This window comes from Triticum urartu, chromosome 2A (assembly GCF_056163025.1).
Source record: "Triticum urartu cultivar PI428250 chromosome 2A, HENAU_Tu73, whole genome shotgun sequence".
NCBI classification, from domain to species: Eukaryota; Viridiplantae; Streptophyta; class Magnoliopsida; order Poales; family Poaceae; genus Triticum; species Triticum urartu.
Window position 1 is genome coordinate 639,950,586 of NC_141874.1, and position 72,089 is coordinate 640,022,674.

General features: G+C 47.8%; 2 protein-coding genes across 3 annotated transcripts; one reads left to right on the forward strand and one right to left on the reverse strand.

The window, feature by feature from the left end:
* Positions 1–28,131: 28,131 nt before the first annotated feature.
* Positions 28,132–32,463, reverse strand: LOC147986355 (protein FAR1-RELATED SEQUENCE 5-like). The gene is made up of 6 exons (XM_087541975.1): positions 32,328–32,463; positions 32,116–32,229; positions 30,797–31,219; positions 29,826–30,670; positions 29,509–29,732; positions 28,132–28,861 (listed from the first exon to the last, which is right to left on the reverse strand). Exons 1-6 carry the CDS (start codon positions 32,461–32,463, stop codon positions 28,132–28,134), a joined length of 2,472 nt encoding a protein of 823 aa, XP_087398101.1.
* A 7,034-nt stretch (positions 32,464–39,497) lies between these two features.
* On the forward strand, positions 39,498–42,037 carry LOC125533838 (polygalacturonase ADPG1-like). Of its 2 annotated transcripts, XM_087540028.1 has the most exons (9): positions 39,498–39,681; positions 39,842–39,991; positions 40,077–40,214; positions 40,301–40,468; positions 40,586–40,609; positions 40,706–40,995; positions 41,112–41,220; positions 41,307–41,420; positions 41,545–42,037. In XM_087540028.1, the coding sequence occupies exons 1-9, from the start codon at positions 39,679–39,681 to the stop codon at positions 41,800–41,802; spliced, it is 1,254 nt and encodes a 417-aa protein (XP_087396154.1). In that variant the 5' UTR covers positions 39,498–39,678; the 3' UTR covers positions 41,803–42,037. The 2 variants fall into 2 exon arrangements, with proteins under 2 accessions (XP_087396154.1, XP_048553131.1); XM_048697174.2 differs by lacking the exon at positions 39,498–39,681 and having other exon boundaries at positions 39,836–39,991.
* The last annotated feature ends 30,052 nt before the right edge of the window (positions 42,038–72,089 follow it).

Below are 72,089 nucleotides of genomic sequence, written 5' to 3' on the forward strand. Positions count from 1 at the left end.
TCAAATCTGGTTCCCTCGACCCCACTCTCCTCACGAAGATATATGATGGTGAACTGTTTGTGTGCCAAATATATGTGGATGACATTATCTTCGGCTGCACCAATCAGAAATACAGTGAAGAGTTTGGATATATGATGCAAGAGCAATATCAGATGTCCATGATGGGTGAACTGAAGTTCTTCCTTGGTCTTCAAATACGTCAGCAACGCAACGGCATCTTTATATCTCAAGAGAAGTATCTCAAAGATTGCCTGAAGAAGTTTGGTATGCAAGACTACAAAGGCTTCACGACGCCAATGCCAGCCAAACATCATCTGGGTCCTGACGACAATGGTAAAGAGTTCGATCAAAAGGTATACCGCTCCATGATTGGTTCTTTACTTTATCTATGTGCATCTAGGCCAGATATTATGCTTAGTGTTTGCATGTGTGCTCGATTCCAAGCGGCACCAAAGGAATCACATCACTTAGCTGTGAAGCAAATTCTTCAATATTTGGCTTACACCCCAACTCTAGGATTATGGTATCCAAAGGGCTCAGAGTTTGATCTGGTTGGATTCTCGGATGCTGATTATGCTGGTGACAAGGTGGATCGCAAGTCTACATCAGGCACATGTCATTTTCTGGGACGATCACTTGTATGTTGGTCTTCAAAGAAGCAGAACTGTGTATCTCTCTCCACTGCTGAATCTGAATACATTGCTGCTAGATCTTGCTGCGCTCAGCTTCTGTGGATGAAGCAAACACTCAAAGACTATGGCATTCATCTGAAGCAAGTGCCACTCTACTGCGACAACGAAAGCGCCATCAAGATTGCCAACAACCCAGTTCAACACTCGAAGACAAAGCACATTGAAATTCGTCATCACTTTCTCAGAGATCATGTTGTGAAGGAAGATATTGATATCATACACGTCAACACTGAAGAGCAATTGGCAGATATGTTCACCAAGCCCTTGGATTAGAAGAGATTTTGCAAGTTACGGTGTGAGCTAAATATCTTGGAATCCTCAAATGTCCTGTGATCAGGCACACATCCTAACACTTATGCATATTGATGACTTAGATGTGCAACACACGAAGTAAAGTATATCTTCAATCAATGAAGACATACATTCTAAGTGTGAATACATTAATGTGGAATTTGACTTCGGCGTGCCACGATAATTGTGCGCCGTGTCTGGGTCTAATACTTCCTATACGGTGGGTAACGCCACCACAAAATTCGTCTATTTGAAGTGTTTTACCCATGGTGTTACATTTGTTGTGTCTTCACATTTGGTTTGGCTTCAATCTCAACATGTCTTCTTGATTATCTTCATTATGTTGATCATATATATATATACTAGTGTTCTGTCCTCTACAGCATTCACTTATAGCTATGTCTTCTTGTTGAATCTTTTGAACTAAGTGAATGTGATCGGACCCTAACCTCTCTATGCTTTCTATCTCAAACTCTATCTCTCCAAATCATATGCATTCTATTGAAACTGTCGAATATCTTCTCTGCGTCCTTGTCAGCAGAAGATACAGAGACAAACATTAAGTCCATTTTCAATGCTAATTCCTACACCTGAAACCCGGAGAAGTGGGAACGACCACCTGACAATCCAGGCATGCGTGGGAATGTGGAACAACCTCCGATATGTTGCATGATGGCCACGTGTTCTTCAGATGTGAATCGCCAGGGGCACCTGTGTAATAATGTTGTGCCGTCCCTGTCCCTATAAATACACGCCTCACCACAGTCATTATCTTTCTTCCACTCTCGCACGAATCCTAGCGCCACCGCTAGCCCTCGACGATGCCGGCGACGAAGCGCTTAGCTGTCGCGACCTCTCCGACGCCGTCTTCACGCCGGCCACGGACATCGTCTTCTCCACCGTCGTCGTAGGTGTCCTTCGTCGCCAAGTTAGGGCATGGACGATCGAACTGCTCGGCCTCCTCTTCCACTCCGTCTAGCAGTTCCTTGTGTGATAAATAAAACTTCCTTTTTACGGCCCCTTTGATTCTATAGATTCGTCACTTTCTACCACAAGCAGTTTCTGTTCACACATGTTGGATCCACTTCATACTGCATCTCATATTATGCCTAGTATGTTCACTTATGCTCCACAAAGTAGTTAGATTCCTCACTTGTACTGATCCATGGATTCGTACAAATCTGGAACCAACTCCTTATCTATGAGTGAATGTCTTCGCACGATGAGGTCAATGTCTTCCAAACTGATTTATCTTCAAAATCTTCTGAGAATGCATATGACCTCTTCCCCTTCCCTCACACCTTAATGCTGTCATAGGTACATGTCCGTGGGAGAATCCATTGGTTCTCATAGTCTGCATTCATTTGTAGAATTCTTACAACATCATATAAATTCTCCCAAAGCCAGTTCCTGTTCGTCCAGCAAGCGAAATCCCTTGAAGCCTTTGAACGTATTGAAGCCATTCAGTTTAAAGTTCATGGCTGCAGAGAAATCAGCAAGGAAGGGTGGCAGAAAGCGTCGAGGTGAAACGTCAAGAGATCTGCCCGATGACCTCTTAGAACTATACAAGACAGATCCAGAAGAGGATTACAATCAGCGCAAGACACGAATCCAATGGATTCGACGATATTGGGCAGAACAATGGTTCAAGTACAGGTTTGTGACAAAGGAATATGCTGAGAAGAATGCCATCAAGCAACCATGGGGAGACATCCTATACAGAAATCTTCAACCCAGGTCCAGAGATGAAGCCATTGATCAAGGCTTCTATCCCTGCATGGTCCGTGGACCACAGCCTGCGGATGCTGACCCATCATCACTGCTATGGTGTCGCGACGACAATCTGTTCAAGCGCAACTTCCAGTTTGCCCAGAATTCGGCGAAGCAGAATAAGAAGTCATTGGGACTAGACTTCAACCCTGGTCCCTCTGCTCCCCGTGCCGATGGCACCCGCGAAGCTGAACCCAATCTTGTTGGGCCCTTCTACAACCTGGATGGCCTCATCACTCACATCTCAGTTCAAGGTGCCAAAGTGGATCATTCTGATGATGATGCTGACACTGATGAAGCCCCAGCTCCTACTCCAAAGCCACAGAAGCCAAAGCAGCCTAAAGCTTCAAAGCCTGCCTCAGCACCAAAAATCTCACGGGCGAAGCCACTGGCTACTGCACCTCCTGAAGACAATGTACAGTCTGAAGATCTGTCACGCATCACCAAGCCCCCGAGAGTTAAGATGCCTCTGCCACACACCAGCCAAGAACTGACTGCTGTTGCTATTCTGTGCAACGATAGCATTGATCTATCCAGCGATGAAGATCTTGCAGATGACGCTCTTGAGCAACTGATTAAGAGCAAAGAAGAAGCAGAAATCTTCTACAATTTGCCTCTCTTTGACGTGGCAATCATCCACGACTTCATCGATGAGTGGTTTGACACGCCCAACCTCAGCTTTGAAGATCTGCAACTTCCCATTGGCCTCAGTGTCGCCTTCCATGGCGCCATTGCTTCAGAGCTAGCTCTAGCTCAGCGCATCGTCGAACTGAAGCAAAAGATTGACTTTGAGAAAGCTCAGTTCAAGAAGCATATGGCCAAGCTCAGCGTGCAAGAGGTCAAGAACTTCAAGATCATGTTGCACGAGCTCAAAGAAGCCTTTCTCAAGAAGCGTGAAGAAGCTCAAGGTTCTCGTGAGCGCATGAAGAGCCTGGATGACAAATGTGTGCAAGCCTACAATGAGGCTGAGAAGCGCAAGGCCCTTGGTCGTCCTGGCATCGACCCCAGGATGGTTGCAAAGCAAAAGAAGAAGAAGAAGAAGAAGAAGAAGAAGAAGAAGAAGAAGAAGAAGAAGAAGAAGAAGAAGAAGAAGAAGCCCGCTATGGCCGAACCCGACGCACCAAGGCAGGAAGCACATCCCATTGTCTTCCCAACCAGCATGACTAGCTCGAAGCCAAAAGCCAGGTCTACCGCTTTAGAACTGAAGAAGACGAGGACTGCTGAGGCTGAAGCCAGAAAGAGGAAACATCCTGAAGTCTCTGCTGCTGCTCCCTCCAAGAAGAAGCGAAAGACCAAGAAGGAACGGGCTGCTCCCACAGAGCCCTTAATTGTTGAACCTATCTCCATGGTTCGCCCTGCCGCTGAACATTAAGAGCACCAACTGATTGTCCATGAGCCTACTTCCACAGAGGCTCATGAAGCTGAAGACATTCCAGCAGCTGATCCCACCGCTGCTGAAGACATTGGTCACCATGACAATGTTGATGATGATGTAGTTCTTCCTCTGATCGAGCACTAACAGGTATCATAGCCTGTGCTTACGCACAGCGAACTCATCAGCATTGGTCGTCCCCTGACGCCAATTGCTCAGGATGCATTATGGGCTGATCACCCACAACAACAAGTCACACCACCCCGGCAAGAAGAAGATGACTTTGAGGCCCAGCCAACTCCATCTCCAAAGGCGTCGCCAGCGTTACGCAAGCTTCGCAAAGGACCAAGGTCTCAAGTCTCCGAGTCTGAGGCTAAAACTGCTGAAGACATTCCGGCTGCATCAGCCAATGACACCCAAGAAGAAGAACGTGTCCCTACTCCCCCAACTACTGAAGAAGCTGTTCTCGAGGAGAACGTGTCCGTGCCCGACCCTCCAGCTCATCAACTGGAGGTAGAAAATCTTGAGGCTGTCACCACCAACACCAATGAAGCCACTGACGTTGTCATGGCTGAAGCAAATGTGGAGCCTACACCAACCCAAGAACCAGAAGTCAGCGAAGCCAATAATGCTACTGCTTCTATTCCTGCGCCTGCTGCTGGTCCTCAGTTTGACTATCATATTGAGCATAGGCCTCAGGTACAGAAGCCAATGCCAAGGTGGCCCAAGTTTCTAGGTCCTGCATCAGCACCCGGATCCTTCAATGTCAACGGCTTCAAAGCATACAACACCTTCTTCAATAGCTCCAAGAACCCCTACTCAAGGGAACAAATATCTTCTGATCGGTTCTGGAGCTATCCGCAACGAAGCTATTACTCTTGCATTCTGTATAATCAAGGTCGCATCTTCCCACATATGCGTCTTGACACTGAAGCAATAGGTGGTCTGCCCCGTTTGGAAGAAGCTCTGGATTGCTTCAAAGAGGTTGGATTGTTGCCTTTCGTCACCGACCAAGAACACTGGAATGAAGAGTTGCTGCTCCAATTTTATGCCACACTTCACATACGTGGTTACAACAGAGATCCGAAGACTTGGGTCCTTGAGTGGATGACAGGAAATGTTCATCACGAAGCCAAAGCCTTTGATATCATTGAGCTCACTGGTCTGCCCACTCCTGGAGATCTCTATGAACCTGGCTGTCAGCTTCATAGTGAAGCTATGGAGAGCATCTTTCAGAAGCCTGAACTGAACATGAGTCAGATGCTCAGTATGATGAAGCCTTTGCCACAAGACGCTGCATATCCTAAGGAGTTCTTTGTTGAAGACCTAGAGTATCTGCCAAGGACTATCTATCACATTATAAGGCGAACTCTCTGGCCCATCAAAGGACATTCTCCACATGCAAAGCTGGAAGGTGCAATGAAGACTTTGGTCTTCTATATTCTTCATGGCAAATGCTTCAATGCACAAGAATTATTCATCCACCAACTTGCTGCATCAAGATCTGATCTTTTTGGCTTGAAGTTCTACGCTCCATGGATAATGCGGCTGATTAAACTCCACTCAGCTATCTCATATCAGCCATCTTCTCGCAATCATCGGATCTTTCTGCCTAATGTGGATATGTCCGTTGAAGCCATTTATCCAGAGCCTTCCAAGGAACGTCTTAGTCTTCAGAATGCAGAGCATCAAAGTTTCACTCAGAACATTGAAGGAGTTGAAGCAGTCACCCATGTTTATCCTCTGGCTGGTACAACACGTGCACCTCATCGTGCCCTTACTGAAGCCACTGAAAGCACTATTGCCCAACAACCCAAGAAGTGACCTCGTGTTCTCAATGACCGAGAGCTTCTGGTTGCTCTTCATCAGAAACATGATAAGCATCATGACTGGCTGAAGCGCCAAATGCATAGCCTCTTGGTGGATGTCAACCGCATTCGCAATCTTGCCACCAAGAATGCCTTTGTTGCCCATAAAACCTGTCGGCATACATGGAAAGGGCTGACGCTTATGTGTTCTGAGGATGATCTTCAAGAGGATGGCTTCTCTGAACGTTTCAAGTTTGACTCCACACCTCCCCAAAGGACTGTGCTGCGACGAACTCCATCTCTTGAAGACTCTGAGTTCTCTTCCTCTGCGGCAACTGTGAATGCCAGAGTGGTCGAGGACGAAGATGATGCCACTTCACCGCCCCCTACTTCTGCACGCCTCGACACTGCCCCAAGTTCTTCTGCACCGCCGAACACCACCGACGACCCTGCTGCTTCACCTACTCTTCATGGGAACTTGTAGATGCTCTATGTCTTCAAACCTTTTTGGTCCTCACTGACAAAAGGGGGAGAAGCATATGAGTTTGATAGTCTTCAAGCGGGTCCATATGGGTGGTTACTTTATGTTTTTCCTAGTGTTTACAACTCTCGTTTTGATACATTTGGTTCTTTGAGTTGTAACACTTAAACTCGATGGTCGTCTACTACTTATTTTCTATTTTGTGGTGTGACGATAATTCCGCACTTAGATCATTTTGCAGACGTCCATTTTTCATTATGCATGTCATTATCTTCACATACCTTTCATGCATGATGAATTGTTATCATAAGTTGAAGAGGATCTCCACAAGTACAACCTGCCATGTGCATTTGCATTCCAAAAGCAAATTACTTATATGCACATCTTCAGGGGGAGCCCTTGCAACTTATTAAGACAATTCCTTATCCTTTACAATTTCACATATTATATTCCCCGTTGAAAACTTCAACTAGTTTGTCATCAATCACCAAAAAGGGGGAGATTGTAAGTGCATCTAGTGCCACCCCTAGTTGGTTTTGGAGTATTGACGACAAACCTAGTTGAGGGACTAATGTGTTTGTGAGAATTGCAGGATAACACAGGTAGAAGTCCCTCATTGATTCGGTTTTCCTATCAGAGATGACCCCTAAAAATGTATGAAGACATTGAAGTCAAAGGTGGTAAGTGACGACATTCACCTTGAAGACTATGAATAGAGAATACATCGCATGAAGACTATGGAGCGCGAAGACTTAGATCTTTCGTAGTTCTTTTTCTTCTTTGTTGAGTCATAGGAACCACCGTACTGTTAAGTGGGGTCCAAGAAAACCAGTCAGCATAGCTGAAGTGATGCTTACCCAAAATCCTATGTCTTCGAGTGAAGACTATGAGAGCGAATCTTGTTCAGAGTTGGACAAGTCAGCTTTGCTTGTAGCCCAAGTAAAGTTGCCGTGTGTGTTTGAAATCTGGCCGTTGGAACACGTGTCAGTTCCTTAGTGACCCAGGGTCATTTCGTACAAATCAGGTCGGGTTTCCTAGTGGCTATAAATAGCCCACCCCCTACAACCATAAACGGTTGGCTGCTCAGAGTTAAAGTACGACTTTTGTCGTTTGAGAGCAACCCACCTCGAAGCCTTTGAGAGAAAATTCCTTGAGAGGAGAAAGCCCTAACCACCCAGAGCCAAAAAGTGTTAGGCATCACTTAAGTCTTCTTGTTTGTGTGATCTGAAGACTTATTACACTTGAGGACTATGAATCCTCCAGCCGGTTAGGCGTCGCATTCTGAGCATCCAAGAGTCATTGTGGATCGCCGGTAAACGAAGTCTGTGAAGGTTTGGAAGTTTACCTTGAAGACTTACCAGAGTGATTGGGCGAGGTCTGTGTGACCTTAGCTCAAGGGGAATACGGAGAGGACTAAGTGTTCTGAGCTGCGTGCTTAGGACTAAGTGTCCGGGACTGAGTGTCCTCAGGTTTAAATACCTATCCGCCCTAACCAGACGTACAACTGTCACAGCAGTTGGAACTGGTCTACCAAACCTTTGTCTTCGTCACGCACACTGGTTCTATCATTCTCATCTCTTTATTTACAGTTGGCTCTTGTAAAGTCAGTGTCTATTTTCCTTATCTATTTGTCTTCACTGTGTACCTGATCCTTACTGCCTAGCTACTATTAGTCATTGTGGTTTCACTTCATTGAATGCTTGACTATTGTTTGTCTAGTGTAGTCTACCTTCCGCTGCATGAAAATAGGTTCATTTCTTTCATTTGTCTTCGAAACTTCCATGTTTTGAAGACTTTCATAAAAATCGCCTATTCACCCCCCTCTAGTCGATATAACACACTTTCAAGCATATGCACAACTACTCTTTTTCCCAGCTGATCGAGGCTTTCTTTGGTAGGTTACTATTCCAATTAGTGTGATTTTCATGTGTATATTAATACTCTCTTGTTCAATACTATGATTATTTCCTTCATTAAGATCCTGGATGAATCAAAAAAATATGAGCAAACGCGGTAAAACTCGAAAATATTGTATGGGCCCCACTGTACGGGGCGTCAAAGTGCTCCGTTAGGGGCATACCTTCGATGCTGCAAAGACATGCATGACTTGCCGTGTTGCTGAAAACCAGCCCCTCGAGGGTGTTTCAAGTGAGCGGTAGATGTTGCAACCATGAAAAGTTTCGTCGGTGCTTCAAGAGCGGCAGTTCTTGTTGCGATCGGTCGGCGGCTACGTGAGTGGTGTTGTGGGGGAGGCTGGGAGCAGTGCTACAAGTGAGGTTGTGAGCTATGTCGCAAAGCTGGTGTGCCGATGCCGTGTGCCAATGCTGCTCTTGGGGCACCCCTGCAGCGAGCTTGCCTGTTCGCAGCATCACCTGCTTGAGGTCGCCCGACACCTCTAGCAAACTAGACAGTGCTGCGAGCCAGGGTGATGCTGCCAGTGGCTGGTGCACGATGTTGCAATGCGAGGAAAATTGAAGTCATGGGGTAACTTGACTATTGTGTCAATCAGTCGAATGGTTACACGGGGTGGATCCATGAGCCAACTGATTGATTTCCGCCATATATTATAGTCTCTACTTATATTCTTTATCTCTTTCTCTACTACTTAAAAAAATAATGTTCCCTCAAGTCAAATCCTTCGTCCAACCTTCTAAATTTTATTTATGGTAAAACATGGTATCGGTCAGACATGTTTGATAACCCAATAAATATTAATAAATTCAAGATCTGTCGGGGATGTATGACCCGGCTGGAGCTTGGCGACTCACTGACGACCCGCTTGGACCCGGCGGTTTACGATTCATCGGAGACCCGGCGGGCGGGTCAGATGGATGACAAGGCCCAAGGCCCAGAAGACCGGCTCGTATTATGGCAGGTCGGCTTAAGAGGAAAGGCATAAGGAATATTCTCCTACAAAAGAAGCAAGACTAGGACTCCACTTGTAATAGAGTAATTCTAATCCTACTAGGACTAGTCATGTAACCCACTTGTAATAAGGCGGGGCAGGGCACCCCAAGGGGGAGAAGCAAGAAACAATCTCTAGGACTAGACAGAAAGGGGAAGCCGGCTTATGCGGCGACTCTCTCATGAGCATAATGAGATCTAACCACAAACAGCATGTAGGGATATTACCGGATGATGTTTCCCGGGGCCCGAAGCTGTCTAAATCCTTGTCTTGTGTTGCGTCTCTCGATTCCGCTCAACCCCTCTCAAACTACTACAAAGATGCATTGGCCTCACGACTAAGTCCTCACACTAGGACATCTGCCGTGACGAATACACGACAGTTGGCGCCCACCGTGTGCTAGCGCATGGTGGTGATGAGTTTTTGGAGGGATCTATTCTAGGGTTCGAGAAGCTCGCAATTGACTGATTCACGTCATCTCCCGGTTCATCAGTTGAGATTAAAAGGAATTGGCGAAGGATGCGATCAGTCCACCGTCACAATTGCATGATCCACCATAGCACAGTGGGTTTCTTGGCAGACGTGATCCGCCAAGACCAAAAGAAAGTCAATCTCCGTCGTTGCATCATCCTACAAGGGCGTATGCTGTGTGTCAAATCGCTGGGCCATCGATTGTAAAAGCGCACACGCATAATCTTCAGCTAAGATTCGTTCAACAGTGCGTACACGCGAGTCCTGAGAAATTTCATAGTGGCGGCAGCAAGCCAAACCAGAAGTTGTTTTGTCATTAAAGTTTTCTATACGGAAATGTTAACGCCCACACGTGTGGGCATTCACCACCCCGACCACACGCAAGCATCACCGTTGGCAGGTGTGTGCACGAATCTTGGAACAAACCAGGTGGTTTTTTGTGCCACGTAGGATGAGGCACGTGTGTGGTGTGCGAGTAGGTTCGCCCGCACGTTGGTTGCCACCCCGCGGTCAGCGGTTTCCATCTGAGTCGTGCAGTGGAACTGCAATGCGCCCGCACGCCACGCTTCGACTGCGGTTGACGTCGCACGCCTCTGCCCCCTCCCCCTCACGCTCCCATTTACTCTTCTGCACCGCAGTTACTGGCAGAACCCACTCGCATTTCCAACTATCGAAGGAGAAGGAGAGGGGAGAAGGCGACGGTGAAGGCGGAAGAATCGACGGTGCTCGGGACCGTCGGTGGTGCTCGCCGGAACGGAGCGGCTCGCCGGAGCGCCTGCGGGTTGAAGGTACTGCTCGATGCACCCCTCGCACTCCCTTCCTGCATTTCCTCCCCTTCCCTCCCTGTTCGATTCCTCGATCGAGATTTGTAGAGATTCAGGCGATTCGTCGATGCGTCGGTGTTCCCGCCGGTGCCGAAGTCGTCTGCTAGACGTTTTTGGTTGCATTGGCCAGTTTCGTCGCGGCCGCGGCCGCGGCATCGTCGGCGTGGTTCTGCTTGTTCGGAGGCACGCACTAGTTTTTGCATATGGATTGAGCAGGTGTCTTCCGGGTAGTTTTTGATGCGTGTTGGTTCGATTTTGTGTTTTGAAGTGAGTTCGTGGGAGAATTTTGAGGGTGAATTTGAAGTCGAAGTAGTTGCCATTGAACCCTAGATCTAGTTAGTTTGGTTTTTGAAAATGCAGAATGAGGCGAACTTGATAGTTACATTAACTATCATGATTGCGCGACCACTTACTCCCTGAACATATTTGATAGTTGCCACAAACGTGTTTCCCCTTGCGGCAACAAATTACTGAAAACGACTGTGTTAGTTTCCACATGTTAGCTTTCGCACATGGCAACTAATTTTGCTGAAGTAATGCGATACTTGCCACACACACGCTCTTCCATGTGGCAACTAATTCTGCTAAACTAATGTGATATTTACCAAACACACGCTCTTTTTTCCGTGTGGCAACTAAGATTGCTGAATTCCTGTGTTAGGTGCCACAACCATTCTATTTTCATTGCGGCTAGAGTGTTTTCTGAATGTTATTTGACAGCAACCACGGTGTGACAGTTGCCACAATTGGTAGTCAGTGGGCATTCAAGAGCCAAGTGCCATTGCGGCCAGTGTGTTTTCTGAATGTTATGTGACAGCAACCACGGTGTGACAGTTGCCACAATCGGTAGTCAGTGGGCATTCAAGAGCCAAGTGCACTGGATGGCAACCACTGCGCACTTAAAGTGTGCTTGTTGCCATCTAGGTAGTATATTCATATGGCAAATAGAGTACGAACACACTGTTGGGTTTCGTAGTAATTTCACAAAATTTCCTGCGCACACGCAAGATCATGTGATGCATAGCAACGAGAGGGGAGAGTGTTGTCTACGTACCCACACAGACCGACTACGGAAGCGTTGACGCAACATAGAGGAAGTAGTCGTACGTCTTCACGATCCAACCGATCAAGCACCGAAACTACGGCACCTCCGAGTTCGAGCACACGTTCAGCTCGATGACGATCCCCGGACTCCGATCCAGCAAAGTGTCGGGGAAGAGTTCCGTCAGCACGACGGCGTGGTGACGATCTTGATGTTCCACAGCAGAAGGGCTTCGCCTAAACTCCGCTACAGTATTATCGAGGATTATGGTGGCTGGGGGCACCGCACACGGCTAAGGAATAGATCACGTGGATCAACTTGTGTGTTCTAGGGTGCCTCTACCTCAGTATATAAAGGACCAAAGGGGGGAGGCTGGCCGGCCACAAGGGGCGCGCCAGGAGAGTCCTACTCCCTCCGGGAGTAGGATTCCCCCCCCCCCCCAATCCTAGTTGGAATATGATTCGTGGAGGGGGAAAAGAGAGAGAGGGGGCCGGCCACCTCTCCTAGTCCTAATAGGACTAGGGGAAGGAGGAGGTGCGCAGCCCATGTAGGGCTGCCTCTTCTCTTTTCCACTAAGGCCCATCATGGCCCATTTAGCTCCCGGGGGGTTCCGGTAACCTTCCCGGTACTCCGGTAAAATCCCGATTTCACCCGGAACACTTCCGATATCCAAACATAGGCTTCCAATATATCAATCTTTATGTCTCGACCATTTCGAGACTCCTCGTCATGTCCGTGATCACATCCGGGACTCCGAACAACCTTCGGTACATCAAAATTCATAAACTCATAATATAACTGTCATCGTAACCTTAAGCGTGCGGACCCTACGGGTTCGAGAACAATGTAGACATGACCAAGACACGTCTCCGGTCAATAACCAATAGCGGGACCTGGATGCCCATATTGGCTCCTACATATTCTACGAAGATCTTTATCGGTCAGACCACATAACAACATACGTCGTTGCCTTTGTCATCGGTATGTTACTTGCCCGAGATTCGATCGTCGGTATTCCAAATACCTAGTTCAATCTCGTTACCGGCAAGTCTCTTTACTCGTTCTGTAATACATCATCCCGCAACTAACTCATTTAGTTGTAATGCTTGCAAGGCTTAAGTGATGTGCATTACCGAGAGGGCCCAGAGATACCTCTCCGACAATCGGAGTGACAAAACCTAATCTCGAAATACGCCAACCCAACATGTACCTTTGGAGACACCTGTAGTACTCCTTTATAATCACCCAGTTACGTTGTGACGTTTGGTAGTACCCAAAGTGTTCCTCCGGTAAACAGGAGTTGCATAATGTCATAGTTATAGGAACATGTATAAGTCATGAAGAAAGCAATAGCAACATACTAAACGATCGAGTGCTAAGCTAATGGAATGGGTCATGTCAATCAGATCATTCAACTAATGATGTGACCTCGTTAATCAAATAACAACTCTTTGTTCATGGTTAGGAAACATAACCATCTTTGATTAACGAGCTAGTCAAGTAGAGGCATACTAGTGACACTCTGTTTGTCTATGTATTCACACGTGTATTATGTTTCCGGTTAATACAATTCTAGCATGAATAATAAACATTTATCATGATATAAGGAAATAAATAATAACTTTATTATTGCCTCTAGGGCATATTTCCTTCAGTCCCCCACTTGCACTAGAGTCAATAATCTAGATTACACTGTAATGATTCTAACACCCATGCAGCTTTGGTGCTGATCATGTTTTGCTCGTGGAAGAGGCTTAGTCAACGGGTCTGCAACATTCAGATCCGTATGTATCTTGCAAATCTCTTTGTCTCCCACCTGGACTAGATCCCGGATGGAATTGAAGCGTCTCTTGATGTGTTTGGTCCTTTTGTGAAATCTGGATTCCTTTGCCAAGGCAATTGCACCAGTATTGTCACAAAAGATTTTCATTGGACCCGATGTACTAGGTATGACACCTAGATCGGATATGAACTCCTTCATCCAGACTCCTTCATTTGCTGCTTCCGAAGCAGCTATGTATTCCGCTTCACATGTAGATCCCACTACGACGCTTTGTTTAGAACTGCACCAACTGACAATTCCACCGTTTAATGTAAACACGTATCCGGTTTGCGATTTAGAATCGTCCGGATCAGTGTCAAAGCTTGCATCAACGTAACCTTTTACGGTGAGCTCTTTGTCACCTCCATATACGAGAAACATATCCTTAGTCCTTTTCAGGTATTTCAGGATGTTCTTGACCGCTGTCCAGTGATCCACTCCTGGATTACTTTGGTACCTCCCTGCTAAACTTATAGCAAGGCACACATCAGGTCTGGTACACAGCATTGCATACATGATAAAGCCTATGGCTGAAGCATAGGGAACATCTTTCATTTTCTCTCTATCTTCTGCAGTGGTCGGGCATTGAGTCTGACTCAACTTCACACCTTGTAACACAGGCAAGAACCCTTTCTTTGCTTGATCCATTTTGAACTTTTTCAAAATCTTGTCAAGGTATGTGCTTTGTGAAAGTCCAATTAAGCGTCTTGATCTATCTCTATAGATCTTTATGCCTAATATGTAAGCAGCTTCACCGAGGTCTTTCATTGAAAAACTCTTATTTAAGTATCCCTTTATGCTATCCAGAAATTCTATATCACTTCCAATCAGAAATATGTCATCCACATATAATATCAGAAATGCTACAGAGCTCCTACTCACTTTCTTGTAAATACAGGCTTCTCCGAAAGTCTGTATAAAACCAAATGCTTTGATCATACTATCAAAACATTTATTCCAACTCCGAGAGGTTTGCACCAGTCCATAAATGGATCGCTGGAGCTTGCACACTTTGTTAGCTCCCTTTGGATCGACAAAACCTTCCGGTTGCATCATATACAACTCTTCTTCCAGAAATCCATTCAGGAATGTAGTTTTGACATCCATCTGCCAAATTTCATAATCATAAAATGCAGCAATTGCTAACATGATTCGGACAGACTTAAGCATCGCTACGGGTGAGAAGGTCTCATCGTAGTCAACCCCTTGAACTTGTCGAAAACCTTTTGCGACAAGTCGAGCTTTGTAGACAGTAATATTACCATCAGCGTCAGTCTTCTTCTTGAAGATCCATTTATTCTCAATTGCTTGCCGATCATCGGGCAAGTCAACCAAAGTCCATACTTTGTTCTCATACATGGATCCCATCTCAGATTTCATGGCTTCAAGCCACTTTGCGGAATCTGGGCTCACCATCGCATCTTCATAGTTCGTAGGTTCATCATGATCTAGTAGCATGATTTCCAGAACAGGATTACCGTACCACTCTGGCGCGGATCTTACTCTGGTTGATCTACGAGGTTCAGTAGTATCTTGATCTCAAGTTTCATGATCATCATCATTAGCTTCCTCACTTATTGGTGTAGGTGTCGCAGAAACAGTTTTCTGTGATGTACTACTTTCCAATAAAGGAGCAGGTACAGTTACCTCGTCAAGTTCTACTTTTCTCCGACTCACTTCTTTTGAGAGAAACTCCTTCTCTAGAAAGGATCCATTCTTAGCAACGAATGTTTTGCCTTCGGATCTGTGATAGAAGGTGTACCCAACAGTCTCCTTTGGGTATCCTATGAAGACACATTTCTCCGATTTGGGTTCGAGCTTATCAGGTTGAAGCTTTTTCACATAAACATCACAGCCCCAAACTTTAAGAAACGACAACTTTGGTTTCTTGCCAAACCACAGTTCATAAGGCGTCGTCTCAACGGATTTTGATGGTGCCCTATTTAACGTGAATGCGGCCGTCTCTAAAGCATAACCCCAAAACTATAGTGGTAAATCAGTAAGAGACATCATAGATCGCACCATATCTAGTAAAGTATGATTACGACGTTCGGACACACCATTACATTGTGGTGGTCCGGGTGGCGTGAGTTGCGAAACTATTCCACAATTTTTCAAATGTACACCAAACTCGTAACTCAAATATTCTCCTCCACGATCAGATCGTAGAAACTTTATTTTCTTGTTACGATGATTTTCAACTTCACTCTGAAACTCTTTGAACTTTTCAAACGTTTCAGACTTATGTTTCATTAAGTAGATATACCCATATCTGCTTAAGTCATCTGTGAAGGTGAGAAAATAACGATATCCGCCACGAGCCTCAATATTCATTGGACCACATACATCGGTATGTATGATTTCCAACAAATCTGTTGCTCTCGCCATAGTACCGGAGAACGGTGTTTTAGTCATCTTGCCCATGAGGCACGGTTCGCAAGTACCAAGTGATTCATAATCAAGTGGTTCTAAAAGTCCATCAGTATGGACTTTCTTCATGCGCTTTACACCGATATGACCTAAACGACAGTGCCACAAATAAGTTGCACTTTCATTATCAACTCTGCATCTTTTGGTTTCAACATTATGAATATGTGTATCACTACTATCGAGATTCATCTAAAATAGACCAGTCTTCAAAGGTGCATGACCATAAAAGATATTACTCATATAAATAGAACAACCATTATTCTCTGATTTAAATGAATAACCGTCTCGCATTAAACAAGATCCAGATATAATGTTCATGCTCAACGCTGGCACCAAATAACAATTATTTAGGTCTAATATTAATCCCGAAGGTAGATGTAGAGGTAGCGTGCCGACCGCGATCACATCGACTTTGGAACCGTTTCCCACGCGCATCGTCACCTCGTCCTTTGCGAGTGCCCGCTTATTCCGTAGTCCCATGTTTCAAGTTGCAAATATTAGCAACAGAACCAGTATCAAATACCCAGGTGCTACTGCGAGCTCTAGTAAGGTACACATCAATAACATGTATATCACATATACCTTTGTTCACCTTGCCATCCTTCTTATCCGCCAAATACTTGGGGCAGTTCCGCTTCCAGTGACCAGTCTGCTTGCAATAAAAGCACTCAGTTTCAGGCTTAGGTCCAGGCTTGGGTTTCTTCTCTTGAGTAGCAACTTGCTTGCCGTTCTTTTTGAAGTTCCCCTTCTTCTTCCCTTTGCCCTTTTTCTTGAAACTAGTGGTCTTGTTAACCATCAACACTTGATGCTCCTTCTTGATTTCTACCTCCGCAGCTTTCAGCATTGCGAAGAGCTCGGGAATAGTCTTGTTCATCCCTTGCATATTATAGTTCATCACGAAGCTCTTGTAGCTTGGTGGCAGTGATTGGAGAATTCTGTCAATGACGCAGTCATCTGGAAGATTAACCCCCATCTGAATCAAGTGATTATTATACCCAGACATTTTGAGTATATGCTCACTGACAGAACTGTTCTCCTCCATCTTGCAGCTATAGAACTTATTGGAGACTTCATATCTCTCAATCCGGGCATTTGCTTGAAATATTAACTTCAACTCCTGGAACATCTCATATGCTCCATGACGTTCAAAATGTTGTTGAAGTCCCGATTCTAAGCCGTAAAGCATGGCACACTGAACTATCGAGTAGTCATCAGCTTTGCTCTGCCAGACGTTCATAACATCTGGTGTTGCTCCAGCAGCAGGCCTGGCACCCAGCGGTGCTTCCAGGACGTAATTCTTCTGAGCAGCAATGAGGATAATCCTCAAGTTACGGACCAAGTCCGTATAATTGCTACCATCATCTTTCAACTTTGCTTTCTCAAGGAACGCATTAAAATTCAACGGAACAACAGCACGAGCCATCTATCTACAATCAACATAAACAAGCAAGATACTATCAGGTACTAAGTTCATGATAAGTTCAATTAATCAAATTACTTAAGAACTCCCACTTAGATAGACATCCCTCTAATCTTCTAAGTGATTACGTGATCCAAATCAACTAAACCATAACCGATCATCACGTGAGATGGAGTAGTTTTCAATGGTGAACATTGTTATGTTGATCATATCTACTATATGATTCACGCTCGACCTTTCGGTCTCCGTGTTCCGAGGCCATATCTGCATATGCTAGGCTCGTCAAGTTTAACCTGGGTATTCTGCGTGTGCAAAACTGGCTTGCACCCGTTGTAGATGGACGTAGAGCTTATCACACCCGATCATCACGTGGTGTCTGGGCACGACGAACTTTGGCAACGGTGCATACTCAGGGAGAACACTTCTTGATAATTTAGTGAGAGATCATCTTATAGTGCTACCGTCAATCAAAGCAAGATAAGATGCATAAAAAGATAAACATCACATGCAATCAATATAAGTGATATGATATGGCCATCATCATCTTGTGCTTGTGATCTCCATCTCCGAATCACCGTTATGATCACCATCGTCACCGGCGCGACACCTTGATCTCCATCGTAGCATCGTTGTCGTCTCGCCAATCTTATGCTTCCACGACTATCACTACCGTTTAGTAATAAAGTAAAGCATTACATCGCGATTTCATTGCATACAATAAAGCGACAACCATATGGCTCCTGCCAGTTGCCGATAACTCGGTTACAAAACATGATCATCTCATACAATAAAATTCAGCATCATGCCTTGACCATATCACATCACAACATGCCCTGCAAAAACAAGTTAGACGTCCTCTACTTTGTTGTTGCAAGTTTTACGTGGCTGCTACGGGCTTAAGCAAGAACCAATCTCAGCTATGCATCAAAACCACAACGATAGTTTGTCAAATAGACTCCGTTTTAACCTTCGCAAGGACCGGGCGTAGCCACACTTGGTTCAACTCAAGTTGGAGAGACAGTCGCCCGCAAGCCACCTGTGTGCAAAGCACGTCGGGGGAACCGGTCTCGCGTAAGCGTACGCGTAAGGTTGGTCCAGGCCGTGTCGTCCAACAATGCCACCGAACCAAAGTATGACATGCTGGTAGGCAGTATGACTTATATCGCCCACAACTCACTTGTGTTCTACTCGTGCATATAACATCAACATAAATAACCTAGGCTCTGATGCCACTGTTGGGTTTCATAGTAATTTCAAAAAAATTCCTACGCACACGCAAGATCATGTGATGCATAGCAACGAGAGGGGAGAGTGTTGTCTATATACCCACGCAGACCGACTGCGGAAGCGTTGACGCAACGTAGAGGAAGTAGTCGTACGTCTTCACGATCCAACCGATCAAGCACCGAAACTACGGCACCTTCGAGTTCGAGCACACGTTCAGCTCGATGACGATCCCCGGACTCCGATCCAGCAAAGTGTCGGGGAAGAGTTCCGTCAGCACGATGGCGTGGTGACGATCTTGATATTCCACGGCAGCAGGGCTTCGCCTAAACTCCGCTACAGTATTATCGAGGATTATGGTGGCTGGGGGCACCGCACACGGCTAAGGAATAGATCACGTGGATCAACTTGTGTGTTCTAGGGTGCCTCTACCTCAGTATATAAAGGACCAAAGGGGGGAGGCTGGCCGGCCACAAGGGGCGCGCCAGGAGAGTCCTACTCCCTCCGGGAGTAGGATTCCCCCCCCCCAATCCTAGTTGGAATATGATTCATGGAGGGGGAAAAGAGAGAGAGGGGGCCGGCCACCTCTCCTAGTCCTAATAGGACTAGGGGAAGGAGGAGGTGCGCAGCCCATGTAGGGCTGCCTCTTCTCTTTTCCACTAAGGCCCATCATGGCCCATTTAGCTCCCGGGGGGTTCCGGTAACCTTCCCGGTACTCCGGTAAAATCCCGATTTCACCCGGAACACTTCCGATATCCAAACATAGGCTTCCAATATATCAATCTTTATGTCTCGACCATTTAGAGACTCCTCGTCATGTCGGTGATCACATCCGGGACTCCGAACAACCTTTGGTACATCAAAATGCATAAACTCATAATATAACTGTCATCGTAACCTTAAGCGTGCGGACCCTACGGGTTCGAGAACAATGTAGACATGACCGAGACACATCTCCGGTCAATAACCAATAGCGGAACCTGGATGCCCATATTGGCTCCTACATATTCTACGAAGATCTTTATCAGTCAGACCGCATAACAACATACGTCGTTCCCTTTGTCATCGGTATGTTACTTGCCCGAGATTCGATCGTCGGTATTCCAAATACCTAGTTCAATCTCGTTACCGGCAAGTCTCTTTACTCGTTCTGTAATACGTCATCCCGCAACTAACTCATTTAGTTGTAATGCTTGCAAGGCTTAAGTGATGTGCATTACCGAGAGGGCCCAGAGATACCTCTCCGACAATCGGAGTGACAAAACCTAATCTCGAAATACGCCAACCCAACATGTACCTTTGGAGACACCTGTAGTACTCCTTTATAATCACCCAGTTACGTTGTGACGTTTGGTAGTACCCAAAGTGTTCCTCCGGTAAACGGGAGTTGCATAATCTCATAGTTATAGGAACATGTATAAGTCATGAAGAAAGCAATAGCAACATACTAAACGATCGAGTGCTAAGCTAATGGAATGGGTCATGTCAATCAGATCATTCAACTAATGATGTGACCTCGTTAATCAAATAACAACTCTTTGTTCATGGTTAGGAAACATAACCATCTTTGATTAACGAGCTAGTCAAGTAGAGGCATACTAGTGACACTCTATTTGTCTATGTATTCACATGTGTATTATGTTTCCGGTTAATACAATTCTAGCATGAATAATAAACATTTATCATGATATAAGGAAATAGATAATAACTTTATTATTGCCTCTAGGGCATATTTCCTTCACACACTGCCTGTTGCCATTCTGCATATAAGACAGTGTGGCAAATAGAGTGTGAACAGACTGCCTGCTGCCATTTATGCATATAAGACAGTGTGGCAAACTGTCTGCACAATGTGGCAACCGAATTTGCATATCAAATGTTTCAGATGCCATACGTATGCGTTGCATGTGGCAAGTGTTTTTGCTGACCCCCTTGCATTTACATTTTCCACCATGACAATTTGGTATGTTCCCATCTTAGCAGAATGGCTCGTGGCGATCGTCAAAACGATGATGATGATTTCATGGATCCACCACAGCGTAATCGGGCAACTGGGTGGAGAAAAGAGGGTGATGAGGTAAATGTTCACACACACACCCCTTCTTCCTGATGTATGTTAATGGTTGACACCTTTGAGCCCGCAATCGTTTGGCACGAACTAAAATTTCATTACATTGCAAAATGCGGCAACAACTGATATCCTTTTTTGTTTGTAAAAACATGGCAACAACTGATCACTTTATGTCTGTTTTTTTGCAGAAGAAGAAACGTATTCGCAACAGAGCCTCCCAAGAACGATTGACTGCGTTGACTGACAAATTCAGCGACGATCAGAAGGGGGCTGCTGCTGAGATGGGTATGCAGTCTATGATGGCTGTCCGGTGCACGAACCTTGTCAACCCTGTATGCGATTGGCTTGGTGAGATCTACGACCCCGCCTCCAGAGAATTCGTGATTCCGGGACGCGGAAGACTACCGCTGAATGAGGAATCCGTGTTCTGCACGTTGGGTGTGCCCCATGGACATATCAAAGTCCCGTACGAGGTCAACAACGAGATCGAGGAAGCGTTGTTCCCCCGTTTGTTTCCTGGGTTGGAATCCATGCCGAACACGACTGCAGTGGCAGATTCATTGGAGGCCATAACGACGCACGGAGATGTTTTCAAGATGAAGCTACTCATGTACCTCATCTCAGCCGTTTTCGCGCCGACCACTTCTCTTCGCCCAAGCAACAAATGCTTCCCCATCCTGGTGAATGATCTATCTTTACTACATTATTTTTCCTTCAATTTTTTTGCTCCGATGTCATGTGCAAGCTAGTCACTGACGGTTTTTTTGTTGTTTTTTCCATTGGAATTCTCACGTGGCAACTCCTTGTCCTGAATTTTATGCGGTGCAGGAGAAACTGAAAGATGTGAAGAACATGAACTGGTGTAAGTTCATTGCCGACTTCCTGCATGATGCATTTGCAAGCAAGGTGTACCAGAAGGGTTGTCGACTGCATTTAATGGTATTTTTTACCGGTCCTTTATGTGAACACTATTTTTTAACACATCTTTATTCATGCATGTCAACATGATCATAATAAGATGGCAACTGCCATGTTGATTATGTGGCAACTGCCATCATGACTATATGGCAACTGCCATCATACTGTGATGGCAACTGCCAACATGACAACATGGCAACTGCCATCATACTATGATGGCAATTGCCATCACTCTATGATGGCAACTAGCACATGCAGATGGCATATTCTTCATAAAATACCATATATTTTATCCTGTTATTTGTCGCAAAATACCATGACCGCAACTGATTTTTCTTTCTTTTTAAAATTGTTGTACATCAGCTCATGTACGTCGACTGCCTTGATCTGCCCATCGTGGACTTCACTGGGACAGGAGGCCCGCCGCCTGCGCACAAGTTTGCTGTTTCTGCGTGGACTATCGATGCTGTCAAGGCTGTGCTTGCTGCAGACAGGGTAACTGATAGCAAATATGGTAAACTGCAGGTTAGTTCTGCTTTTTTTGCAACACATGAACTGCTAGTCAGTGTTCATCATTCTCTCTCTTATATCGTTGCTACTTTTTTTTCTTTCTCCCCAGCTGATGGCCAAGCATTCTATAGACTACAGCGTGTTTGGGGGGCCTCAAAACTTTGAAAAGTGGATGGACGTGCACTCAGCTCCGTCTTGTCCTTCAGAGGTAATCAAAAGATCTACATATATGGTTTGCCGTGGAGTATTTTTCGATGTCGTGCAAGTGATTGCAATACGGGGTTGTCATTGATGCCTCTTTGTTTTGTGTACAGGCGAGGGCACCTGTTGAGCAGCTAATAGGGCAGTTTGCATCTGGAATGACTGGCTTGCTCGGGAAGTTGGTTGAGGGGTGGACGTCCCTCAGTGGCTCTGACGGCGACGCGGTTGCGAGGCAATTCACTTCATTCGTCCCAGAACGTACACACCGGCCAACCAGTTGCCGTGGCCGGTATGACTACAACAGTTCCCAGGAGCCCGCTGACACACAAGATGAACTAGGTGGAGACGCTGGTCTCAGCAAGGATGACGATGATGTCATGGATAATGTGCAAGAGGACACCGATGATGATGAACACGCTGAAGTTCGCGCAGGTGGTAACAAGGGCAAGGATGCAACAGATGTCCCCCAACCGGATAAAGTCAAACAACACACGGCTGTGAGAGGCGAAGGGGTTTTGCCATCAAAGAGGGGGATGGCTCCAGAGGGTGCTGGGGAAGTTTCTATTGGCAAGATGTCTAGGACCGACCTTGTAGCTGCCAGGAAGAGGTTCGACTTTCATCTTAGCTTTTTTCTTTGTCTATTTTCTTCGAACAGACTCATCCTCTTTTTTGCACTTGTGTTCTGTCAAATGCGGCAACAAGATTGCTGACTGACAATTGCCACCTCTTTTTTTTGACCTCCATCTCATACGTGCAGCGAGCCGACAGCTGGTGGACGAGCAATTATGAAGAAACAGGCGCCAACGCCAACCCGTGTTTCTGCTCGGTTGAACAAAGGTGCCCCCATTGCCGGTGATACCACTTCCACCAGGACATCTCCTCGCACGACGACAACCAACACCGGGGATCCTGTCGTGTTGCCAGACCTGAGGAAGGCAGTCAGGAAGTAGGTTTCTTCATCCGCTTTCATTGGCATAGCGCTATATTTTTTATTTCCCAATGCATTCGTTTAGCTTGTCACATTGTCTTCTGTCATCGCCCCCCACGTGGCAACCGCTGTTTTACCAAATGATATTTTATTTACTTTCTAAACGTGTGGCAACTTCTATTTTTGTTTTTCACATGGCAAGTGGAATGTAGGCCAAATGGTAACTTTAATGTACCTTATGGCAACTGCCATCTTTTTACCGTTGTCTTGTGAGCTCATCCCACGCCTAGGTTTGAAATTGCATTCATGGCAGATCAGACATTTTTATCATTCTTTCAAGGTTGCTAACATGGAAACTGCTGCTGGATGGCAACTGCTAGTTATGACACATGGCAACTGACGTTCCCCTTACATGGCAACTGCCAGCTTTTCCACCTGTTTTTCCATTTTCTTAAGATTTCTACCAAGGCAAACATAATTTTGTTTCATTTTTAAATACCTTTTTCATGCACTTCATTTTTTTTGCAGGGTGAAGAAGACTACTACGTGTGGGTCCAAGCATATCAGTAAGGACCCGCTCGAACGCATGCATTCAAAGTTGTCAACAGGGGGCAACTCAGATGTACAGGAGGCACCAGTCGACAATACTGCTGCTGCACCGTTGACCGCTCCCACCAACTCTGATGCAAGTGGCAGACCATCTCCGCCGGCTGCAGATGTGCAGCCTACAACAACAGGCATCCGTACATCGGGGAGTGACGAGTCGGTATCTGCCAGGACAGCTGAAATACTGCCAACCCTTCTGGCAATGAAGGATGCTGCTGTGAGTCATGCCACCCCATCAGCAAGCATTGAAGTGGACGCTCCCGAGACGAACCTAGGCAAGGAAGATTCCCGCTCATCTGACACTGATTCCAAGCGCGTGCGCAGTGGCACTCCTGTGTCCACGACAGAAGCGGTCGAGGCGGCAGTTCACAAGGACATGCCATCTACAGGTGAGAGTCCTGGCACAACAGCTCCAGCTCCTGGCGGTGCAGATACTGCTAAGGCGACTGTTTCGCGTGTTGGTCTACCACCTAGGCGTCGTAGCCCCCGCAAGCAACCAACAGACATACCGAACGCACCGACAGTAGCCAGGAGCAGGAGAGACGAGTCTGGTTTTGTTCCTGCATCCACACTAATCCCGCCACCTGCCTAAAGCAATGTGACGGAGAAACCTGAAGACCGGAGCACAACTGAGGCAGGTGTCAAGCCGGGCACGAGCGACGCAGGTGAACACCCGGAGCAGACTGCGCCTTTTCCTGCAGTGGAAATCCCCAGCATAAATCTGCGCACTTCCAGGCTCCCAGTCAACGTCGGTGTCCCCTACAGCCCAAACAAGAAGATTGTCATGAAAGCTACGGTTGATACCACTAACAACACGCCCTGCCCTGCAAATAAGGACGATCATTCTGCAGCGGCCGATTCAGATATATTTGTTGATCTTTCACCCTTGGATTCTTCCCCGCAAGTCGTTCGTGGTCCGGCCAGCAGGAATGAGAGGCACCCAATGGCCTTTACCCCACCGAGTTTCAACCTTGGCATCAATCAAGATCAACCGGTTGTGCAAGATCCTATGCCAGTTTCCTTTGCATTCCCAGGAGGCATGCCTGCAATAATGGCGCAGCCAATGGTCGAGGGCAGGAAGGTTGTCAAGTTCGTAGAGCCAATTGTGGCAGGTACACTTGCCATGTCCATATGATTTTTCTTGCACACGTCTGTGTAGTTTCACTGTTGTCCCAATCATATTTTTTGTTTTGGGGGGTTCTCACTTGTGATGGCAACTGACATGCGATGACATGGCAACTGGATTTGATGCACCGTGTCACCTACTTTTTTTTCTGCCATGCTGCATTTTACATTTGGGCAACCATGTGGCAACTGAAGTTGATTCAATATGGCAACCGTAGTCTCCGTAACATGGCAAACACAGTGCATCACACATGGCAACTGGAATTGATTCAACACCATGTCACCTGCATTTTTTTTGTTTCCATGCTGCATTTTTTCATAAAGCAATCACATGGCAAGTGCAGTTGACACAACATGGCAACTGTAGTTGCTGTGACATGGCAACTACATTCCAACTAGATGGCAACTACATTCCAACTACATGGCAACTGTAGTTGCTATGACATGGTCACTAAAGCTGGACCACACATGGCAACTGCCCCACTTTTTCCTACCTACAACTCACATCATGCACCCCATCTTTTCTCACAATCCATTTGCTTTTGATTTCCTAGGTATCCTAACCCACTTTTTTTATCACTGCAGCCACACCCGAGGAGATTTCACCGTCTCTTGAAGAAACTTACCGCATGCTTGAGGAGGCAGCATTGCAGAGGAAGTCCTCACGAGGGCAAGGGCAATCAAGTTCCAACGTGCCTGCAGACACGGTATCTAAGGATACCATTAGGAGTGCCACTCCTAGTTCTGTGAGGCAGCAGAGGGTAGTGCACCCACCTCCCGCGGAAGACTACGAGCCCGAATTCAGGGCCACTAAAGAACAGACCCAGCTGTACGATATCGTCAAGCGGTTTGGAAATGCGACGTCCAGCGGCAAGCACATGAAGGAGCTGAAAGCGTAAACGACCACACCCCATAACATCTCATTTTGCTTTGCTCCTTTTTTACCATTCACATCCTTCGTACTTTCTATGTTATATTGTTTTAGTTCTTTCATAAATTTTTTTTACTTAGTAGGCATGATCCTTCCATGTTATATTGTTTTCATACAGCTCATGTTTGGACAGAACCAAAGTCATTCAATGCGGAGCGACGTACGTCGACCTTGGTGATCTTGCTGAGTCCGTGAGGCCAAATGGCAAAATGTCGACGAACGTAGTTGCATGCGGGATTGACTACATCAACAACCACACCGATGTGTGCGCCGACAAGACAATCATGCATTACAGTGTGACCTGCAAAATATGGGACGGTGACTTCCACCACAAAATCCTGAGGAAGAACTTTGCCCAACACAGTGATTTCAAGCTCACAATGAAGAAATATGTGAGTACTGCTTCAATGTCTGCACTTCTTTTTTCACAAGGTGTGCTTTTTGTTGCCATCATCTGCAGTTGTGTTTTACATGGTAGCTGTTTTCATGTGGCAACAGCTGCCGTGCACACTGACTTATTTGATTTTTGCATGCCGCGCAAACTATGTGGCAACTTGACAGTAAAATACATGGCATACTTTTGTTCACACATGGACGGCAACTTTATTTCAACTACCCCCACCCATAACCAGAGTTTTTCTACGTGATTCTAATTCCTTTGTCCCTCTGTTGTTCTTTACGCGAACGCTGATTCTCATTTTCCTCACTTTTTTAAATGCAGGTCATGTTCCCCATGTTCCAGGAGCTTTCACCACATGACCCTCACGACAAGTGTGGTCACCACTACGTGATCTGTCTTGACCTGAAGAACTAACGTGTTGAGGTGCTTGATTCAATCCGTTCGGAAGATGATGCAGACCTCACCACGCATGCTGAATTCTTCATTAAGAACCTCAAAGAGACATGGCACCATCACTATGAACTCTCAAAGGTCCAGATCAGTCATTTCCCGACTGAGTATGTGGCGACTACAAAGCAAGGGAACACGTAATTCCTTCCTCCCTTTTCGTCTGCCATTTTACATCAATCCAATTCCTGTTTTGTTTGTCAAATCTGAAATTGAAGTCTGTCTTTTGTTATGTCTGAGCTCTTTGCATGGTCACGTTACTCTTTTCCTCGTGCAGGACGGACTGTGGCTTTCACGCGCTGGAGTACTTTGCAAAGTGGGAAGGCAGAATTGTCCCCGCTATCACAGCTGCAACGGTCGTTGAGCTCCGGAAAATCCACACATGGAACTGGTTGACGAATGAAGATTTCAACAAGCGGTCGGGAGCACGCGAGTTTGTGCAGGAAGCTGTCAAGAAAGTCACCAAGAAGTACAAGTGATCACGTGGCGTTACAGACCGGACGCACACCTTACATTCTGTTGCCGAGGAATGTAAGGTATTATCTCGTTGTTTATCGTTGAAAACTATGTTTGTGTGCTATGTTGTGGCTACAACCCCGCGTGGGCTACTATGTAGTGGTGGTGTGCGAGTGACATTTGAATAGTTTCATGTAATATATGTGTGGACGTGAACCTACTTTTAGGCGTAATTATTACAATGGTTTCGTCATTTCTAGCACCGGTTTGATGCTTTGAACGCGTCTACGATGTTTTAAAAACAATGGCAAATGTAGTTCATTAGACATGGGTAGTGGAAGTCATTGTCGTTTTACATTTTTGGCTGTTTTGCTTCTTCATTTTCATCGGTAACTGCACGGGGGTAGGTTGATCATGCAGCCACAACGTTTTTGCTGGGGTTTATGCACGTTACACTATTTTCCAATTTGTTTCCCATACACTTGCACACAACACACTACGTGCCCGTAAACCGCGTCGTTTTTGTCATGTGAATACATGCCATGCAGAGTCATCAGGAATACCATGGCATATGTCCAGTACATCTAACATGGCAGATACAGTACAAACAACATGGCAGCTCCAGCATAATTAACATGGCAACTACAGCACAACTAAGATGGCAGATCCAGTACAATTAACATGGCAGATCCACTACAACTAGCATGGCATATTCAGTACAAAACAACATGGCATATTTAGCATAAATTAGCATGGCATGTTTAGTACCAAAAATCATGGCAGACTAACTACACATAATACGGCAAATTAAATGCATACATCATGGCAGATTAAGTACTCATAACATGGCAACTGCATTTAACCATTCAATGAATTTTCCCTTGCACTTCTGATGCCCCTGAAGAGTTATTCCCCCAATTGTTTTAAAAAAGAATTCTCAACATCTAGGGTACAAAACAAAATGTCCACAACGCCACAATTTTTGCTCATGGATTGGCCGCCCCTTTCTTCGTTTTCTTGTGTTTTGCTTGGATCTCCAATCCCGACTTGTACCTTATCTCTCTTGAACGACCCTTTGTGATGGAACGGGGTGGGTTCCTGACCTGGGTCTGTGTGCTTGCTGTTCCAGATCCTATCTCCGAGTTTTCAGACGACGGCCCCATGGATGAAGGCACGCTTGATGTGCGGGGGAACCGGTGTAAGGCTTCCTCGGCTTTCCTCTTCTTGATCTCATCAAGCTCTCTTTTTAGTGCTTTCCTGTGTTTTTCTGCGACTCTCGCTGTGTCATCACTCTTGCACGCTTCATTAATTAGCTCAGCATAGTTCTTTGTCAGCACAACGTGCCTCACGGCTTCCATGGTTGACTCTGGTCTCTCGTCATGCACAGCCAGAACTGCGTGTGTTGTTTGCGGCGTCAACGCATCGTCAGCGTCCCAAGTCCATCGCCGCCTTATGAAATGTCGGGGCATCCGTGTCACATCGTTCACGTCCATTACTTTTAGTATGTGACAACACACAATGCCGTCCCGTTCGAACTTGCAACATTGGCAGTAGAACTCGCCTTCGCCTATCGAGGCTGTGACGAAGTAGTTCCTTCCTTTGTCCGGGTCTTCAGGTTCTGAATCTGACATGCCCAAAATAGAACACACCTTGAACGTACATTCATCCACCTGGAAAGCCGTGAACATGCTGGCACGCTTTATTTCTTCCTGGAATCTGTATTTTTTGTGTGTTTTCTGTTAAACTATTGTGGGCTTTTTTCTTGTAGCACCTTATGTTGTCATGGAAAATAGATATACATTTTGTTTGAACATGGCAAACGTAATTCATTGAACATGGCAAATATAGTATGTTGAACATGGCAAATGCAGTACGCTATACATGGCAAATGCAGTACAATAGACATGGCAACTGCATTTTCAACAAACATGGCAGATGCATCTTATTTAAACATGGCAACTGCATTTTGTTAAACATGGCAACTAGAGTTTATTAAACATGGCAATTGCATTTCAGCAAACACGGCAGTTGCATTTTAGTAAACATGACAATTGCATTTCAATAGACATGGCAACAACATAACATTTTCCATTTGACACTAGCATTTGCACACCAACATGTCCAGTGGAAGTACATTGCATTAAACATGGCAACTGCATTTCATTGAACATTGAAACTGCATCCGGGTAAGCATGACAAACAGAATTTCTATTGAATATGACAACTGCATCTGAGTAAGCATGGCAAACAGTACTTTATTAAACATGGCAACCGCAAAATCATGGCAACTGCATCGCACTCTACAAGGCACATACTGACTTGGTACTTTTTCTGCAAATAAGACTGTAACGCAACTGACTTACTTGTTAAAGATCTTGTTGGTGTATATCTTGCTCATTTGCCTCTCCATCGGTAAGTACGTTAGCAATTTTGGCTGCTTTAGCGCGGTGTTCGCTTCTTGCTGCAGCTCAGATCCCAGAATTTTTTGTTGCAAAGCTGTGTACTGCTTGGCAAACTGTAGCAATGAGTTGCCAGGACTGACGTACCGCTTCAAAACAGCATTGAATCCCTCGCTGCGCTGCGTAGTCTGCAAAAAGGGGAAGAAGCACTGCATGAAGTAGGCCGGCACCCAGTACATTCGCTTCTCCCACAGGCTTACAAGAGTCTCGTTGTCTTGGACTTGATGTGTTTCAGTCATGGCCATCCAGCTCCCTTCAAACTCCTCCACCGTCAAGCTGTGGTCCACGCAAAGTTCGAATGCCTTGTGCAGCTCTGGACGGTCAGCAAAGAACGGTCCTAGCGTCTCCTCAGCCTTCTTTATAATGTGCCACCTACAGTGCCTGTGCACTGCCAACGGAAAGACCTCCTCTATGCCTGCACGCATGCTGAAATCCTGGTCCGTTATTATGTTCATCGGAGCAAGTCCATCCATGCACTCCAAGAAGGTCTTGAACAGCCAAACGTACCCATCCGTGTCTTCGTTCCGGACGAGCCCGCAGCTGAACTGCAACGACTGATTGTGGTTATTTATCCCTATGAACGGAGCGCACGGCATCTTGTACATGTTGGTGAGGTACGTCGTGTCGAATGAAATGCAATCTCGGAAATGTTTGTAGGCTCTCCTTGCAGCACCATCCACCCAATACATGTTCCTGACACGGTCCTCATCGTCCAACCTTATCCTGTAGAAGAAATCTGCATCTTCTTTGGCTTTCTCATCGAAGTAGGCAATTGTGGCCTCTATGTCTGCCAACTTGCTCTCTCTACGGTACCTTGCCCGTAGGTTTGTGACGTCAGCTGGTATGTACGGCATGCTACTCAGAGTCCCCTTTTTGCTGTGGATGAGAGATAGTATCTGCACCATTCTCGATGGACCGATGTTACAATCATGTAGCAGCTTTACGAATTGCCTTTCGACGGGGGTGAACCCTCTGTGGGCGGTCAGAAATTTCACCAGGTCGAACTTCTTTATCAGTTGGTGGTTGTGCTCGTCAAAATACTCATTGACCACCCACTGTGCTCCATCTACGTTTAGCTTACACCGGACAGGGCACTAAGTCTTCTGAATGATACCACTCTTTCGTTCCGAAATGACAGGCGCATCGCCTTTCCCCTTCTTGTTCCTGCGTGCCTTGTGGCACCTCATCTCACCTCTGCTGTACTCGTTAGTTTTCTTAATTTTCCTACGGTACTCGGTGTTGACCGCAAACCCATGGAACTTTGCATATGTCTGGTAGTATTCCTTTGCTGCTTCGAATGACTCAAATCTCTGCCCAATGTACGGTGGCTGAGGCACCACGATCTCTGATTGCCCACCATCTTCATCCCCTTGCGCGTCGTCGTCAGTTTCATCGTTCACTTCAGTATGGGCGGCAGTCCCATCTACCTGAGAGTTGCTAGTGCTTGTGTTCAAAGGGGTGCTTGCCGGCATTGCTGGAATGATTGCCATTCCCGACTCTGACTCGAAATTGTTTGCGGCATGTTTGTCTGCTGTCTGGTGGAACGCGTCTTCCGTGCGCTCAGAGCTCCCCGCAGTAGATGTCTCGGCGCCGCTGTGCATTGTAGTTGTAGGTTCTGTAACAGGGAAAAACAGGTACGAGATTAAGAATTTTGTGTTGGATAACATGTGGATCGCAACGGATCACACCATCTTCGAGTGATTTTCCATGACATCTTTTACAGACAACAAGCCGGCAGTCTGTGGGTGGTCATTTTTATGGCAGCTGTAGGTGTGCAGACATGGCACCTACTGTTCAACAAACATGGCAACCATTGTTTTGCCTACAAATAACTACAAATAGCAAATGTAGCGCTGTTTTTTGTGCTTTAGATATTTTCCCTCTACCTTGTTGTGCTGTATTTGACCATCGTGTGTGGTCTGTTACACCATAATGACGTGATCCACCAGGAATTTGCGAAGCTTGCCAGGAGACGTTTTCCGGGTCACCGCCAGCGTAATAACCTGCAATCATAGTAGTGGTTGGTCAAATCGCGGCAAACGCATTTCGTGCTAGCATGGCAACTATAGTTGCCCTTATGTGGCAAATGCATTTTTGCTTGCATGGCAACTGAAGTTGCATCGGTAGGGCAATCGCAGTTTGTTATTAGATGGCAATTGCAGTTGTCATGAAATGGCAACTGCAGCTTTTCCTACATGGCAACTGCAGGTGTGCAGAGATGGCAAATGTTGTTTTTAATACATGGCAACCGTAGAAGACCAGTCATGGCAATTTTTGTAGTTGTCAACTATGCTCCTTGTGCTGACTGAGCATCCGCATCTTCACTATGTTTATGGACTCACCTGTGTACGACGTCGATGGCAGGTACATGGGTGCTGCCCGATTCCACGTGCGGCACGAAGGCTCTGCATTTTACACCTGTGATAACTCGTGAGTCCTTTTGCCATCTTTTTTTCATGTTCATTTTTCATGTCCACAGCATTATGTGCTCTTTTTTCGTTTTTGCATTACCTTGATTAGCCATACTAGCTAGTTGGAGTTGGCTGCCCGTACATTTGTCAGCGTTAGCGCCTTGTGACTGCACTAGCCACGGGGCCCCCCTAAGAGTGTTCTGGTCATAAGAACCTGCAAGACAAATGACAGTGCACGACATAAGTAGAATGTCATGTCCATCGTCGCGAAGATGGCAAATGTTTCTCTTCATTTTTTAGCACGCATCATACCTACGCCTGCATACTGTTCTAGCAGCGGCAGCAACGGCCCTGCAGAGATGAGCTGACTGTACTCTGATGCATCGAAAGGTGGCGGCGTTTCTGGCCTTTGAGAACCCCAATCATCTGCACCATCTTCGTGATTCATTCTTTCCGTGTCTCGCTTCTGTTCTGATGTGCTCTCAATCACTGGATGAACAAGAAGGCATCAACAATCCAATTTTTTTTATCATTGTGCTGCTTGCATGTAGAAGTTAACACGTCAGTGCTATCACATTTTCATGCGTTGGCAACCAACATATCATGGCTAGTAGGACATGCACATCCACTATCCTTTTCTAAAATCTGGTGCTAGCTATCCGTTTGATTCCATGGCATCAGGCTCTACAATAGGATGGCAAGCAATAAGTTGACATGGCGGCAGTTGACGACAATGACAGGTGGCAACTGACGTTATACACCAATGGCAATTAATTTTCACACCCCCCATTATTCCAAATTTATCAATTCTCTCTCCCTTTTTATGGATTCCTGCACATCGATTCATTCACCAACTAGGAGCATCAACCTACTGAGAACTCACGGTTATCTCTAGCGTACTACATGGCAAATCTAGTGTATTCTGCTTGGCAACTACGAAGTCACACAACGTTTGTAGTGTTTTAACCCTATAGGATGGATCTAGTTGCCAACTTCGTCGGTAATTTTGCAATTTTGTGCCCAGAAGGAGGATGAGAAACAGTAAGGAGATCGGGAGATTCACCTGCTTTTAGCTGGTCGTCTCTGGAGGGCGTTGTTGGAGTGGGGGTTGGGGGGTGGGATGGGGTGGGGGAGATAAGGGGTGTGGTTTGCGGTGGGAGCGCCCTACAGATCCTCCCTGGTTGCCATGGCAACCAGAGATGGCCGGCGACGGAGGTCGGGGTTTGACAGGCGGGGGGCGAGGGCGCAGACGAGAGAGGGGATGGATCGGAGGCCGGGAACGGCTGGGTCGTGCGGGCAGCGGCTCGTCTGGCCCGGACGAGGCAGTGCGGCCGGGGTTGCCACGCACCGGACGTGCGGGCGCGCTTTTGTGCGCGCGGACGGGGTCGTGCAGGGCGGTTCCCGTCCATGCCACACGATGCGTGCGGGCGGGTTGCCCTCCACGCCATACGTGTGGCAGTTATCGGCTTCCAATTTTAAGAGGGCAAGATTGCTTAATCAGACTGGATGGAGTACTAGTCCACGTGAGAATTAAATCAGGAAAGTCAGGTCAATATGAATCAATCATTACCAAACTGAAAGAAGACCACGACTCGGTTTTGGTCAACTCACCATGACTCGAAACGGATATGGTTGTAGTTTGGTTTCGAGCCGCTACCCGCCGGTTTCACTTTGGCCAGAGCTTCAAATCGCGGCGAGTACGAGTCGCCTCTCCGGTTTTCAAGTCACCTCCCCGGGCGCGCGTCCACACTTGCGGCCTCGTCTCTCGCTGCCGTTTCTGCTACAGCTCGGTGCCTCTCTGCGGTTACCCCTCGCCGGTGGAGCCGTCCGCTGCGGCCACGGCTACAGCCGACTGGGCGGCACCGCCATTGAGCCGGCCGCTTGCTTCGACACGCCTGTCGAGCAACTACGGCTGTTTTGATCCGCCGCGCCGCTCGAGTCCAGCCTCTACCAAGCGCTGCCGAAGCGGACGCCGCTGTCGCCATCTTCGCCTCAGCCGGCCCGTCGCCTCGCCGGTCCTCTCTGCTCACTCCTGCTCCGTGCCGCCTCGCTATTCCACCTGCGAGCAACGTGCTCTGCCTCTCTGCCCATATTTGCCAGCTAGTGCTAGTTGTGTTTGCTCATACTCCTTCAAGATTTCTGAAATTTTGCTAGTCCATGAAAAGTGCTGGATGAAGCACAATACCAATGCATCGCCCTGGCGTATACTTGCTGATTCAGAAGAATTGATCTGGATTCAAAGAGTTTTCTACGGGGACACGGATCAGGGATGGTCAAATTAACAACGACCAGGATGAGCACAGGGACAAGGGGATCGACTCAGACTCTGCATCCCGTTTGCGCGGAGCTGCCGCGCCGTTCCAGCCGCTCACCTTCTGAGTCGCCATGCCGTGACCCACCTCGCTCCGCCGTTGCTCTGAACCGCTGGAGCCACCCCCGCGCCACGGCTTCTCTCTTCTCAGCCTACTGCACGTTGACCGCGTCTGCTGACTCGCCAAGATCGTCGCAGTTCCCCCGTGATGTCACCTTCACCTCACCGGAGACAGCACCACTGCACCTCGCCGGCATCATTTTCGAGCCGCCGCTGCCTGGCCACAACCACGCCTCAAGCCAGCTACGCCTTGACTCGCTGGGGTGCGCGTGTCTGCTGGCACCACTTCACCGTCACGCCTCCACCTCGCGGGACTCCTTATCTCCAAGCAGGGCCGGCTTGTGCCCACTGCGCTTTGCGCCATCGACGATGCCAATCTCCGTCGAGCCGGCCCTGGGCCACTGCCGTTCTCCGTCTTGCCGGGGACACCTTGAGCCGCCCCGCTTCTGTCTAAACCGCCTCAAGCTGGCTTACCATCCATTGCCAGCCGCCGCCGGGTCAAGTCGCCGCGCCTCCAGCTGTTTTAAGTCGCTAAACCGCCGAGAGCTGTTGTAGCTAACCCGTCGGCCCTGCCCTTGATTTCTACCATGCGTGGATGTGGCCTCAAAGCAAGATTATTGTTGAGATGGATGAGATGGTGGACAAGTCATTGAGAGAAGATTAATCGGCGCTATGGTTGTTAGTAAAGCCAAGTTCACGCTTCAACTTAAATCGCCTCTGCGTTGAACCGCCGGAGCCACGTGGGGCTACCTCTGCCCCTGCCTCACGCCGTCATCGCTAAGTAGCCAGCGCATCGCTCTGCCGTCGGGCATTGAGCCGCCCTCGTGCTGACTGTTTTTAAGCTGCCTACATCATCTATGCCTCTGCGGTCTTGAGCCACCGGGAGTCGCCGGTCTGCCTGAACCGTCTCTGTTATGATCATCCGTTGTCCCAATAAGACATGTGATATCCATATAAGACTATTTTATTGACACATATTGTTTTTCCAAGAACAATTATTCTGATTCGCAATATATTTTTACAGGACTATGATTTATTATAAAGGTCGTATCATGTTGTGCCTATGGAGTATGCGTCAGCATCATCATGCACTGGCGTCTACACCTGCTTGCTATTGAACGGGTGTGTGCAAGCCGCCGCCCGTGCAGCTCGATCGACCTCAACTCGCTGGGAACCGCGCCCGTGACTGACTCGTCGTCCGTGTGGTATATCGTGCCTGTGATAGACTCGTCTGTCCATGCTAGCTTACAACGCTGTGGCCGGCTTAACCGCGATTGATTTGAGCTTCACTATGGTGATCATCAACTCCGCGGTGGATAATCACTGGCCTAACATATCAGGTGAAACCCATCCAGCATATTTTTATATTACATATTATTTTCTTTCAAAGAGCAATTACTTTGGCTTCCAAGTTCTCCAATGCAAGACTCAAACCGGTCTATATCACGGTCAATTATGGAAAATTTCAAGCCAACTCATTGAGTCGTCTTAAAGACTCGGGGGCTACATGGACATAGTTCAGTAAATGTTGTCGGTTTAAAGGCTGTCAGAAAATTTCCGGCTCAAAATGAGTAATTCCGGTTTACAATCCGGCTCAAGGAAAATCTGTCTCCCACAAAGATCTGAAGCTTTCAATATCCGGCTCAAGGGAAATCTGTCTCCCACAAATCTCTGAATCTTTCAATATCCGGCTCAACACCTGGTTCAAGACGAATTCATTACTCACAAGTTTGAGTTCTCAGAAAATTAAAGGGACCAAAGAGAGTCTGTTGCAAAGCACAACTCATACATAGGTACCCTGCTTCAACGACCATTGGGGGCGGATCGTATTCGAATCTAGCATAACCCCTTTGGCGCGGCTTCCTGATCGTATTTGAATCAGAGTCGTTAAAAAAGTCTCAAGGTCATTTGGGAGCTTCCTGTTCAAACATAGGTCGTATTCGAAACAAAGAGAACATAGTTGTCGGTACCCTCTTGATTGGCACATTGCCAAACCCATTAGGGGGCTTCTTGATCGTATTCGAATCATAGCTTAACCCCTTTTGGTCTGGTTTACTGATCATATTCGAATCAGAAGCCTCATTTTTTCTCTGTTTGGCTTAAGTTTTTTGAAAACAATCTTTGGTTTTGTCTTGAGACCTTTTTGTTCATATCTGAAACATATATGTGGTTTCGACTAACCCGGCTTGACTTTGGATGATAAGTCGCCATCATAAGACAATCATAAACATTTGGAAGTTTTGGCTTCTAAAGATTGGGTTATCACCCTTACTGCACAGGTATCCTAAACCGGCAGTACAATTCAATATCACAGGAACCGGTTTTCATTCCAGGTTATATTATTCAAATCTTTAATAGCCAAAATGGCTAGATTTTTATTATGGTTATCAATAACCAATATTATGATTGAGGTTTTCAAAGTCGCTTCAGCGCAATGGATATTATTTTATCAGTGGATATAATTTATTCTACAATGTAAGGAATAGTCCTGTGTCGCGGCAGGCTTACGACCCGACACTCGGGGGCTACATTATTCAAGTTGAGATTACATCAAATATACAAGTCCCATGTCACTGCCAGCATGCACCATGGCACTTGGGGGCTAATGCAAAGTCATTTTTTGCTCACCTTATTGAAGAACAGACTCATCACATTGTAATGAGCCGGCCCTTGGGGGCTACCAATTACTCCTGTCAAAAATTCAAAGTACACAAGCCTTAATTCATTATATTGAAAGATCCACTACTCAGTTGGTAGAGTACAAAGCTCTTAACCTTGTGGACGTGAGTTCAAGCCCCATGGTGGAGATTACATCATATGATGTTATTGTCAATGAATCATATACAAAGTCCCAGCTCAGTAATATCTTACTGAGCCAGCCCTTGGGGACTACACGTTGCTGCTTAAGTTTACATGATCATATTTACAAAGTCCCTGCTCATTATTGCATAATGACCCGGCCCTTGAGGGGTACAGGTGATATGCATATAAGGGAGGAATAACTTCAAATTCTCAGTTTTGAGCAAATCAAGTATTATATTATTATCGGAGAAATCTGCAAATTTTATGACCCGTCATCATCATAAGATCAACCCGGCATCAGCAACAATTACATGACCCGGCATAATTTGTTTATAACCCGACAATTTTGGCAATCATAAATCGGCAAGATCTACATCTTTAAGCCGGCTGAATATCAGTTGAATATTTCTAGACCAATATTTTTGTCAAATCAGAGCATTGAAGGCAGACTCAAATGGATTATTTCTTATAATATTTATTTATAAGAGCCAATGTCAGCAAATGGATTATGAAGTTGGCCTATTGACCCGAATTTTCCAGGAGAAAATGTCAAGGACTTAAGGATGATCAGGTGCCGGCTTACAAGAATATTTAACTCGGAGCACGACCTGTCAAATTTGTTCTTGTGTTTATGTTAAAGGATCAGTTTAACATGGATAAATCCAAATTAAACTGGAGCCTAATGTCGGCGATATACCCCGCAGTATAAACCGCCAGATGTATGACCCGGCTGGGGCTTGGCGACTCACTGACGATCCGCTTGGACCTGGCGGTTTACGATTCATCGGAGACCCGGCGGGCGGGTCAGATGGATGACAAGGCCCAAGGCCCAGAAGACCGGCTCGTATTATGGCAGGCCGGCTTAAGAGGAAAGGCATAAGGAATATTCTCCTACAAAAGAAGCAAGACTAGGACTCCACTTGTAATAGAGTAATCCTAATCCTACTAGGACTAGTCATGTAACCCGCCCCTTCAACATATATAAGGAGGGGCAGGGCACCCCAAGGGGAAGAAGCAAGAAACAATCTCTAGGGCTAGACACAAAGGGGGAGACGGCCTATGCGGCGACTCTCTCATGAGCATAATGAGATCTAGCCACAAACAACATGTAGGGTTATTACCGGATAATGTTTCCCGGGGCCCGAAGCTGTCTAAATCCTTGTCTTGTGTTGTGTCTCTTGATTCCGCTCAACCCTTCTCAAACTACTACAAAGATGCGTTGGCCTCACGACTAAGTCCTCACACTAGCACATCTGCCGTGACAAGTCCATGACAAGACCCGGAAACAAATAAATACTAGCAATACCTATGCCCCCCCTCCGTGCAAAACATGGGCATGTACCTAGTTTACTTAAACAAAGAGATAGCGCTCATTTTTCTTCCAAAAGAACTCTTCATCAATTGGTTCCCCCTCTCCCAACACGTCCCTTCACCGATATTTTTCCGTCCAACTGAATTTTTATTCCCACCACACCTTTTTTTTGAACATTTTCCGTACGATAATCAATCACCTTAATTTACATATCTTTTACACCAATTTAATCTTAATGTACTTACCAAATATATTTTTTACATAATGATGGGCAGGATTTAATAAACATTTATTTACACAATCACAGGTAGGATTTGATAAACATATATTTACATAATCATATTTATGACAGATAAATCACGAGGTAGTAACGTACTAGCATATTTAAATGCCGGTATGTTCTAGTGATTTCAAAAAGGCACTCACAATCTGGTGCAATGATTTGGTAGATCTCTGCCACGTCAGAGGATACGATTCAGCATCGAGCTCCCCGTAAATGCAAACCACGAGCGGCGTCATTTTCGCAGCGCGCTCGAGTCCGCAAAATAGCATCACCTGGGCAATAAAATGAGAAATATGGGTGCCATCTGCCATGAACTCTTGGACACGCCTTCATAAATTCAGTACGCCATATCCCTCTACGTAGTAGTCTTGACGAGTATACGCACGTCTACTCACCGAAATTGTGTACGCATTCAATTTGGGACGATAAATCTGCGCGATCGAACGGATATGCCACTCCCCTCAAAATAAATAACGTATCCGTCACTCAATCAATCTCATTTCTTCGACGCGAGAACACGACGCAGAATCCGTCCAGCGCCGGTGATTGTTGAAAGATAGATGCATATGATCTGGCAAAATACACTTGGGCGATCTTCAACACCAAAACATACGGCGCTGCCTCTTTGTTTGAATGAAGATGCAGAAAAGGTGCCGCGCCTCCGGTTTCGGTGCTTGTCGGGGTGCACATATATATACATACATACCATACCCACCCCCCACCTTTCCCATCGTTTTCTCATCGCAAAAACATTAGCTTTGATCAAACAGGGCTTGGCACTTGATTCCACAGAGAGAGAGAGAGAGAGAGAGAGTGAGAGAGAGAGAGAGAGAGAGTACAGCGAGGGTTCCACAACAATTCTTCACGAGTCAACGACCCTACGGGCCCTACATCTATGGTACACGCTCTGTATATATCAGTGCATTTCACAAAGTTTGCTCGAACTGGTGTTCAGATTCATCCTTAGTTTATAGAGTAGTACGTGCGTGCTGGTGATCAGTGATCGATGACCATGCATGTGTTTCTCTGTTAGATGTGCTTACTAATTAATCATGCAGGGTATCATCGGCATCCTCCGCACTGCCATCCTGCTCCTCGTCGGCCTCGCGTGGTGTGGTGTGCTCGTCGCCGCCGGCGGCGGGGTGGACGGCGTGTTCAACGTCGAGGACTACGGTGCTCTAGGTGACGGGACCACGGACGACACCAAGGTACGCACGCGCCCGCTCTCCCTCGAAAATACTGGCGTGCACCTGATGGCCGGATGTGTGTTGATTATCTGTACCGTGTGCGAAGGCGTTCGTGGATGCATGGGTGGCGGCGTGCGGCGCCACTGGCTCGTCGGCGACGCTGCTCGTGCCGGCGGAAAAGTCATTCCTCGTCGGCCTCACCAGGTTTAGTGGGCCATGCGCCTCCAGCAGAATCACCGTCCAGGCACGCACCGCTCGTCCGTCCTTCCTGATCCGGGCCGTGGTTTGGCTTCATCTGACAATCAGGAAAACTTGCTTTGTTTGTCGTAGGTCTTGGGCACGATCACGGCGCCGCCGGCGAGCGCATGGAGCGAGAAGAAGAACTATTGGCTGCTGTTCTACCAGGTCGACGGGCTCACGGTAACCGGCAACAGCACCGGCTTGCTCGACGGCAGCGGCGTGACGTGGTGGAGCGATAAATGCAAACACAGTGATGATGTGAGGAAGCCCAACTGAACTCTTAAGGAATTTTTTTAATTCCTCCTTGCATTTGGCCTTTTGATTTCTCAATCTTCTTCGGAGAGAAAGTACTTAATGGTTGATATTTTCTTTCAGGATTGTGTAACTAAGGCACCGACGGTTAGTATATATATAAATAAAGAAAGCAAGTATTAATTCGCAAATCGACGTGCATGTAACCTCATTGCGTATGTATCACTCCATGGATCGGTCCAGGCCTTGTTGGTCATGAACTGCACCGGCGTGGAGCTGAGCCAATTCAGCAGCAAGGACAGCCCGCAGATGCACATCGGCCTCAGCATGAGCGGCAAGGTCAACGTGACGCAGCTCACCATCACCGCGCCGGAGGACAGCCCCAACACCGACGGCATCCACGTCGACCGGAGCGAAGACGTCCACATCACCGGTTCCACCATCGGCACGGGCGACGACTGCATCTCCATCGGCCCTGGTAGCCGCTTCGTCACCGTCGACGGAATCGTCTGCGGCCCCGGCCATGGTGTAAGGTAACAAAGGGTTACAATTGGGAGGATTGCCTCTTCCATCTGCATTTTCTATTTACCATGCACTCGAAGAAGAGGAGTAAAATGGCGTGATGGCCGGGTTTGTGCTTCTTGGCTAGTGTGGGGAGCCTGGGCAGGGATGGAGCAAACGAATCCGTGGAGTACATCGACGTGAGAAACGTCCAGTTCATCAACACGACGAATGGAGCAAGGATCAAGACGTGGAGGGTATCGCTACCGGGTTTTTTTTTTTTGGTTACAATTACAAAGAAGCTGAGGCGGCCGGCTGATTACATTGTTTCTTCGCACTGCAGGGTGGGAGAGGTTACGCGAAATCCATCTCCTTCACCAACATAAACTTCACCAACGTGGACCATCCTGTGATCATCAACCAGTTCTACGAAGATCGCCAAGACGTCTCAAATACGGTACTCTACTACTATGTGTGGATTGAGTGTTGGACGATCTATATATATACTACTTCTGTATGTGTGGAGGAGTAGCTAGTACTAAAATGTTTGTGCGTCTTCTTGGGGCCTGAATTTATTGCAGGGGGCGGTGGCGCTGAGCAACATAACCTACACGAACCTCAACGGGACGTCGACGCGAAAGACGGCCGTCGACTTCGACTGCAGCAAGAACGGCAGCTGCATGGACATCCACGTCAACAGCGTGGCGATCACGGCGGCGGACGGCGGAGCAACCGTGGCCCGCTGCCAGAACGCGGACGTGGACACCTCCGGGTTCGTCTACCCGAAGATCCCTTGCGTAGCTAACGCTGCATCGCCCAGCCCAGGGCTTAGCACCTAGCAATGCTGTTGGGCGTTTGTACATGGATGTGAACGCACGGTGTACCTAGCTATGCTGCAAGCCTTCTCTTCCTTTTTTGGGCTTACTGTGAAAGCTTTACTGCAAGGTGTAGCGCCATGTATATTGCCCAGTTACTTTTTTTTTTCTTAGGGAGCAGGATTTTGTTGAGCACGAAAGGTCTACCCCGATAGAAAATGGAATAATGCTGGTTTTTCATAAGAAATTCTTTTTTGGACATTACGCAGGAAGGGTACCCATCTTTTTTTTCGGGGTAGGAAGGGTACCCGTTTGCGTGCATTACTCAAAGGCTCAAAGGGAAGTTACATAATTTCACATAGAGCGGGAGGTGAGGTAGTGCCGCCAAGACATAGGAAAATTCCTTTTACAGATGGTCCGGAATCTAAAAGTCCGAAGAGTGAAGTTTGAAATAATATTCTTAATGGTAATTGTAGGCTCATGTTCTCACAAATCCTTTGATAGTGTGTCACAACTAGCTGGATGAAACAGATGGATAACATGAGGCAAGAGTTATATAGGTTCTGAAGCTAAAACCCTACATACTGCTTGATTGTATTGATGGATAGGGTCTACAAAGTGCGGAAATAAAAAACCAGCAGTTCCGGTTTCTGTCGGCTACCCGCATGCTCGCCATGTATGCAGGTGTACACAATTCATACGAGTACTCTACCGAATTCTACTGTTTTGTACTATTTTTGTGGAACCACGCATTATATATATTGCACTCAGATTATTTTACTCTTTCATCCCACTATCCATTCACCCATACTTTAGTATGATTCTAAATTTGTAACACTTTTAGTATGATTTGTGTTCATGACATTTAAATCTATAAAACAAGATCAAACTTCAACATGTTCTCAACAAGTTTAAATTCAAAATTGATACCATACTAAAATTTATGTGAAATGTGAGATGATAGGAGAATGAATTGACCTGAACCAATAATAAAAACATGCAAAAGATAATGTTATAAACCATAACAAAACTTATATCAAATCCGAGATGAAACATGATGAATTGTGAAATGAAATAATAACGAAAGCATGGAAAGAGGAATGTATGAATAAATACTGAAAACATGTAAAAAATTGTGATGGTATAGAAATGATATTGTATAGAAAATATGTGAAGAGAACACTTTTAGTGTCCAGCCCAACCATGAAAGAAGTTTTTTTTGGTCACGAAGGATGGCGTCTCCCACCTCCCCCACCGCCCCACCACCATCTCTGGCGATCTCCTTCCACAACCACTAAACTTCTGGTTCTTTCCGATCAACATCTCCAGCGTCCTCCTCTCTTCTAGGGGATATCCTTTTTGATGGCTTTCTCTTCGGGATCAACCCTTGGCTTGGACTTCTCCAAGAGTTTGGCGTTTGCTGATAATATTTTCAGATCTACTGGATTTCCGGTCCATCCCACGGACGACACTGGCCATTTTACGATGGTCATGTCCTTTAACCGACATGATTCCAGGCTTAATGATGATTCGGTGGCGGCGGCCCTGGATGCAGCTATTGGAGGATCCGCAATCGAGCTGGGAGTCTCATGCATACGTGACAAGGTTTATTCTTTCAACATTTCCTCCAAGCAAGTTGATTTTTATGTTCTTGATCTACGATCTTTTGCTTGCCCGTACTTCAAATGTTATTTCAATCTTTCGGGTCGTGGAGGTCCGAATTGGGAGCGTGAGTTTAATCGTTGGAGATTAGAATTGGATGTTGAGTGGATTTTAGTTAGCCCTTCTAAGAGAAGAGCAGCTTTAGGGATGCTTTTGCTATGCATAAACCTCCTGCTAAGTGCTCCATTCGATCTTCCACCAATGTTCGGAAGAAGCTCTCTTTTGCCACATTTCAAAACTATGGTGCATGCAAAGGTTATCAGTATCCAGCCATGCAAGAGTGCATTTGATGTTGTTTCTGATGGAGGTTATGTTCTCACTGATCGTGAACGAGTGGTCATTCGTCCCTCGCCGCTGGTAAACCTCCAATGGATGGTGGCCACGCCACCAATTGTTTTTGGTATGGTTGGATCGCTGCTGATTAGGCGTGCGCATATTGCGGCTAATGATGTGCAACAACGTGATCTGCATGCTCTGGCCGAGCCCTCTAGGAGTTCAAATTTGGTCAGGCCAATCCCAGAATCTCATGTTTTCTATGTTGGCCCTCACCTGCCTCCTCGGCCTACGGACTCTATTCAGGAGCCTGCCATTCCTTCTATGCAAGAAGCTGATGCCATGTTTGGTGATATGGTCGACGACATGGTGGCCCGCGTTCTAACTTGTTCCAAATGTAACCAGCAGGACCACTTGTCTGTCGACTTCCCTGTCTGTCTGGCTTGCGCCCGCAATGGTCATACCCGCCGCTCCTGCAATCAATAGGCAGAGATAATGGTCATATTTGGATGGTTAAAAAATCGCAAGAAAACCCAAAAATATCGTCTACGTTGGTTTCCATACCCGCCACGAGTCTTCCTTCTATTCCTCCTCCAAGAGACTTCTCGGTTTTAGAGACGACCCACGCGCCTGTGCAGATGGGTCTTGTCATGCCTCCACCGTCTCCTTTGCACCATCCAACTTCTCCGCCACCTCCCACGCCCGCAATGGAGAACTTTGCCTTGGATCCTCTAGAGTTTGTTCCGTCGGCTTCAAGATCATCGATGGGCGGCCCGACACGTCTGCTTCGGACCTTCTTCTCTCATGCTGTTGCTCTAGACCGTTGTCATGAGTAGTTTGCAATCGGCATTACCGAGCCTTCGCCGCCTCCTGGACAGATCCATCACTTCCGCCAGCTGGTTAGTGACTTTGTGATTACACAACTTCATTGTGATGTGCTTAGTGATCAACAATGGATTGAGGATGTTGGTCTCTTTGAGTTTCGTAGTCTTGCATCCAGGCATGATATCATGGATCATCCATGAAAGTGCAACTATCCCTGGGTGGTTTTGGTAATTCCTAACAACATATAGCTCATTGAGCTAATGCTACTTGAAGATAAATATTTCAGGAAAAGCTCAATGATTGGCATGGCATGGATTAGAAAGTGGACCCCTCAAAATGCTAAGGACAAAAGGATTTTCTCAAGCTCAAAGCACAAGACTCTACATTTCATTTTTAGTGATCTAAGAACACATTGAGTCCATAGGAAAAGCCAATACTATTAAGAGGGGGTGAGGTGTTGCTTAATGAGGTTCTTGCTCAAAGTGCTTAGTGATATGCTCCACAACCCTCAACCACTTTCTCATATCCAAATATATCCCAAACCAAAAGTCAAACTCGGCCCCACAGATTTGATATATCCGGCGCCAGTCTTTTCGGTTCTATCGATAGGGATCTCGGTCTCACCGAGATGGGATTGTTGTCGGTGTCAAAACCAGCAGATCTCGGGTAGGGGGTCCCAAACTGTGCGTCTAAGGTCGATGGTAACAGGAGACAAGGGACATGATGTTTACCCAGGTTCGGGCCCTCTCTATGGAGGTAATACCCTACATCCTGCTTGATTGATATTTATGAGTATGAGTATTACAAGAGTTGATCTACCTCGAGATCGTAATGGCCAAACCCTAAAGGTCTAGCTTGTATGGCTATGATAATGAATCTCCCCCTCTCCGGACTAAGTCCTCCGGTTTATATAGACACCGGGAGAATCTAGGGTTACACAAGGTCGGTTACAAAGAAGGGAATCTACATATCCGGTCGTCAAGCTTGCCTTCCACGCCAAGGAGAGTCCCATCCGGACTCGGGTGCAGTCTTCGGTCTTCGTATCTTCACAACCCATCAGTCCGGCCCATGGCTAACAGGCCGGACGCCCGAGGACCCCTTAATCCAGGACTCCCTCAGTAGCCCCTGAACCTGGCTTCAATGACAAGGTATCCGACGCGTAGTGCTTTCTTCAGCATTGCAAGACTGGTTCCTCCTTCCGAATTCTAGAATAGTCTTTGGACGAATTGATCATGTCCGAACCTGTAACACACACCACACACAACCATAGAGAGAATATAATAATACACGAGTCCAATCCGCTGACAACTTTTACAACATGACATCACGTCCATCCGGTCATAATTTCGAAACGTTTTTTGCATGCCGCTCCATGTTTCGAGACGCGGTTGCCATTAGCACGTCTTGTCGAAGCAGATATCGTGTCCCCTTATTATGGGATTCTCATCAATACGGGTGTGGGTAACCCAATCGTGTCGTTTACACAGCCCTCGGGAGCAGGCGGATTTTGAGGCGAGTGGGGTGGCGCTCAATATTCACTGCCCTTATAAGGAGATAAGATTCCCCTTTCTTCTCCCACGCCTTCTCTCTTCTTCTGCCTTTCCACCCTTGAGCTCCAGCGCCCATGTTCTCATATGTTTCCCACTCGAGAAAGCACTCCAACCATGTCCGGATCAGGAGCTGGTGGCAAGTGGATGGCTTCTTCTGTCAAGAAGAAAGACATCAAGGAGCTTCGAGAGGCCGGATACCTAGCCAAGGAGATCGCTCATCGTCTCCCGGCCGAAGGATAGATCATCCCTACCCTAGAGCCCCATGAGAGGGTAGTATTTCTCGCACACTTCGTCCGCGGGCTGGGATTCCCTCTCCACCCATTCAGCCGTGGACTGATGTTCTACTATGGGCTAGATTTCCATGATCTAGCCCCCAACTTTGTCCTCAACATCTCGGCATTCATAATCATTTGTGAGGCCTTCCTCCGCATCCCGCCTCACTTCGGCCTATGGCTGAAGACTTTCAACATGAAGCCGAAGGTGGTGAGAGGCCAACAAGCAGAGTTCGGAGGTGCCATGGTGGGCAAGATGCCCAACGTGATATGGCCCGAAGGTTCCTTCGTGGAGATGGTGAAGGGGTGGCAATCGGGGTGGTTCTACATCACCAAGCCGCGTGACACCAACTGGGCGGCGGCCCCCGAATTCCGATCTGGAACTCCGCTGCGTCTTACCTCCTGGCAAGAGAAGGGCCTCGCCTAGGGCTCTTTGAGCGAGCTGACTGGGCTCCAGACGTGCGTTTAGAACATGCTAACCAAGAAGATCAAACTCTTCAACATGATCCAGGTCATGCTCATTCACCGGATCCTTCCGTGCAAACACCGGACTTGCTGTTTGTGGGAATTAAATCCGGCCAAGCATCAAACGCTACGAGAGATCTTCGACACAACGCATGAAGATATCTGGAAAGCGCTCTTCAAGGCCGGCAAGACACCACCGCCCACGACCGAAGATCGTGGGCTCAGTTTAAAGCGCCATGCCAATTCAGTAAGTTCTTTCATGTATTCAAGGTATAGCCTTTACTGGCATATTTTGGGAAGGAGTCTAAGCCTTCCTTATCAATTTTCAGGCCTGGATCGACATAGCGGAGCTGATTAATTGTTCCGGTCCACTTCCCAAAGACGAGGAAACCCCACTCCTAACGAAGATGCTATTCCTGGCGCCTTACGATGTGCCGGAGAAGAAGGCCAAGAAGATGGCCAAAGGGAGCAGGAGCGGCCTTCGCCAAAAGGGTGCTTCGGACATGTCGTCCGAGGACGAGACTGACTCTTCGGTCGTCGAAGACGACGGCGAGAAGGAGGAAGAAAGTGGCGTCCCCCCGGAGGGTGGAAAGAAGAAAAGACAAGCCTCCACGAATCTGGAGGCGAAAGCGCCCAAGAGGGGGAAAGGCTCCTTTGCGGATAACTCTGCATGGGATGTCGAAAGCAGTCTGGAGCGAATGCCCCGGACCAAGCCCCGTTGCTGCCTCGTAAGTACCATAACCCTATGCACCTCCCAATACCTAGCCTTTCCAGTTTATAACATTAACATGTTTAAACTATGCCATTACAGTCCTGTCGGCGCTCTGGGGACGGGGGTCCCCAGACTTGCTTGCCTGTGGCCCGCTGCGTGGCTAAGCTAGCAGGCCGTATGGCCCATCTTCATCAACAAGGCATCCAAGACCCTCGCGAGGGGCCAAGCCTCGCGAGGCGGATGACACAAGACCTCCTCTGGAGTGGCCTAGTCGGACAGGCTCATGAGGAGCGGAGATACCAAGGTGAGGCAAACCTCACGAGGCTCTCGTGACGTGAGCCATGACGATCGACACCTGGCAGGCGCCAGGCGGGCGCCAGCATGCGCATCATCCTTGTTTCCTCTTTGGTGCTAAGAAGGCCTGCGTAGGTGAGGAGTACCGAGGCATCAGGCAAAGGTTGTCATATCGGTGCAACAAGACCAGGACCAGAATGACGACAAGACGGAGGTCATCATGGAGCCCAAGACGGCGTCACCACCAGAGCCTTTGGCAGGCGAAGATCACTTTTGCCAGGATGGCTTGTACTAGCTGTCCCCCTTCAAATTAGCCCGCCGTTGTTGGCTCCCTTCCCGCTCAATATTTTTGAAGAGGACCAGGGCCTCTATAAATAGGACTAGCCACCATCATAGGCATGGGGAGACGACGTACGACAGAGAGATAGAGATATATATAGAGAGAGAGTGCGAGAAGATCATCCCCCCACCCACAAGTTAGCCAAGCACAAGAACACCTCAACCTCAGGAGGCTGTTCTTCCCCTTTATTGTTCATCATTAGCCCAAGAGGCAATCCACCACCACCACAACGATGGCCCGAACCAGTATAAATCTTGTGTCTTTTTGTGTTGCGAGTTCGTCGAGTTCGTCTGCGAGACCTTAGCGAGCTAGGGCGTAGATCGGTGGGAGGAAAAGACTTCGCGCGCACCCCAGTGTTTGAACCTTAAGGGTTTGCCAGAACCCTACATCTGACATTTGGAGCGCCAGGTAGGGGTGTGCCGTAGCTTCCCCTCCGTCGATCTGCGCTCCGTCGCCACCGCGCTTTGCCCACATGGCAGGCGCCATGCCGCCGACTCCGACAGTCAGCGTTGACAACAGGGCTAGGGGGCTCCGAGCCCTGGCCCCCACCTTGCGGCGGGTGCAGTGGCCGCTCAAGTTCAGGCCAGAGATGCCGCCACGCTACGACGGCGCGGCGGACCCGTCAACTTTCCTACTGGCATACAAGGAGGCCGTCCTCAAAGCCAGGGTGATGACAAGGTCATGGCCAACTGGCTTCCCATGGCCCTCGCCGGCGAGCCACGCGCCTGGCTGCTCAACCTTCCCAGATCCACTGTGGCATCTTGGGAGGAGCTCTGCGACCTCTTCACTGCTCGCTATGCGGTGCCGGCGCACCACGCAGTCGCAGCCCTGCTGGGCAGCTCCCAAGCACCGTCGTCAGACCGCCACGCCAAGCCATTCCTCCGTCAGATCGAGGCCACCTCCAGGTGCCCGGGAGCTGCGCCGGGCTGGGCTGCGCCAGAGGCTAACCTTACCTTCGGCTCAGAAGACCACCCCGACTCCACCGTCGGCTCCAGAATGCTCCCGATGCTCTGCACGCCCACCATCTGCAACGTGGCCGTCACCAAGACCCTCATTGACGGTGGTGCTGGCCTCAACTTGTTCTCCGTGGAAGCCTTCAGCCTTCTCCACGTGCCACATGAGCGGCTCGGCCTTAGTAATCCCTTCTCGGGAGTGGGTGGTGGAGCTGCCCACTCCTTGGGACAGATCTGCCTCCCTGTCACCTTCTGTCGGTGTCAAAACCGGCGGATCTCGGGTAGGGGGTCCCGAACTGTGCGTCTAGGCGGATGGTAACAGGAGGCACGGGACACGATGTTTTACCCAGGTTCGGGCCCTCTTGATGGAGGTAAAACCCTACGTCCCGCTTGATTAATATTGATGATATGGGTAGTACAAGAGTAGATCTACCACGAGATCAAAGAGGCTAAACCCTAGAAGCTAGCCTATGGTATGATTGTTGTTCGTCCTACGGACTAAAACCCTCCGGTTTATATAGACACCGGAGAGGGCTAGGGTTACACAGAGTCCGTTACAATGGTAGGAGATCTACATATCCGTATCGCCAAGCTTGCCTTCCACGCCAAGAGAAGTCCCTTCCGGACACGGGACGAAGTCTTCAATCTTGTATCTTCATAGTCCAGGAGTCCGGCCAAAGGTATAGTCCGGCTATCCGGACACCCCCTAATCCAGGACTCCCTCAGTAGCCCCTGAACCAGGCTTCAATGACGACGAGTCCGGCGCGCAGATTATCTTCGGCATTGCAAGGAGGGTTCCTCCTCCAAGTACTTCATAGAAGATTTTGAATACAAAGGTAGTGTTCGGCTTTGCAAAATAAGTTTCCACATATTGCCATAGAGAGAATAATATTTACACAAATCTAATCTGGTGACGTATTCCGTAGCGTGACATCACACCACGGCCAAGTCTTTATTCGAATCGTTTTACTGTCCCACCTCAGTGCGTTTAGTGAGGCAGTTTCCTTGGCACGTCTTGTCAAAGCAGAGATCGTGTCCCCTTATTCCGAGATTCTCATCAATACGGGCATGGGTAACCCAATCGTACCCGTTGGTATGTTTTCTCGATCAAAGGCGAGTCCCAAACGGTCACGGGGAGGGCCCTTGGTATTCAACCTCTTATAAAGAGACCAAGGCCTTACTCCGTTCTTTCAATCTCAAACGAGTTCGCCCTTCGCCTTGAGTTTCAACACCCAAGGCTCCAGATTTCAGGCGCTTCGGACCTTCGACAATGTCCGGTTCCGACCTTCGAGGCCGATGGATGCCCTCCTCCATCACGGAGGAGGACGTGCTGAAGTTGAGAGAGGCCAGGTTCTTGACCGGTGAAATCTCGCATAGGCTGCCTGCTCAAGGGCAGGTCATTCCCACTCCCAAGCCTGGTGAGAGTGTGGTGTTCATGTCTCACTTCCTTCGGGGGCTAGGCTTCCCGACGGATCCCTTCGTGAGGGGGCTCATGTTTTATTATGGGCTGGAATTTCATGACTTAGCTCTGGAGTCCATCCTCCATATTTCCTCATTCATCGTCGTGTGTGAAGCCTTCCTCCGTATTACTTCTCACTTCGGACTATGGCTCAAGACCTTCAAAGTAGAGCCGAAGATGATCGAGGGACGGCACGTGGAGTGCGGAGGTGCTTTTATAAGCAAGAATGCTGGTGCTCAATGGCCTGAGGGCTCTTTTCAAGGGGAGTCCAGCTTATGGCAACGAGAGTGGTTTTATATCATGGCTCCTAGGGGCACCAAGTGGGTGGCGCTGCCTGCTTTCCGCTCGGGTCCCCCGCCACGACTGGCGTCATGGGTCAATAAGGGGCTGGACTGGGGGTCGGCAAAGGACGTGCCCCTGTTGCAGGGCCGCATCCGAGATCTCCTAGAAAGAGACATCAGTCTGGTCGTGGTGACATAGGTTATGTTAATTCGCCGAGTTCTGCCCTGCAAACGTCGCCCCCTCCGCCTGTGGGAGTTCAACCCGGAGGGACCACGAGTTCTCCAACATTTTCTTGGCATGATGCCTGCGGAGATGTACAAATTGTTCTTCGGACCACAAGTAGTGTGTCCGGATTCTACGGAGGACGCAGGTCTGAGCTGCAATCGTCCGGATACTCAAGTAAGTAGCCTTGTGCCCGGACTCGCTATCCGTATATTTATCATAAAATTGCCCCTAAAAGAGCTGTCCTTTAAACAGGAGTGGATAGCGAAAGCAAAGCTAATCAGGTGTCCGGCCCCCCTCCCCGAGACCACGCCGGGTCCCGTGCTAGTCAGGATGTTGGAGGTTGTGCCTTCAAAGGAAAGCGAGGGAGGGGACAAGGAAGCTACAGCCTCCTCGAAGGAGGTTGTCCGGAAGGGAGGAATTGAAAATTCCTCTCCTCAGGGGAAGAAGAGGACCGCCTCTGAAGACCCGGAGACCATGGCCTCAAAGCGGGGGAAGAAATCTTCGCCAGAGGGTCCTATGCTGGGGAATACTTCGGCCGAATTATGCCCTCAAGCGGATCAGCCCTCCACCGAGCCGTAAGTAGAGAGGAGTTTTCTTTTTAAGAAACGAGAGAAATCCTTGCTTTATATCTGAGAAAAGTAATCGAAAATTTACCTTGTAGCTCGGACCTTAGCCCTTCTCAGCAGAGCTCGTCTTCGGGGGATCTTCTTCTGGAGATGATGGAGAGCGGAACGCCTCCCCCTGCCGTACCGCCTTGCGAGGCGGGCGACCCTGAGGTATCATCACTGAGGGTTTCTCCGAATCCGGCAGGGCCGGAAGGTAGTCATATGGCCCCCCAAAGCCCTCCGCGTACGGCCTTCGAAAAGGGCCATCGGACGAGTCCGGCGCCGTCTGGTGCGCGGTCGGAGGAGCTGAAGGATCTGCTAGGGCGAGCATCTATCTCAGAGGAGCACCGTGCATTGATGGGTACGGTGATTGAGAGGATTTCATCCGCGGAGAGCGGATTGCACGAGGCCGTCAGGAGTTTACTGACAGGTTTTGAGGTACGTGAAATAATGTACCCTTTTTGGACAGTTGCGCATACATAAGATGAGCCCTGTGTAGATAGTAGCCCCTGAGACTCTGTGCGTTATCAAAAGTGACGGCGCATAGAGGATCATGATCCCAGGTCTAATATGCCGCCTTCATACGTAGGTGGCAAAGTGTCCGGTGGCAAGCCGGACTGATGAATTTGCCGAGCTAAAGCGGCAACTTGACGTGGCGGATGCCGACATCGCGCTTGTCAACAAGCGGCTTGACGAGGCACAAGGTATGTAATTCCTCCGGCGGCGCCTGGTAAGAGGAGCTTTATGCCAGTATCTTACAACGTGTGCGCTTGATGCAGATGGTGCTGCTGCCATGGAGAATCTTCGGGCGGAACTTGCCCGAGCCAAGGAGCAAGCCAGGGAAAGTGATGCGGCTGCCGAAAAGGCAATTGAAGAGCTGAAAGCCGGACAGGCTGCTCACTGCCGAAGCAAGAAGGAAATGGCCGAGATGGCCGTGAAGCTGAAGAATGCTGCTGACCATTGCAAGCTTCTTGAAAAAGAAGATCGGGCGGAACAGATGGACCTAGAGAAGGCCATTTCCGATGCCAAGGATGCTCGCTCTGCAATGAGAGCTATGAAGGAGGAGTTGCGTCAGGCCGGAGAGATCGCGGCTGGAAAGCCCTTTATGCTGCGCAAGAGGTTCTGTGATCCTAAACATGCTACGTTAGACCGGATGTGGAGTACGGCGGACACCTATCTGGATTTGGCAGCGAGTGCCGCAGATGCGGCCAAACACTTCCGAGATCAAGAAGATCGCGAAGTGGAAAAGCTCTTTTGGTCGCAGTTCCACAATCCGGAGCGTCCACTGTCATTAGCCGATTGTTTGGCCGAATGGGCCGAACTAAATAGGTTGTCCGGACTCGCCATGAAGTATGTCATGAGTCATCTATGGCCAGAGAGGCTAGAGCCGAAAAGTTATTTCAACTTAGTGCAGTAGTTCCTTGGTGCGGCGCCGCATATCAATGCGATGAAGAGGTCAGTGTGCATAGAGGGTGCGCGGATGGCTCTTGCCCGTGTGAAGACATACTGGGCGGAAATGGAGGCCACCTCTGTTGCATCCCCAGACTCGGATGGAAGCCGAGTACCTGCCGAGCACTATTTTCAGGAAGTTCTGCAAGGCGCTCGTTTAATAGAGACGCAGTGCTCGAAGGATACTATATTCGAATAGCATATATTATTGTAAAAAATATTTTGATAAATTGTAGAAGCTTTTTATACTTGTGCCTGCAAGTATTATAATACCTCCTGTGCGGTCGTTTAACATATATTTATATATAATCTGAAAGATGGCAGTCGTCGGCTTCAGCCCCCACGCACATAATGCGGGGGTGTTCGCAGAAGGCGCATTTTCACACTTGATCCAACGTCTTGGTCCTACAAAGGAGGTGATAGCGCAGCGAACTAGGCAATCGGACTATGATGCTTTATCACTTTCACTTAGCCATAGGAGTTTGACAGTGAGGCGACTTATATAGCCCCTGGTGACGCCTGCGTTCGCCCGAACTCGGGGCGCGTATGTGCCTGGCCGGGAAGCGGCCCTTCGTTAATGCAGAGGAATCCTAAAGATTCCGGTAAGTCCTCGAGTGGTTGACCAGTCTCACGCTATATCATGACAATCAGTTTTCAGCTTTCTCTACTGAGGTGCTCGCCTGGCCGAACCGGGGCACAATCGCAGTAGTTCTCCTGGTGCCGCCTTAGCCGATAGAGCGGAACGTAAGGTAGAAAAACACAGGAGCCGGGAAAACCCAACATTTGACCAAAGACATGATTCGGAGATGATGCATATAAGGCCAAACTCACGATGCCGAACACTCCCTAAGGTATTCGGTCTTTATGAGGGCGGGCGGGATAACGCGCTTAGTAATAAGTCCCTAGTGTCCAGGTACGTGCAAAACTCTGACGTGGCCACATGCCAAAATGCCAGCCTCCTCCTTGGTTATACCAAGAAACCAGGGGATGTGTATCAACAAGAGACAGTAAAAAAAGGTTTACGCAGGGTCTTAATCTGAAAAGAATCCTTGGAACGGGTCCCTGCTGCATGTCTGCGCCTATGTCTCCATTGTGCCGTATCCTGGACGGGCGTAGCACGGTGTTCATCTGTAAAAGAGAGGAACTTAGTTTAGAAAGATCGTGCCGAACATGAGTTATACTAAATAAACGAACTATAAATCAAAATGGGTAAAATTGAGCTTTATTTTCTCTTGTTTTATATGCGCGGAGCCCCTAGTACAGGGGTATACGGCTATTAAGCCTTTATCAATTGTATGTTTATGCCGTACTCGTCTAGCCGTGTCCGTGGTCTTGACGACCTGTTTAGGTGCTTTGGCTGGTGAAGCCGCTTTATTGTGGGGCTGTCAAGGCAGCCGCACTGTCCTCCGCGCGGGGGGACACTCAATGTTTTCCCTTGAATGAGATGATGCCTCGTGGACTGGGCATCTTAAGCGTAAGAGATGCATAATGCGGTATTGCGTTAAAACGGGCGAAAGCTTCGCGTCCCAGCAGTGCTTGATAGCTACTTGAGAATGGGGCGATGTGGAAACTTAGCTGTTCGCGACGGAAGTTATCGGGGGAGCCGAACATAACTTCTAGCCGGAGAGAACCCATGCAATGGGCATCCGGGCCTGGCATTACCCCTTGAAAGGAGGTATTGCTATGGCGAATTTTTGTTGGGTCTATCCCCATGTTGCGGATTGTGTCCTGGTATAATAGGTTTAGACCACTGCCGCCGTCCATCAGGACATTTGTAAAGTGGAGTCCGCCGATTATTGGATCTAATACCAAAGCAGTCCAGCCTGCATTCTGGATACTTCTAGAGTAATCCCGATGGTCGAAGGTGATCGGTTTTAACAACCATTGGCGAGACTTCTTTGGGATAGGCCGTATGGCGCGTATCTCTGTTGGTGCCATTCTGTTCGTCACGTGAAGTAAGTTTACTGTTTTGACTTCTTGTGGGAAATCCTTTTGTTTCCTGGTGCTCTGCTTGTGGGGTTCATCGTCGGCCTCACTTGGTGTGTCGAGCCCCTTGTGTTCGGCGTTGAGTTTGCCGGATTGCTTGAAAACCCAACAATCTCTGTGGGTATGGTTCGCAGGCTTCCCGGAAGTACTGTGTATTTGACATATCTTGTCCAAGATTTTGTTTAAGTTGGATAGCTCGTCCCTGTTATCCTTGAGGGGCGGCTTTCTCTGATTCTGCCACAAGCTTTTGAATCCGGCGTTGACCGCCGTGCTCTTTGGGCTGTTTCTCTTATTCCGGCGCTGGTCCTTGCTGCGTCGGGGTTTTCCGTTTCCATCCCTAACTTCGGATGTACTTGGGTCGCTGGTGCTACATCTTGCCAACTAGCTGTCCTCTCCTGCGCAAAAGCGGGTCATGAGGCTTGTTAATGTGGCCATTGTTCTTGGCTTTTCTTGGCCGAGGTGTCCGGCGAGCCATTCGTCTCGAACGTTATGCTTAAAAGCTGCTAGGTCTTCGGCGTCCGGACAGTCGACAATCTGATTCTTTTTAGTAAGAAATCTGTTCCAGAATTTCCAGGCTGACTCTCCGGGCTTTTGAGTTATGTGACTGAGATCATCTGCATCCGGAGGGCGGACATAGGTCCCTTGAAAATTTGCCCGGAAAGCATCCTCAAGCTCTTCCCAACTTCCAATGGTGTTTTCGGGAAGGCTTTTGAGCCAATGCCGGGCTGGCCCTTTAAGCTTGAGGGGTAAGTGTTTTATGGCGTGGAGGTCATCTCCTCTAGCCAAGTGTATGTGGAGGATATAATCCTTGATCCAGACCCCAGGGTCTGTTGTTCCGTCGTATGCCTCTATGTTTACGGGCTTGAATCCCGCTGGAAATTCATGGTCCAGCACCTCACCGGTGAAACATAGGGGGTGTGCGGCACCCCTGTATTTGGGTGTGCCGTGATGTTTGGATATTTGTTGTGTTGCATTGCTTACTAGAGCTTGCTTTCTTGGCCGGTAGATAGATCTGGCCGGGCCATCTTTTTGATGCGGATCCTTTGGTGGATCGCGTGCCGGCTTGTGTGCGTCGCCGCTTGCCGCTCCATGCTGGCCATGCGGTCGTCTATCCGACCGGGTGGCTTTCCTATTTTTTGACTGCGGGGGCTCTAAGGCCTCCTCGTCAAATTCAGGCAGTAGCTTTCGCTTTGGATAGCTTTTTATGCGGCGAGTGCCGCCATATTTGTCTGCGGTGTTGCATACTTTGCTCCATCTGATTCTGAGTGCATCTTCCGCAGTTTTGAGCTTCCGCTTCTGCTTTTTCAGGCTACGTGCACTGGCAACGAGCCCTTCGTGGAGGTTCTTCTGCTCCATGAGCCTATCCGGCGTAAGGTTGTCCGGACTGTTGTTTTCGCCGGGGACGGGGTGTTCGGTTTGTTTATCCAAGTTGCCCTGTTCGGACGGTTGCTCGAAGGCATGTTCGTCGTCCGCCGGCTCGTCCTGCTCTATGGCTGGGTCTGTATGGCTGCTGTCTCTGTCGAGGCGGGGCTTGGAGCGGTGCTTACGTCGCCGCTTTGATTGCTTTTCGAGTGAACGATCCCTCGTTGCATCCCTGTGTTCCTCGTCGTCGCTTCCTTTGGGTGTGTCCACCATGTATACATCATGAGATGAGTTGGCTGTCTAGTGCCTTATAGGCGTTGGTTCATGTTCATCTCCTACATCGTCGTCCATACCATCGATGTCTTCGGAGTCGAAGTCGAGCATGTCGTTTGAATTATCGACAGTGGCTACGAAGTGGGTGGTGGGTGGGCTTTGAATTTCTTCATCATCCGCATCCCAACCTTGTTGACCATAGTCCGGCCATGGCTCTCCTGATAAAGAGAGAGACTTTAGTGAATTCAGAATATCGCCGAAGGGCGAGTGCTGAAAGATATCCGCGGTAGTGAACTCCATGATCGGCGCCCAATCGGGTTCGATTGGTAGGGGCGTGGAGGGCTCGGAGTCTGGAGAGGAGTCCGGCTCCTTGGAGTCACGGGCTTAGCAGAGAATAGGGCTGGTGTTCGGCTCGATAGCCGTAGAGATTGCAGCCCCCGAGGTGGTGTCCAACCACCCATCCTCGATTGGCGCAGTTGGCTCCAAATTAAGGGTCAGAGATGATGCGGGTGCGGCCTCCAGGGCACTGTTCGGCGGCAAAGCTAGATCATGCCCATCGTGACAGTGTGGCGCGCTCGGCTGCGGCTCGAATCCGTCAAAGATCAAGTCTCCGCGGAGGTCCGCTGTGTAGTTTAAACTTCCAAATCTGACCTGACGGCCAGGGGCGTAGCTTTCGATCTACTCCAGATGGCCAAGCGAATTGGCCCGCAGTGCAAAGCCGCCAAATACGAAGATCTGCCCGAGGAGAAAAGTCTCACCCTGGATCGCATCATTGTTGATGATCAGAGGAGCCATCGGGCCTAAAAGTGACGACATAGAGGAACTCTCAATGAAAGCACCAATGTCGGTGTCAAAACCGGCGGATCTCGGGTAGGGGGTCCCGAACTGTGCGTCTAGGCGGATGGTAATAGGAGGCAGGGGACACGATGTTTTACCCTGGTTCGGGCCCTCTTGATGGAGGTAAAACCTGTTGGGGAACGTTGCAGAAAAAAAAAATTTCCTACGGTTTCACCAAGATCCATCTATGAGTTCATCTAGCAACGAGTGATCGGATTGCATCTACATACCTTTGTAGATCACGCGCGGAAGCGTTCAAAGAACGGGGATGAGGAAGTCGTACTCGACGTGATCCAAATCACCGGAGATCCTAGCGCCGAACGGACGGCACCTCCGTGTTCAACACATGTACGGTCAGCGTGACGTCTCCTCCTTCTTGATCCAGCAAGGGGAAGGAGAGGTTGATGAAGATCCAGCAGCACGACGGCGTGGTGGTGGATGCAGGGGTCACCACAGCAGGGCTTCGCCGTTCTACTACGAGAGGGGGAGGTGTAGCAGGGGAGAGGGAGGCGCCAAGACTCAAGGGTGCGGCTGCCCCTCCCTCCCCCCCTTTATATAGGCCCCCTAGGGGGTGCGCCGGCCCTAGGAGATGGGATCTCCTAGGGGGGGCGGCGGCCAAGGGGTGGAGTGCCCCCCAAGCCAGGTGGGGCGCCCCCCACCCTAGGGTTCCCAACCCTAGGCGCATGGGGTGGGCCAAGGGGGGCGCACCACCCCACTATGGGCTGGTTCCCCTCCCCACTTAGCCCATGGGGCCCTCCGGGATGGGTGGCCCCACCCGGTGGACCCCCGGGACCCTTCCGTTGGTCCCGGTACAATACCGGTGACCCCCGAAACTCTCCCGATGACCGAAACTGCACTTCCTATATATAATTCTTCACCTCCAGACCATTCTGGAATTCCTCGTGACGTCCGGGATCTCATCCGGGACTCCGAACAACTTTCGGGTTACTGCATATTCATATCTCTACAACCCTAGTGTCACCGAACCTTAAGTGTGTAGACCCTACGGGTTCGGGAGACATTTAGACATGACCGAGATGGCTCTCCGGTCAATAACCAACAGCGGGATCTGGATACCCATGTTGTCTCCCACATGCTCCTCGATGATCTCATCGGATGAACCACGATGTCGAGGATTCAAGCAACCCCGTATACAATTCCCTTTGTCAATCGGTACGTTACTTGCCCGAGATTCGATCGTCGGTATCCCAATACCTCGTTCAATCTCGTTACCGGCAAGTCACTTTACTCATACCGTAATGCATGATCCCGTGACCAGACACTTGGTCACTTTGAGCTCATTGTGATGATGCATTACCGAGTGGGCCCAGATATACCTCTCCGTCATACGGAGTGACAAATCCCAGTCTTGATCCGTGTCAACCCAACAGACACTTTCGGAGATACCCGTAGTATACCTTTATAGTCACCCAGTTACGTTGTGACATCTGGTACACCCAAAGCACTCCTACGGTATCTGGGAGTTACACGATCTCATGGTCTAAGGAAAAGATACTTGACATTGGAAAAACTCTAGCAAACGAACTATACGATCTTGTGCTATGTTTAGGATTGGGTCTTGTCCATCACATCATTCTCCTAATGATGTGATCTCGTTATCAATGACATCCAATGTCCATAGTCAGGAAACCATGACTATCTGTTGATCAACGAGCTAGTCAACTAGAGGCTTACTAGGGACATGTTGGTGTCTATGTATTCACACATGTATTACGATTTTCGGATAACACAATTATAGCATGAATAAAAGACAATTATCATGAACAAGGAAATATAATAATAATCCTTTTATTATTGCCTCTAGGGCATATTTCCAACAGTCTCCCACTTGCACTAGAGTCAATAATCTAGTTACATTGTGATGAATCGAACACCCATGGAATTCTGGTGTTGATCATGTTTTGCTCTAGGGAGAGGTTTAGTCAACGGATCTGCTACATTTAGGTCCAAATGTACTTTACAAATATCTATGTCTCCATCTTGAAAATTTTCACGAATGGAGTTGAATCGATGCTTGATGTGCCTGGTCTTCTTGTGAAACCTGGGCTCCTTGGCAAGTGCAATAGCCCCAGTGTTGTTATAGAAGAGTTTGATCGGCCCCGACGCATTGGGTATGACTCCTAGGTCGGTGATGAACTCCTTCACCCAAATTGCTTCATGCGCTGCCTCCGAGGCTGCCATGTACTCCGCTTCACATGTAGATCCCGCCACGACGCTATGCTTGCAACTGCACCAGCTTACTGCCCCACCATTCAAAATATACACGTATCCGGTTTGTGACTTAGAGTCATCCAGATCTGTGTCGAAGCTAGCGTCGACGTAACCATTTACGATGAGCTCTTCGTCACCTCCATAAACGAGAAACATTTCCTTAGTCCTTTTCAGGTACTTCAGGATATTCTTGACCGCTGTCCAGTGTTCCTTGCCTGGATTACTTTGGTACCTACCTACCAAACTTACGGCAAGGTTTACATCAGGTCTGGTACACAGCATGGCATAATAGAACCTATGGCTGAGGCATAGGGTATGACACTCATCTCTTCTATATCTTCTGCCATGGTCGGACATTGAGCTGAGCTCAATTTCACACCTTGCAACACAGGCAAGAACCCCTTCTTAGACTGATCCATATTGAACTTCTTCAATATCTTATCAAGGTATGTGCTTTGTGAAAGACCTATGAGGCGTATTGATCTATCTCTATAGATCTTGATGCCTAATATATAAGCAGCTTCTCCAAGGTCCTTCATTGAAAAACTCTTATTCAAGTAGGCCTTAATGCTGTCCAAAAGCTCTATATCATTTCCCATCAAAAGTATGTCATCTACATATAATATGAGAAATGCTACAGAGCTCCCACTCACTTTCTTGTAAACGCAGGCTTCTTCATAAGTCTGCATAAACCCAAACGCTTTGATCATCTCATCAAAGCGAATATTCCAACTCTGAGATGCTTGCACCAGCCCATAAATCGAGCGTTGGAGCTTGCACACCTTGTCAGCATTCTTAGGATCGACAAAACCTTCTGGCTGCATCATATACAATTCTTCCTTAAGGAAACCATTAAGGAATGCCGTTTTGACGTCCATTTGCCATATCTCATAATCATGGAATGCGGCAATTGCTAACATGATTCGGACGGACTTCAGCTTCGCTACCGGTGAGAAAGTCTCATTGTAGTCAACCCCTTGAACTTGTCGATAACTCTTAGCAACAAGCCGAGCTTTATAGATGGTCACTTTACCATCCGCGTCTGTCTTCTTCTTAAAGATCCATTTATTTTCTATGGCTCGCCGGTCAACGGGCAAGTCAGTCAAAGTCCATACTTCGTTTTTCATACATGGATCCTATCTCGGATTTCATGGCTTCCAGCCATTTGTCGGAATCTGGGCCCGCCATCGCTTCTTCATAGTTCGAAGGTTCACCGTTGTCTAACAACATGATTTCCAAGACAGGGCTGCCATACCACTCTAGTGCGGAACGTGTCCTTGTGGACCTACGAAGTTCAGTAGCAACTTGATCTGAAGTTTCATGATCATCATCATTAACTTCCTCTCTAGTCGGTGCAGGCACCTCAGGAACATTTTCTTGAGTTGCGCCATTTTCCGATTCAAGAGGTAATACTTCATCAACTTCTACTTTCCTCCCACTTACTGTTTCGAGAGAAACTCCTTCTCTAGAAAGGATCCATTCTTGGCAACAAAGATCTTGCCTTTGGATCTGAGGTAGTAGATAAACCCAATAGTTTCTTTAGGGTATCCTATGAAGACGCATTTTTCCGACTTGGGTTCGAGCTTTTCAGGTTGAAGTTTCTTGACATAAGCATCGCATCCCCAAACTTTTAGAAACGACAGCTTAGGTTTCTTCCCAAAACATAACTGTAACACCCCGGATGTAACTTTCCCAATTTGTACTCCAACTCTTACCGTTTCCGGCGTTAAGTTATATTTATTTCTCGGGTTCGGGTATTTGTCTCCATGTGTTGTTGTCGTTGTCATACATCTCATATCATGTCATCATGTGCATTGCATTTGCATACGTGTTCGTCTCATGCATTCGAGCATTTTCCCCGTTGTCCGTTTTGCATTCCGGCGCTTCGTTCTCCTCCGGTGGTCATTTCTACCTTTCTTTCGTGTGTGGGGATTAAACATTTCCGGATTGGACCGAGACTTGCCAAGCGGCCTTGGTTTACTACCGGTAGACCGCCTGTCAAGTTTCGTATCATTTGGACTTCGTTTGATACTCCAACGGTTAACCGAGGGACCGAAAAGGCCTCGTGTGTGTTGCAGCCCAACACCCCTCCAATTTGGCCCAAAACCCACCAAACTCTGTTCCATGTCCTAGAGCGTTCGATCACGATCGCGTGGCCGAAAACCGCACCTCATTTGGAATCTCCTAGCTCCCTCTATGCCTATAAATAGACCCCCCATTCCAAATCTCGGATCCCCTCCTCCTCAAACCCTAATCCAGATCTGGGTAGTTTTTTTTCACTAAGTCCCAGATATTTTTAGTTCATATGCTCATGTTCGCGGCTCCGTAACTTTGCATCCGTTGCTCCGATTCATCCATATAGCATATCAAAATGTTCATCTCAGAGAGTACATCATTTCATTCCATTGCATCAATTTAATTTGAGCCCATATTGATGTCGGAAATGCTGTTAGAAGAGGGCTACTTGAGTTAATTGTCAGATATGTTACTCCGTTTAGCACTTTTGTCATTTTTGCCATGATTAATGTGTGCATGCTATGCCCGTGACTTATTCATATGTTTTGTTAAGGGTTTTGTCATCTATACAGAGGTGCAACCCATGTATTTTTAGGATGTGCGTGGTGACTTGTGCAAGCTAGCTAAATGGTGCACTTGCTAATTCTGTTTTCAGGGACTTAATGATTTCACTAAGTTCTGGGACTGTTTAGTTCATGATGCCATATGTTCTTGTTGTTTCCTAGTGATCCGTGCCTCTTTTGAGGATGATCATTAAGGGCGTTTTGTTAATATTGTAGTGCTTTATCCATCCATGTATTTGTTTGCAATTATGGAGTATCCTAGCTTGAGTCAATCGAGCTCTACTTTTGCTTCGTTGTGAATCTGGGCAGATCGTCAACTTGTTTGCGATTTTGCCGATGTTATTGTAGTTGATCCGTGCATGCTATGCTATTGTTCTTGCCATGTCTAGCTTGAATTTTGTGCCTTATTAAGGGATGTATGCTTGTCTTGCCATGACTTGCACCGTGGGGAGTGCATCGAGCTCGTAAACATGCCTTCGTGAGTTATGTTTCAGCATGTCCCAGTTTTCACTAAGTCTGAAAACTGATTTTGTTTTTGCTATGTTCGTGTGCTTGTTAGTATATTTTGTGATCCCTTTTGGCTCAAGGTCACTAAAGGACTTTTGTTAAGCTTGTTGAGTAGCTCCATGCCATGTCTTTCTTTGTCATCTTCAGGTCCTGTAGCATGTTGTTTTGTTGCTCCGAAGAGGGCTATATGATCTGAAATTCCAGACAAGTGTTAATTTCACTAAGTCTGAGATCTGTTTTACCATTGGCGTTTTTGCCATGCTTGTTTGAACCTCCTAATCGATGATCTGGCCATAGCTCAGTGCTAGACTTTTGTTAAGCATCTTGTGTGCATCCCTGCCATGTATTTTGTTGTCATGTTTGGGTGCTGTAGCATGTTCATCTCGTTGCATTTAGGCGCCTACTTGCTATAAATCGCAGACCGGTGTCATTTTTGAAACGCTTGCCATTTCCAAACCGTAACTCCGATTCCGGCGTTCTTTATATCGTTTTCAAGCGATTTCATCTCATCTTTCCAGTGGAACACATGGATTTCCAAGTTGAGGCCAGGTTCATGCATTTCCCATCATATCTTGCATTTTGCATCCCGCATCGCATTCCGCATAGCATATCTTCATTTCATCATATTGCTTGGTCTTGCACGTGGTTGATTGTATCCTTGTTGCTTGTTTGTCTTGTTTGGGTAGAGCCGGGAGACGAGTTCGCTAACGAGGAGCCCGTTGAGTTTGCTTTTGAGGATCCAATCAACTCTGACAACTGTGGAGGCAAGATGATCATACCTTCGAAATCACTACTATCTTTGCTATGCTAGTTTGCTCGCTCTTTTGCTATGCCATTGCTACGATGCCTACCACTTGCTTGAAAGCCTCCTAAATTGCCATGTCAAACCTTTAACCCACCATTGTCCTAGCAAACCTTTGATTGGCTATGTTACCACTTTGCTCAACCCCTCTTATAGCGTTGCTAGTTGCAGGTGAAGATTGGAGGCCGTTCCTTGTTGGAACATTTATTTACTTGTTGGGATATCATCATATTGCTATGTTATCTTAATGCATCTATATACTTGGTTAAGGGTGGAAGGCTCGGCCTCTCGCCTAGTGTTTTGTTCCACTCTTGCCGCCCTAGTTTCCGTCATATCGGTGTTATGTTCCCGGATTTTTGCGTTCCTTACGCGGTTGGGTTATAATGGGAACCCCTTGACAGTCTGCCTTGAATAAAACTCCTCCAGCAATGCCCAACCTTGGTTTTACCATTTGCCACCTAGCCTTTTCCCTTGGGTTTCGCGGACTCAAGGGTCATCTTATTTTAACCCCCCGGGCCAGTGCTCCTCTGAGTGTTGGTCCAACCTAGAGCACCGTGCGGGGCCGTCCCTTGGTAACTTGGGTTACGTTGGCTCCCGTACGCTTAGCTTATCCGGTGTGCCCTGAGAACGAGATATGTGCAGCTCCTATCGGGATTTGTCGGTACAGCGGGCGGTGTTGCTGGACTTGTTTTACCATTGTCGGAGTTGTCTTGAATTACCAAGATATCGAGTCTGATCGGAACGTCTTGGGAGGAGGTCTATTCCTTCGTTGACCGTGAGAGCTTGTCATGGGCTAAGTTGGGACTCCCCTGCAGGGATCGAACTTTCGAAAGCCATGCCCACGGTTATGGGCAGATGGGAATTTGTTAATGTCCGGTTGTAGATAACTTGAAGCTTAATTAATTAAAATGAATCAACTAAGTGTGTTACCGTGATGGCCTCTTCTCGGCGGAGTCCGGGAAGTGGACACGGTGTTGGAGTAATGTTTGCGTAGGTTGTTCTCTAGTTTCTCGCTCGTGCTTTGCCTCCTCTTATCGCTCTCTTTTGCGAATAAGTTAGCCACCATACTTGCTAGTCGCTTGCTGCAGCTCCACTCATATTTTTACCTTGCCTTACCTATAAGCTTGAATAGTCTTGATCTCGAGGGTGCGAGATTGGTGAGTCCCTGTGGCTCACAGATTACTATTACACCAGATGCAGGGCCCGATGATTCCGCTCCAGGAGACGCGTATGAGCTCAAGTGGGAGCTCGACGAAGACTCTGAACGATACTATGTTTCCTTTCCCGATGATCAGTAGTGGTGCCCAGTTGGGGGTGATTGGGACCGTTGTCGCACGTTGGGTTCTATTTTATTTTGGCGCCGTAGTCGGGCCATGAGTGTTTGGATGATGTAATGTTATTTATGTTCTTGATTGACATGGCAAGTGTAAGCCAACTATGTTCTCCCCTTTATTATTCATATTACATGGGATGTTGTGAAGATTGCCTAACTTGCGACATATGCCTTCAATGCGATTATGCCTCTAAGTCGTGCCTCGACACGTGGGAGATATAGTCGCATCGAGGGTTTTACAATAACTCATACGATGTCATCTCAACGGATTTTAACGGAGCCCTATTTAAAGTGAATGCGGCAGTCTCTAAAGCATAGCCCCAAAAAGATAGCGGTAAATCGGTAAGAGACATCATAGATCGCACCGTATCTAATAGAGTGCGATTACGACGTTCGGACACACCATTACGCTGAGGTGTTCCAGGCGGCGTGAGTTGTGAAACTATTCCACATTTTCTTAAGTATGTGCCAAATTCGTGACTCAAGTACTCTCCCCCACGATCTGATCGCAAGAACTTGATTTTCCTGTCACGTTGATTCTCAACCTCACTCTGAAATTCCTTGAACCTTTCAAAGGTCTCAGACTTGTGTTTCATTAAATAGACATACCCATATCTACTCAAGTCATCAGTGAGGGTGAGAACATAACGATAACCACCGCGAGCCTCAACACTCATTGGACCGCATACATCAGTATGTATGATTTCTAATAAGTTGGTTGCTCGCTCCATTGTTCCTGAGAACGGGGTCTTGGTCATTTTACCCATGAGGCATGGTTCACATGTGTCAAATGATTCAAAATCAAGAGACTCTAAAAGTCCATCTGCATGGAGCTTCTTCATGCGTTTGACACCTATGTGACCAAGGCGGCAGTGCCACAAGTATGTGGGACTATCATTATCAACCTTACATCTTTTGGTACTCACACTATGGATATGTGTAGCATTACGCTCGAGATTCATTAAGAATAAACCATTCACCATCGGAGCATGACCATAAAACATATCTCTCATATAAATAGAACAACCATTATTCTCGGATTTAAATGAGTAGCCATCTCGTATTAAACGAGATCCTGATACAATGTTCATGCTCAAACTTGGCACTAAATAACAATTATTGAGGTTCAAAAGTAATCCCGTAGGTAAATGTAGAGGTAGCGTGCCGACAGCGATCACATCGACCTTGGAACCATTCCCGACACGCATTGTCACCTCGTCCTTCGCCAGTCTCCGTTTATTCCGCAGCTCATGCTTTGAGTTACAAATGTGAGCAACTGCACCAGTGTCAAATACCCAGGAGCTACTATGAGTACTGGTAAGGTACACATCAATTACATGTATATCACATATACCTTTTGTTTTGCCAGCCTTCTTGTACGCTAGGTATTTGGGGCAGTTCCGCTTTCAGTGACCACTTTCCTTGCAATAAAAGCACCCAGTCTCGGGCTTGGGTCCATTCTTTGGCTTCTTCCCGGCAGCTTGCTTGCCGGGCACGGCAACTCCCTTGCCATCCTTCTTGAAGGTTTTCTTACCCTTGCCTTTCTTGAACTTAGTGGTTTTATTCACCATCAACACTTGATGTTCCTTTTTGACTTCTACCTCTGCTGATTTCAGCATTGCAAATACTTCAGGAATGGTCTTTTCCATCCCCGGCATATTGAAGTTCATCACAAAGCTCTTGTAGCTCGGTGGAAGCGACTGAAGGATTTTGTCAATGACCGCGTCATCCGGGAGATTAACTCCCAGTTGAGTCAAGCGGTTATGTAACCCAGACATAGTGAGTATGTGCTCACTGATAGAACTATTTTCCTCCATCTTACAGCTGAAGAACTTGTCGGAGACTTCATATCTCTCGACCCGGGCATGAGCTTGAAAAACCATTTTCATCTCTTCGAACATCTCATATGCTCCGTGTCTCTCAAAACGCTTTTGGAGCCCCGGTTCTAAGCTGTAAAGCATGCCGCACTGAACGAGGGAGTAATCATCGGTATGTGTCTGCCAAGCGTTCATAACGTCTTGTTTTGCAGGGAGAATAGGTGCTTCACCTAGCGGTGCTTGTAGGACATAATCTTTCTTGGCAGCTATGAGGATGATCCTCAGGTTCCGGACCCAGTCCGTATAGTTGCTGCCATCGTCTTTCAGCTTGGTTTTCTCTAGGAACGCGTTGAAGTTGAGGACAACGTTGGCCATTTGATCTACAATACATGTTGTAAAGATTTTAGACTAAGTTCATGATAATTAAGTTCATCTAAATCAAATTATTCAATGAACTCCCACTCAGATAGACATCCCTCCAGTCATCTAAGTATAACATGATCCGAGTTAACTAGGCCGTGTCCGATCATCACGTGAGACGGACTAGTCAACATCGGTGAACATCTTCATGTTGATCGTATCTTCTATACGACTCATGCTCGACCTTTCGGTCTTCTGTGTTCTGAGGCCATGTCTGTACATGCTAGGCTCGTCAAGTCAACCTAAGTGTTTGCACGTGTAAATCTGTCTTACACCCATTGTATGTGAACGTTGGAATCTATCACACCCGATCATCACGTGGTGCTTCGAAACAACGAACTGTCGCAACGGTGCACAGTTAGGGGGAACACTTTCTTGAAATTATTATAAGGGATCATCTTATTTACTACCGTCGTTCTAAGTAAACGAGATGCAAAAACATGATAAACATCACATGCAATCAAATAATAATAGTGACATGATATGGCCAATATCACATAGCTCCTTTGATCTCCATCTTGGGGCTCCATGATCATCTTGTCACCGGCATGACACCATGATCTCCATCATCATGATCTCCATCATCGTGTCTCCATGAAGTTGCTCGCCAACTATTACTTCTACTACTATGGCTAACACGTTTAGCAATAAAGTAAAGTAATTTACATGGCGTTTCTCAATGACACGCAGGTCATACAAAAAATAAAGACAACTCCTGTGGCTCCTGCCGGTTGTCATACTCATCGACATGCAAGTCGTGATTCCTATTACAATAGCATGAACATCTCATACATCACATATATATCATTCATCATTCATCACAACTTTGGCCATATCACATCATAAAACACTTGCTGCAAAAACAAGTTAGACGTCCTCTAATTGTTGTTGCAAGTTTTACGTGGCTGCAATAGGGTTCTAGCAAGAACGTTTTCTTACCTACGTGAAAGCGACAACGTGATTTGTCAACTTCTATTTACCCTTCATAAGGACCCTTTTCATCGAATTCGCTCCAACTAAAGTGGGAGAGACAGACACCCGCTAGCCATCTTATGCAACTAGTGCATGTCAGTCGGTGGAACCGGTCTCACGTAAGCGTACATGTAAGGTTGGTCCGGGCCGCTTCCTCCCACAATACTGCTGAAGCAAAATAAGACTAGTAGCGGCAAGAAAGTTGACAACATCTACGCCCACAACAAATTGTGTTCTACTCGTGCAAAGAGAACTACGCATAGACCTAGCTCATGATGCCACTGTTGGGGAACGTTGCAGAAAACAAAAAATTTCCTACGGTTTCACCAAGATCCATCTATGAGTTCATCTAGCAACAAGTGATCGGATTGCATCTACATACCTTTGTAGATCATGCGCGGAAGCGTTCAAAGAACGGGGATGAGGAAGTCGTACTCGACGTGATCCAAATCACCGGAGATCCTAGCGCCGAACGGATGGCACCTCCATGTTCAACACATGTACGGTCAGCGTGACGTCTCCTCCTTCTTGATCCAGCAAGGGGAAGGAGAGGTTGATGAAGATCCAGCAGCACGACGGCGTGGTGGTGGATGCAGGGGTCACCGCAGCAGGGCTTCGCCGTTCTACTATGAGAGGGAGTGGTGTAGCAGGGGAGAGGGAGGCGCCAAGACTCAAGGGTGCGTCTGCCCCTCCTCCCCCCTTTATATAGGCCCCCTAGGGGGTGCGCCGGCCCTAGGAGATGGGATCTCCTAGGGGGGGGCGGCGGCCAAGGGGTGGAGTGCCCCCCAAGCCAGGTGGGGCGCCCCCCCACCCTAGGGTTCCCAACCCTAGGCGCATGGGATGGGCCAAGGGGGGCGCACCAGCCGACTATGGGCTGGTTCCCCTCCCCACTTAGCCCATGGGGCCCTCCGGGATGGGTGGCCCCACCCGATGGACCCCCGGGACCCTTCCGGTGGTCCCGGTACAATACCGGTGACCCTCGAAACTCTCCCGATGGCCGAAACTGCACTTCCTATATATAATTCTTCACCTCCGGACCATTCCGGAATTCCTCGTGACGTCCGGGATCTCATCCGGGACTCCGAACAACTTTCGGGTTAGTGCATATTCATATCTCTACAACCCTAGCGTCACCGAACCTTAAGTGTGTAGACCCTACGGGTTCGGGAGACATGTAGACATGACCGAGATGGCTCTCCGGTCAATAACCAACAGCGGGATCTGGATACCCATGTTGGCTCCCACATGCTCCTCGATGATCTCATCGGATGAACCACGATGTCGAGGATTCAAGCAACCCCGTATACAATTCCCTTTGTCAATCGGTACGTTACTTGCCCGAGATTCGATCGTCGGTATCCCAATACCTCGTTCAATCTCGTTACCGGCAAGTCACTTTACTCGTACCGTAATGCATGATCCCGTGACCAAACACTTGGTCACTTTGAGGTCATTGTGATGATGCATTACCGAGTGGGCCCAAAGATACCTCTCTGTCATACGGAGTGACAAATCCCAGTCTTGATCCGTGTCAACCCAACAGACACTTTCGGAAATACCCGTAGTATACCTTTATAGTCACCCAGTTACGTTGTGATGTTTGGTACACCCAAAGCACTCCTACGGTATCCGGGAGTTACACGATCTCATGGTCTAAGGAAAAGATACTTGACATTGGAAAAACTCTAGCAAACGAACTATACGATCTTGTGCTATGTTTAGGATTGGGTCTTGTCCATCACATCATTCTCCTAATGATGTGATATCGTTATCAATGACATCCAATGTCCATAGTCAGGAAACCATGACTATCTGTTGATCAACGAGCTAGTCAACTAGAGGCTTACTAGGGACATGTTGGTGTCTATGTATTCACACATGTATTACGATTTCCGGATAACACAATTATAGCATGAATAAGAGACAATTATCTTGAACAAGGAAATATAATAATAATCCTTTTATTATTAACTCTAGGGCATATTTCCAACAAAACCCTACGTCCTGCTTGATTAATATTGATGATATGGGTAGTACAAGAGTAGATCTACCACGAGATCAAAGAGGCTAAACCCTAGAATCTAGCCTATGGTATGATTGTTCTTCGTCCTGTGGACTAAAACCCTCCGATTTATATAGACACCGGAGAGGGCTAGGGTTACACAGAGTCGGTTACAATGGTAGGAGATCGACATATCCGTATCGCCAAGCTTGCCTTCCACGCCAAGAAAAGTCCCTTCCGGACACGGGACGATGTCTTCAATCTTGTATCTTCATAGTTCAGGAGCCGGCCGAAGGTATAGTCCAGCTATCCGGACACCCCCTAATCCAGGACTGCCTCACCTTCGGCACACACGACAACTACCGCACCGAGCTGGTGGACTTCGACATCGCTCGCATCGGTCTCCCATACAACGCCATCCTCGGGTACCCGGCTCTCGCTCAGTTCATGGTGGCGACTCACGTGGCTTACAACCTCATGAAGATGCCAGGGAGCAAGGGCGTCCTCACCATCAAGGGGGACACTAAGGAGGCCGTGACGGTGCTCAGGCTCGCCTTCAAGACCGCGGCAGCAGCACAACCCGCCGACGCCGGTGCCCCTGCGGCCAGGGAGGCCGTGCCCACCAAGAAGAAGCAGATGTTCACCCAAGACAAGGCGGAAACCAAGCAGGTATCGATCAGCGAGGACGGGTCTTCAGGAGCCACCTTTACCATAGGAGCCGGCCTTGACCCGGAACAAGAAGCCCTGGTGAGGTTCTTGTGCGCGAACAAGGAGATATTCGCGTGGGAGCCCAGTCAGCTGGTAGGGGTCCCGAGGGAGGTGATCCAGCTTCATCTAAGGGTATGCCCCAACATCCGCCCCATGAAGCAGCGAGCGAGACGACAGTCCACTAAGAAGTAGGCCTTCATCGTCCAAGAGACACGCAAGCTGGAAGCGGCAGGTGCCATCCGAGAGGTCCGATACCCCGAATGGCTGGCGAACCCTATTGTGGTGCCGAAAAAAGGCGGGAAGGAATGGATGTGCGTCAACTTCACAAATCTTAACAAAGCCTGCCCTCAAGACCCATTCCCACTCCCGCGCATCGACCAGATTGTTGACTCCACCGCCGAGTGTGACCTGCTGTGCTTCTTGGATGCGTTCTCAGGGTATCATCAAATCAAGATGGCGGTGGAAGATGTGGAGAAGGTGGCCTTCCTGACACCATGTGGTGTGTACTGCTACACCTGCATGCCTTTCAGGCTGCACAACACGGGCGCGACCTTTTAGTGGTTGATGCACATCGCTCTGGGGCGGCAGCTCGGGAGGAACACAGAGGCTTACGTCGATGACATAGTGGTCAAGTCTCGCGAGTCAAGGACATTGATTCAAGACTTGGAGGAGACCTTCGAGAGCCTGCGCCAAGTGAACTTGAGGCTCAACCCAGAGAAGTGCATGTTCGGTGTCCCCTCCGGCAAGCTGCTGGGATTCCTCGTATCCCACAGGGGGATCGAGGTGAACCCAAAGAAGGTCAAGGCTATCAAGGACATGAGCCCGCCGCAGACCCTCAAAGCGATGCAGAAGCTAGCGGGGCAGGTGACCGCATTAGGGCGTTTCATCTCCAAATTGGGAGAGCGCGCCTTACCATTCTTCAAGCTCATGAAGAGGAAGGGCCCGTTCGAGTGGAACCCGAAGGCCGACCGGGCCTTCTAAGACCTCAAAAAATACCTTACTAGCCCCCCAATAATGCTGGCACCACGGCCCCTCGAACCTCTGGTACTCTACCTTGCTGCCACCCCGTACTCCGCCAACGCGGCGTTGGTGGCGGTTTGGGAGGAGCGCCAAGC

Excerpts from the sequence above, each read along its gene's own strand:
- LOC125533838 (XM_048697174.2), top strand. The coding sequence starts at position 39,836 with ATGCAGGGTATCATCGGCATCCTCCGCACTGCCATCCTGCTCCTCGTC. Across the intron at positions 40,215-40,300 it reads CCAGCAGAATCACCGTCCAG|GTCTTGGGCACGATCACGGC; the intron begins GCACGCACCGCT and ends TGTTTGTCGTAG. Across the intron at positions 40,610-40,705 it reads GTGTAACTAAGGCACCGACG|GCCTTGTTGGTCATGAACTG; the intron begins GTTAGTATATAT and ends GGATCGGTCCAG.
- LOC147986355 (XM_087541975.1), bottom strand. The coding sequence starts at position 32,463 with ATGAATCACGAAGATGGTGCAGATGATTGGGGTTCTCAAAGGCCAGAA. Across the intron at positions 32,230-32,327 it reads AGAACAGTATGCAGGCGTAG|GTTCTTATGACCAGAACACT; the intron begins GTATGATGCGTG and ends TTTGTCTTGCAG. Across the intron at positions 31,220-32,115 it reads AGCTAGTATGGCTAATCAAG|AACCTACAACTACAATGCAC; the intron begins GTAATGCAAAAA and ends TCCCTGTTACAG.